The sequence below is a fragment of the Macaca thibetana genome, chromosome 15 (assembly GCF_024542745.1).
Source record: "Macaca thibetana thibetana isolate TM-01 chromosome 15, ASM2454274v1, whole genome shotgun sequence".
In the NCBI taxonomy this organism is placed as follows: domain Eukaryota; kingdom Metazoa; phylum Chordata; class Mammalia; order Primates; family Cercopithecidae; genus Macaca; species Macaca thibetana.
The window spans coordinates 90,616,551-90,688,336 of record NC_065592.1 but is presented as its reverse complement, the minus strand read 5'-3'; the positions used below and the strand labels follow the sequence as shown (position 1 = coordinate 90,688,336).

At 44.5% G+C, this 71,786-nt stretch overlaps 1 protein-coding gene and 1 long non-coding RNA gene across 4 annotated transcripts; both read right to left on the bottom strand.

Annotated features, from left to right (window-relative positions):
- Positions 1 to 5,955: 5,955 nt before the first annotated feature.
- Positions 5,956 to 9,421, bottom strand: LOC126937582 (uncharacterized). The gene is made up of 3 exons (XR_007719782.1): positions 9,383 to 9,421; positions 6,785 to 6,890; positions 5,956 to 6,178 (listed from the first exon to the last, which is right to left on the bottom strand). It is a non-coding gene; the product is annotated as an uncharacterized LOC126937582 (long non-coding RNA).
- A 22,482-nt stretch (positions 9,422 to 31,903) lies between these two features.
- Positions 31,904 to 64,117, bottom strand: PSAT1 (phosphoserine aminotransferase 1). 3 transcript variants are annotated; one of them, XM_050761124.1, is made up of 9 exons: positions 63,922 to 64,117; positions 60,524 to 60,584; positions 59,173 to 59,242; positions 56,256 to 56,461; positions 54,723 to 54,895; positions 52,647 to 52,816; positions 44,331 to 44,459; positions 33,802 to 33,939; positions 31,904 to 33,019 (listed from the first exon to the last, which is right to left on the bottom strand). In XM_050761124.1, the coding sequence occupies exons 1-9, from the start codon at positions 63,979 to 63,981 to the stop codon at positions 32,914 to 32,916; spliced, it is 1,113 nt and encodes a 370-aa protein (XP_050617081.1). In that variant the 5' UTR covers positions 63,982 to 64,117; the 3' UTR covers positions 31,904 to 32,913. The 3 variants fall into 3 exon arrangements, with proteins under 3 accessions (XP_050617081.1, XP_050617080.1, XP_050617082.1); XM_050761123.1 differs by lacking the exon at positions 63,922 to 64,117 and adding an exon at positions 62,783 to 62,887; XM_050761125.1 differs by lacking the exon at positions 63,922 to 64,117 and adding an exon at positions 62,567 to 62,718.
- Positions 64,118 to 71,786: the final 7,669 nt, after the last annotated feature.

Sequence of the window (71,786 nt, the reverse complement as noted above, 5' to 3'; positions counted from 1 at the left end):
TTAGAGGTTACATGATAAGGACACAGTATAAACATAAGAATAGACACATACACTATTTTAAGGGACTAGGATGAGCCTTCAAGTGGAAAATGGTGGGGATTACAGAGAGCTTTGAACTACGTTCTTTACACAATGAACCGCCCAGGGCCCCTCAAGCTCTTCTTGCATCCCAGGATTTAGTAGCTCTGACCATCTTTTGGGGTACCTATTATTGCATGTGTGTTTTTGTTTGTTTGTTTGTTTGTTTTGAGACGGAGTCTCACTCTGTCGCCCAGGCTGGAGTGCAGTGGTGCGATCTCGGCTCACTGCAACCTCTGCCTCCCAGGTTCACGCCATTCTCCTGCCTCAGCCTCCTGAGTAGCTGGGACTACAGGTGCTCACCACCACACCCAGCTAACTTTTTGCATTTTTTATTAGAGACGGGGTTTCACCGCGTTAGCCAGGATGGTCTTGATCTCCTGACTTCGTGATCTGCCCGCCTTGGCCTCCCAAAGTGCTGGGTTTACAAGTGTGAGCCACCACGCCCGGCTGCTTTTTTTTTTTAACTCCCTTATGAAGATGGCTGATGTTCAGTTGAGTCCAGAGAAGCATTTGATTTGCCTCTTGCTGTCTGGGAATGCCCCTACTGAATGCATGAGAAGTCATTCAACATCACAGATCATTCAGCCATAGATGTGAGAGCCACTGTCACCTTACATAATTAAAATAGCCAGTGTCCCCTTAAAATTTTCCCCAGAGCAAAACACAGAGATGGGGAAGGCTGGAGGAATGAAGGAACATGGGCTTAATATGGAGGAATTTCTTTTTTTTTTTTTTTTTTTTTTTTTTTTTTTTTTGAGACGGAGTCTCACGCTGTTGCCCAGGCTGGAGTGCAGTGGCGCGATCTCGGCTCACTGCAAGCTCCGCCTCCCGGGTTCCCGCCATTCTCAGCCTCCTGAGTAGCTGGGACTACAGGCGCCCGCCACCGCGCCCGGCTAATTTTTTGTATTTTTAGTAGAGACGGGGTTTCACTGTGGTCTCGATCTCCTGACCTTGTGATCCGCCCGTCTCGGCCTCCCAAAGTGCTGGGATTACAGGCTTGAGCCACCGCGCCTGGCCAATATGGAGGAATTTCTATTGGCACCGGCTCCCAAGCAGCCTTTTAACAGAGATGTTTAATTGATCTTTATTGAGCAGAACCTTCCCTTCTGCTTATAAAAGAAATGATCACTCTTCCCCCCCGTTTTTTCTGAAAAAGTTAGTAACCTCAGTTTTCTCTTACAGCAGAGATTTTTAATGACCGGGAGGCTATCACAAATAGAGTTTATTGTCCAAAATACAAGCCACATCCTAATCGGCCCTCACGGTAGAGACTGGCTTGCTTGCATCTGTTAATTTTCGGAGGGGCTTTTCCCAGCTGACAAGTGCATTGTTCCTGCCACTCAGGGTCTGCTGTGCAATTAACAAATGCCTTCAGCAAAGGAATCTATAGGCTTTTGCCAAAGACCCTTGAGGATGCTGTAATGTGTATCGATTTGAGCCTGTCATGCAGTGGCTCCCAGACGAGGCCTGAGCGCTGGACCCTAATCATTTGCACACATTGCACAAGAATATTTCGCAGGTATAAAGAGGATGATTTTATACTTCCAGGATTCAGGGACACTCCTGGATTCAGTGTAAACAGAGCTGCTGCTTGGTAGCTATGAAGAGTGGTTGAGAGCAAAAGTAATACTTTCCAAGTTACTCTCGTTCATTGTTAAAGGGCTTTATTGATATTAGCATTAGTTCTTGAAATAACCTTCAAAGAAAACAAACAGGTATTAAAATGTCCATTTTACAGCTGGAAAATTGTGAATTCAGTGTTCCTTCTAGTAGACTCTTTGAGGAACAGAGTTATCGGTAAACTAGAGACTAGTGCTTGCTGCTACAGTAAACTATCATTATCCCAGGACTTGTTCTAGAGTTACAGATTTTCTCTGCTCCTTCTCTGGCTGCTGGCTTTGCCTCCTGTCACCTGCCACTCCCTCCCCACCCCTCCCAGTTGCATCTTAAGTGCAGTAGGTACTGTGGCCATAATTTCTAAACCAAATTTGGGAGCCTGTTGTATGAAAATGACATGTTCTTAGGTGGACCACCAGACAAAAATGTTTAAAATCATGATTGTCCACAAAAATCTAAGATATGTGGTCACTGTCAGAGTGTGGCGCTAACCTTTCCCTAAATAGCTAGAAAAGGAAAGTGAAGGAAGGGAAACACCTACTGTTTACTGACATGGGAACATCATTAAGGTAGATGCAAAACTGGGCCTGAGCTCTTACCTTGAATCTGATGGGGAGGGAGAAGGGAAGCAGCTTTATGCCTGACATTGTGGTTCTCATTTCACCTGGTATCACAGTTAAACACAGTCTATGTTAGGTTTTTTTTTTTTTTTTTTTTTTGAGACAGTCTCACTCTGCCATCCAGGCTAGAATGAAATGGCGCAAACTTGGCTCACTGCAACCTCTGCCTCTTGGGTTCAAGCTATTCTCCTGCCTCAGCCTCCCAAGTAGCTGGAATTATAGGCACACACCACCACGCCTGGCTAATTTTTATATTTTTTTCTAGAGAGGGATTTTTGCCATGTTGACCAGGCTGGTCTCGAACTCCCAACCTCAGGTGACCCACCTGCCTCAGCCTCCCGAAGTGCTGGGATTACAGGCGTGAGCCACCACGCCCAGCCTATGTTAGGTTCTTTCCCAGTGTTATGAATTGAATTGTGTCCCCCTAAAAAAATTCATCTGTTGGCCGGGCGCGGTGGCTCAAGCCTGTAATCCCAGCACTTTGGGAGGCCGAGACGGGCAGATCACGAGATCAGGAGATCGAGACCATCCTGGCTAACACGGTGAAACCCCGTCTCTACTAAAAAATACAAAAAACTAGCTGGGCGAAGTGGCGGGCGCCTGTAGTCCCAGCTACTAGGGAGGCTAAGGCAGGAGAATGAGGTAAACCCGGGAGGCGGAGCTTGCAGTGAGCTGAGATCCGGCCACTGCACTCCAGCCTGGGCGACAGAGCGAGATTCTGTCTCAAAAAAAAAAAAAAAAAAAAAAAAAAAATTCATCTGTTGAAGCCCTAACTCCCAGCATCTCAGAGTGTGACTGTATTGGTGATAGGACCCCTTTAAAGAGGTCATTAGGAGAAAATAAGGCCAAAAATGTGGGTCTTAAACCAATCCGACCAGTGTCCTTATAAAGAAGAAGAGGAGACACCAGGGATGTGTGAGCACAGAGAAAAAGCCACGTGGGGACACAGTAAGAAGGTGGTATCTGCAAGCCAAGGAGAGGCCCCAGAAGAAACCAAACTTGCCAAAACTTTGATCTTGGACTTCCAGCCTCTGGAACTTCTAATTGTAATTAGATCTTGAACTTCCAGCCTCTGGAATTTCTTGGACTTTGATCTTGGACTTCCAGCCTCTGGAATTTCTCATTGTAATTAATTTTTCTATTCCCATATAGACATCATTTTCTTTTAGACAGGCTCTCCCTGTTATTTAGGTTGGTATCAGGAACAGAGCAGGGATTGGAACTCAGGTCTCTCTGGCTTGAGATAGGAATCTACAATTGTCTAACTCTTGAGCCCACATACCCATCTGTTACCCGCCAGACACCGCATCCAACCCATTCTCATCTCCAGCAATCATTCTTAAACTCCATCAAGTATCAGAACAGCCTACACTGCTTCTTAAAACACGACTGCAGGCCGGCCACGGTGGCTCACACTTGTAATCCCAGCACTTAGGGAGGCCGAGGCGGGCAGATCACAAGGTCAAGAGATCGAGACGATCCTGGCTAACACAGTGAAACCCCGTCTCTATTAAAAGTATAAAAAAAAAAAATTAGCCGGGTGTGGTGGTGGGCACCTGTAGTCCCAGCTACTTGGGAGGCTGAGGCAGGAGAATGGTGTGAATCTGGGAGGCGAAGCTGGCAGTGAGCCGAGATCGTGCCACTGCACTCCAGCCTGGGTGACAGAGCAAGACTCCGTCTCAGGAAGAAAAAAAAAAAAAACGCAATTGCAGACCCTTCCCCAGCCTCAGACTTTTAGATTCAATGGATCAGGGATGTGGCCTGAGAATGTGCATGTCTAATAAGACTGTAGGTAAGTCTCCTGCTGCTGCTCCATGCTGGACCACACTTTGAGAAGCACAAACATCAGGCACTGCCTTACTCATAGAAGTACAAAGATAGAATTATATATTTGTCTCTTGCCCTCCCCTGACTCTAAGCTTTTGCAGATCAGGCTTGTATTGTTTAACATTTTCCTGCTGTATGGTCCAGGGACTAGAGTGGGTTTCTCCAACCAGCGGCCCATGGACCACATGTGGCCCAAGATGGCTTTGAATGTAGCCCAACACAAATTTGTCAACTTTCTCTTTTTTTTGAGACAGAGTTTTCTCTTGTTGTACAGGCTGGAGTATAATGGCATGATCTCAGCTCACTGCAACCTCTGCCTCCTGGGTTCAAGTGATGCTCCTGCTTCAGCCTCCCAAGTAGCTGGGACTACAGGCATGCGCCACCACGCCTGGCTATTTTTGTATTTTTAGTAGAGACGGGGTTTCACCATGTTGGCCAGGCTGGTCTCAAACTCCTGACCTCAGGTGATCTGCCCACCTCGGTCTCCGAAAGTGCTAGGATTACAGGTGTGAGCCACCGCGCCCAGCCAACTTTCTTAAAACATTATGAGATTTGTTAGCGATTTTTTTTAGCACATCAGTTATTGTTAGTGTTAGTGTATTTTATGTGTGGCTCAAGACAATTCTTCTTCCAATGTGACCCAAGGAAGAAAAAGATTGGACACTCCTAGTGGTAGGTGCCTGTTATGGGCTCCACTGTAGCTCTGCCCCAACCCTGCCCATTGCCAAAATTCATCTGTTGAAGGCCTAACTCCCACTACCTTAGAAAGTGAGTGTGTTTAAAGAGGTGATTCAGTTAAAACAAGCACACTAGGGTGGGCCCTAATCCAATTTGACTGGTGTCCTTAAAAGAAGAGGAAATTTGGAAACATGAAGAGACACCAGACACAGACACACACAGAGGGACGACGATATCCACACAGTGAGAAGGTGGCATCTGCAAGCCAAGAAGGGGGGCCTCAGAAGAAAGCAAACCTGCTGGCACCTTGATCTTGGACTTCAGCCCCCGACCATGAGAAAATCAATTTCTGTTGTTTAAGCTCTCTGGTTGCTGGGCTCTGCCATATTTTGTTATGGCACTCACAGCTTACTAATAACATTGTTATGGGATCCTTGGGTGTGTCGCTTTGCCAGCTGGAAACCTCTGTGGCCAGTGGTGCCTTTGCCCAAGTTTTGCTCTGACCTGCTGAGCTTCTTCCACCCACTCAGCCTGGCAGGTTGCACACAGCTCACGTTACTGGCCTGGATCCCATGCCTGCCAAGGGTAAGCCAGACGCAAAGTGCCAAGGGGTGTGTGAGCATGCGTGGGGTCCAGGCAACTGTGCACAACCAGGCACACCGGCTGCAGCAGAGTGGGCAGCTCCAGGCATCGGCACACACGCCAGCTCCCTGTGAAGCTGCCACTGGACCAGGTGTACCACAAGCAGCTTCCACAGCTGACACCAGGAAATCCAGTGGCACCCAGAAGCTTGGAGATTCCAGGAACCGCAGAGCCTTAAAGAGGGTGTCACGGCCCTGGTTCAAGGAGCTCCTAGGTCTGCGCTCCTTGAAAAGTTGCAGCTCTTCTCTCCTTCTGTCTTCTCTCCTTGTCACCCTCAATGTGGTGAACAAGGGGTGTATTTCAGCCTTGTTTGTGTCACAGCTCTTTTATCCCTGCCATTCGGCGGGTCCCCAGTTCTTGTCCTGCGTCCAGGAAGAATGAGGTACACAGACAAGTAGGAGTGAGCAAGACGAAGAGGAGCTTTATTGAATGATAGAAAAGCTCAGAGGAGACCTGCAGTGGGTGGTTCCTCTCTGTAGCCAGGGTGTCCAGACAAGTATTCAGCTCTCAGCAGAGAGGGTAGCTCCTCACTGCAGGCAGGTCATCCCATCATCTCTTCAGCTCCCAACAGAGAGAAGACCCTGGTGTGGATAGTTCTCTCTGCAGCTGGCTGCCCCAGCGTCTCTTCCGGTCTGACTGAATCTGGGGCTTTTTATGGGCCTCAGAGGGGAGGAAGTGTGTGCTGATTGGTCCATGGGAGGCCATGGGCGTGCCTGGGAAAAGCACCACAAGTTCCCGCTCTTGTCTGAGGGACCAGCAACCAGGCTTCCAGGTTTCATGCACTCCCCAGCTTGAAGGTGGGACTTCCCTGGGACCCGCTCCCTTCCACCCAGGAGCCATCTGCCTCCTGCCACCGTTCATGGCGCCCAGGCTCTTCGTGCCAACGGGTGCCCGCAGGCCCACACCAAACTGCCCTCAGCCCTTGCTAGGCCTCCCTCCCATGCTAGTTGGTGCCCAAAGTCTGGAGGGGGCCAAGGTGGCAGGGGGCTGGAGTGTCAGCGCTGCCCCAATCCTTTGCACACCCGGCCAGGCTGCAACGTGCCCAGTCTTGGCCCCAGAGTTGCTCTGAGATTGGAGCAGGCACCAGGAGTGGGGAGGGGCCTGGCAGGGGAGCAGACAACTCCGAGCCTGTTGGGGGAAGCGGGGGCCGTTTCCAGACCCTTGAGAGTGCAGAGATGCCTGGGTCCACAGCCGCGACTTGGGTAGCTGCAGCTGCACCTGGGAGGGTGGGACTCCTGCCTGCTCCTGGCTCCTACCGACTGGGTGGAGTGCGGGACTGCCCCGGGCCCACCTCCACCTCGGGGCCCCTCTCTGCCCACCTCTCCATGCTTGATCACGCTGCTTCCACAGCCACTCCTGCCGTCACTGCCCGTGCCTCCTGCTGCAGTCAGCGTGATGGTAGTGGCCGCTCTGGATGGCTTGCCACTGCCATCAACAGTACCCAAAATATGAATGTAAAAGGAGGCCGAAATTAGCTAACACCTATGTAGTGTTCACTACATGCCAAAAGCTGCTCTAGATACATCACATGTATTAACTCAATCCCCACCAAAACCCAACGACATGGGCACTATTGTTATCAACCCCATTTTACAGATGAGAAAACTGAGGCACAGAGAGGTTCAGTGAACAGACCGTGCATCTGGCAAGTGGAAAAGCTGGGATTGAAACCCAGTCACCAGCCAGAGAATTCTCTGTTCTGTCTCAAAATTACTGCCCCTATCCCCCAGTTGATCATCCGCAAAACCTTCCAAAATGGTGCTTGGGGGCAGCGTGGAAAGCAAATCTGAGAATACTCTGTCCCGCTCTTCAGAGTCAAGGAATCACAAGTTGGGAAGCTTTGGAGATAGGAGGAAAGCTGGTTCATCTCAGAGGCCACAGGATGAAAAGAAGAGACACCTGAGCCTGATGAACTGCGGTCCCCAGGCCAGGAAGGCTTTTCTCAGGATGGCTGCCACCCTGATCCTCCGCTCTGCCAGGGACATGGGCCTGCCGTCAGGTGGCCTTATGTTCCTCTGGGTGTGTTGGCCCCTGCAGGCACTTAGGGTGCGCCATGGGCTGCTAGGGCATAATGTCAGAAATGGTTCACATCCTCTCCAGCAGTCATTTATCCAGAACGAGCAGAGAAGAGATGTCAGACTGAGACACAGAGAACCTTGCCTTTATCCTCTGGACCAGAGCTTCTCCACCTCAGCACTAGTGTCATTGTGAGCTGGGTAATTCTTTGTCGTGGGAGGTTGCCGTGCACACTGTAGGATGTTTCGTAGCATCCCCAGCCTCTACCAACTAGATGCAAGAAGCACATTGCCTACTTGTGACACCAAAAATGTCTCTAGACATGGCCAAATATCCCCTGAGGAAAAAATAACTTCTGTTGAGAAACACTCTTCTACATTATAAGAGAAACAGAAGAAAAATACTACTTTAAGATATTTATTTCCATCTGTCAGAAAGTTATAAGATTTGTAAACATTGCTTGTTGTTTTTTTGAGACAGGGTCTTGTTCTGTCACCCAGGCTGGAGTGCAGTGGCACGATCTCCACTCATTGCAACCTCTGCATCCCAGGTTCAAGCAATCCTCCCACCTCAGCCTCTAGAGTAGCTGGGACCACAGGCACACACCACCATGCCTGTCCAATTTTTGTATTTTTTGTAGAGACAGGGTTTCTTCATGTTGCCCAGGCTGGTCTCAAACTCCTGAGCTCAAGCAATTCACCTGCCTTGGCCTCCCAAAGTGCTGGGATTATAGGCACGAACCACCACTCCTGGCAAGCTGTGTAAACATTCTACATCTATAGTATAAACTGGGCTGTCTTAGAGGCACCCCTCGCCCCCCAGCCCTTGCACAGTGCACAACCTGCCCAATTGTACGTGGCAGTCCTCCTCCCCTTCTCTCTCTCCTCAAGCCTGAAGGAGAATGAGGCTAATCTGCCCTGCCTTTGATCATTTCTTTCTACTTCACAAATTTCTAAGATGCTAAAGGAAACCGAAGAGCTGACAATACCATCAAAATTCAAGCCTCCATGGGGTTTGGTTTGGGATTGACCTTTCTGCACCCTGGGGTGAAGATTCAGAAAATAAATCCCATACTGATCCTTCTGATTTTCTAGTCCAGCCACAAATGTGTGACAGGCATGAGATGCTAATAACATTTTTTTCTGCCTCATTGCTGAAGCAATAGATAAAATAATTTTATAGCTATGTTCTGCTATCCCTAAAGCAGGCAGTATTAATTAGGAAATAAAGCAGTGACAGGGTGTGTGTTAATGGGCTATTAATGCCTGCCATGGGTGCCCCACACGGCCTGAAGCCAAAGGCCGAGCAATTTCCACCACCCAGTAAGTACTCTAATAGCCAATTAAAGCCTATCCTGAATTGGCTCCTTTCTCTTGGTCAGGAATTTTTTCAATTTAAAAAGTCATGAAGTTTCCAAGTAAGCATAGATTTAGTTTTAATGCAAGTTCCTTCTCTCTTCCTGCAATAAAAGGGAAATCCACCCTCAGAGGATAAGGGAGAGAAATCAAAGGGTAGGCCTGGGGTGACAGGGACTGACATACCTGCCCTTGTAGCTATTCTTTGCTGGAGGCAAGAGGTCCCCAGTGTGGGGTTATTTACTCCAGCCATTCCCTTCCTGTTTGTGCAAGCTTCCGGAAGAAAGGAGACTGACATTTTTGTAGGAGCCTGTGTTTTAGAGTGTATTTAGTCCTGTTTACACTGTATCTTCTAACAATACCTGTCTCCTAATAAAAATAAGAGCTGAGATAACATACACTGGATGCTTACTTTGTTCTAGTGCTGCTATGGGCATGCATCTATTATCTCACTTAATTCCAACAACCCAGCCTCCTATGGGAAGGTCTATTATTATGCCCATGCTGCTGATGGAGAGAAAGGCACAGAGAGGTTAAATAACTTACCCAAGATCACACAGCTAGCAATTGGGAGAATCCCAACCCAGATCATCTACCTCTAATTCTGGCAGCCTGGAGCTGGAGTCAAGGCCTACAGGGCTCTTCTGCTCACTTTGACTTTGTGGTACAGGCCAACACTCATGAAGCAAGTGGATTATAGTAGTCACATTGCAGACATTTTCTACTCCTGGGGTCAGAATGCAAAATCAACACATAAAAATCAGTTGCATTTCTACACACTAACAATGAACAATCTGAAACAGGAAATTTAGAAAATAAAGCCATCTATAATTACATCCAAAGGAACAAAATACCTAGGATTAACCAAGGAGACAAAACACTTGTATTCTAAAAACTACAAAACAAAGCTGAAAGAAATTAAAGAAGACACAAATAAGTGGAAAGACATCCCATGCTCATGGATTGAAAGACTTAATATTGTTAAAATATCCATATTACCCAAAGCAATCTATAGATCTAACACAACTCCTATGAAAACCTCAATGGCATTTTTTTTTGGCAGAAATGGGGATATTTTAAAAATTCGTATGGAATCCCAAAGAACCCTGAATTACCAAAACAATCTTGAGAAAGAAAAACAACCTAGAGGCCAGACATTTCATGATTTCAAAACGTATTACAAATCTACAGTAATCAAAACAATATTGTACTGGAATAAGGACAAACACATAGACCAATGGAACAGAATAAAGAATCCAAAAATAAGCCCTCACATATATGGTGAAATGATCTTCCACAATGGTGCCAAATTACATAATGCAGAAAGGATAGTCTCTTTAACAAATGGTGTTGTAAAAATGGAATATTCCCATGCAAAAGAATGAAAGTGGACCCTTATCTTATACCATATGCAAAAATTAACTCAAAATTAAAGTCCTGACCGGGCACGGTGGCTCACGCCTGTAATCCTAGCACTTTGGTATGTCGAAGCGGGCAGATCACAAGGTCAGGAGTTCGAGACCAGCCTGGCCAATATGGTGAAACCCTGTCTCTACTAAAAATATAAAAATTAGCCAGGCACGGTGGCGAGTACCTGTAATCCCAGCTACTCAGGAGGATGAGGCAGGAGAATCGCTTGAACGTGGGAGGCAGAAGTTGCAGTGAGCTGAGATCATGCCACTGCACTCCAGCCTAGGTGACAGAATAAGACTCCATCTCAAAAAAAAAAAAAAAAATTAAAGTCCTAAGTATAAGATGTGAGACTATAAAGCTTCTAGAAGAAAACAGGGGAAAGGATTCATGACATTGGATTTGGTTTGGCATAATTTTTTGTATATAGCACCAAAAGCACAGGCAACAAAAGCAAAATAGATAAATGTGATTACATAAGCTTTAAACCTTCTGCTCATCAAAATAAACAGTCAGCAAAAAGGCAGTACAGAATGGTAAGAAATATTTGCAAATGATATAATATGGTAAATAACTGGATTAATAACCAGATTATTTAAACTATAACTGAGCAACAACAACAAAAATAACCTGGCCGGGTGTGGTGGCTCACGCCTGTAATCCCAACACTTTGGGAGGCCAAGGCGGGCAGCTCACCTGAGGTCAGGAGTTCGAGACCAGCCTGGCCAACACGGTGAAACCCCATGTCTACTAAAAACACAAAACTTAGCCGGGCATGGTGGCACATGCCTCTAATCCCAGCTACTCGGGAGGCTGAGGCAGGAGAATTGCTTGAACCTGGGAGGCGGCTGTTGCAGTGAGCTGAGATCATGCCACCGCACTCCAGCCTGGGTGACAAGAATGAAACTCTGTCTCAAAAATAAAAATAAAAATAAACCAATTTAACAACGAACAAACAACTTACATAGATACTTTTCCAAATAAGATATACGAATGAACAGCAAGCATATGAAAAAATGCTAAATATCCCTAACCATCCAGGAAATGCAAATCTAAACCACAATGAGATATAACTTCACACCAATTAGGAAAACCACTACAAGAAAAAACAAAAAAAAAAACAAAAAACAGAAAATAACAAGTGTTGGAGAGGATGTACAAAAACTGGAACCCTTGTGAACCATTAGTGGGAATGTAAAATGGTGCAGCTGATAAAGAAAACAGGATGAACGTTCCTTCAAAAAATTAAAAATAGAATTACTATATGATCCAACAATCCCACTTCTGGAATATATCCAAAAGAGTTAAAAACAGGGTTTCGAAGAGACATTGTACACCCATGTTCACAGCAGCATTATTCATAATAGCCAAGAGGTGGAAGCACCCCAAATGTTATTGATGGATGAATGGATAAACAAAATGGGGTCTATACATACAATGGAATATTATTTTGCCTTTAAAAGGAAGAAAATTCTATCACATGCAACAACATGGATGAACCTTGAGGACATTTTGCTAAGTGAAATACGCAGATCATAAAAAAACAAATACCGCATATCAAGTATCTAACACAGTCAAACTCTTAGAAACAGGAAGTAAGGTGGTGGTTGCCAGGGATTGGGAGGGAAGGGAAGGAGGATGGTGGTTGTTCAATGGGCATAGAGTTTCAGTTTAGCAAGATGAAAAAGTTCTAGAGATCTGTAGTACAGCACTGTGTGTATGGTTAACCTACTATTCTAGACACTTAAAAATAGTTAAGATGGTAAATTTTGTTATGTGTTTTTTAAGACAATACAAAACACTGACATTGAAAAAGAGCACAAGGCAAAGGTGAGAATCAAATTCATACTGTGGAGTCTCTGAATTTGGAGACTTAAAGAAAAAGGAATCTGTTTTTCTCGGTTGCTTAACACAGTACCACCAGGTGTAGTAGGGAGTGAACAGAGGGCATCTCAAGGTCCCTTCTGGACTTAGGATTTAATGCCCATTTATTGAGAACCTCTTGGTGCATTTGCTCAGTATTACATCAAGATGGAGTTGTTCTATGTGCCCTAAAAGCTTATGATCTAAAAAGGCCAGAGAAACAGGGGAGACATAAAAAAAAATGCCAGAACAATGCAACAACCTTAATCAGACTGTCTTTGCTTTACTTTGCTTCTAAGTCCCTGGCTTTAAATTTAATATTGTGTCATGTCTTTATTTTTCTTGAGTTTTCCTAAAAGATCATGTGAAGATTTTCTTCCATGCTAAGGCTTTTATATTGTATTTTTCTTAAAATGGAGTATGGTACATTTACCCTTCATCCAAGGATTGCTTATAAGTCACCTTGCTTTATTAAGAATGCTGCTAGAGGCTTCTATGCCCCTAGTAATAAAAATGTATTTTCAGGCCCATTCAAACCAATGAAATTCTGAGTTTTCAGAGCACAAGATAATGAAAATTCTCTAGATCGGTGTCTTTTAGTACTTTTAATCTGTTAACAGACCCTGAGTGTCTCAGATGAAAGGGACTCTAGCATGAACTGCTATCATTAATAGCATTCCATCCAGGTAACTCTTGATTATTCCAATTTCTCACAAATTTGGACACTTTTACTGCCTCTATAACATCTCTAGGGGGTAAGAAAGAAAGGCAACCTGTGCAATTTATTTCCCAAAATGTACACAGAAATATAATTGCACATACATACAGGAAAGCATTATAAATAATGGATGAGTAGCAAGGGAATGCCAATAATACAACTACTCATGTAACAAGACAACACTCATCACTAAATGTCCCCTCACCAAAATGGATTGAGAATTCTTAGGGACCACCAAGCCAGAGATGAAGATTTATAGAAATCTGGGATGTTTGAAAAGTGAGAGGTTGTGTGACCTCCTTGAATAAGATAGCAGTTATCTTCCAAAATTGCAAAAATGGTTACAACTAGTCTCCTCTTTATATCCTCCCCTTTAGCAATGTGACTTCACAGCTTCTCCCATCAAGAGATGGAGTCTGTTTCCCCATCCTGTGAATCTGGGTTGACTCTGACTTGCTTTGGCCAATATAATGCAGCAGAAATGGCTAGGCACAATGGCTTACACCTGTAGTCCCAGCATTTTGGGAGGCTGAGGCGGGCAGCTGGCTTGAGCTCGAGAGTCCAAGACCAGCCTGGGCAACATGACAAAACCCCATATCTAGAAAAAATACAAAAAATAAATAAATAAATAACAGGGCATGGTGGCACACACCTGTAGTCCCAGCTACTTGGGATGCTGAGGTGGAAGGATCACTTGAGCCAGGGAGGTTGAGGCTGCAGTGAGCTGAGATCACACCAGTTCACTCTAGCCTGGGTGATAGTGAGATCCTGTCTCAAAAAAAAAAAAAAAAAAAAAAGAATGTAGCAGAAATGATGGTGGGCCACTTGGGAGCCCAGGCCTCTGAAAGACTTGCATCTTCTACTCTCCCCCCTGGAGCCCTGCTGCAGCCACAAGCACCAGCGCCTGCGACCTGCTGGATGATGAGAGACATGTGGCTCATCAGCCCTAAGAGCTGCGCTGACAGCCAACCCCTAACTGACCCCACAGGTGCAGAAGCAATTCCAGCTACGTTTTGGGAAAGAATTAAGAATTCACTCTTGTATGTGAATATGCTGTATGAGCTCCTCTGCAAACATATTATTTTTCAAAAGCATTTTTGTTATTATGAATCCCTGTGTGAACATATCGAAATAGCACTTCAATGATTATTAGAGAGTAAATGATATAAATCGAATTTGAGGGTAAAATATAATCATCTACCCAAACTCACAAAATGTTTATATATATATATATATATATATGTTTTTATATAAATATATATAAATTTTCTTCAGGCAATCATCTGAAGAAAAACAGACTTGGATGAAAAAACAGTCCAAAGAATAAGAGCAGGGAAGAAAAAGTGAATTTAACACCAACTGGTGCCTCTAGGGTATAATGGGAAGTATATGTTTGGTTCTTCGTATAATTTTGATTACAAATGCATTGTATGAGTTGTACGTATAGGGAAGAAAACAAAGCATTAAGATAATCAATAAAGAAGGATGCCAGAAAGGTAGCCTAGGGCAGGAAGTCACTCCCCATGTTAAAATGATTGACAAGGCAACCCAAGGAGGTGGATATGAAGCTGAATTAGGACTTGGCAGTAGGAAGAATCAGGGGACTATCCGGGGCTGGTACTCACCTTCCGAAGAAACGAAAAGGACAGAAACCTGACTGGAGTCAAAACAGAGAACTGCAAAGGGCAAGGCTAGGTGTGTAACATGTGGATCCCAGCAGGTGTGTCTCTACACTTCTGAGGCTCTGTGTGGCTGCTATTTCCTCCATCCTCCGTGATGCCCATCACTATAAATAACTCAGGGTTGGCTCACTCGGGTGGCCTCATCACTTCCACCTATCCATGGAGTTGATAGCCACTTGCTCAAAGTAAGTCCATCTCCCTGGGCTTACAGCCACCAGTGAGGGATGAGACCACCACAAGTCGGTGAGAAACACAGGTTGTCACCAACAACCAGATGAGAAGGAGGAAGACATGTTCAGTGGAGCAGCTGGGTGGACTGATGACATGGGGTTGAGTTCTGAAGGCCCAAAGGAGGCGGATGTAGGAAAAGAACAAGGGAAAGGCGATCATGAGGATACAGCCAAGCCCCATAATACTGTTATTTAATTTATGTATCTTATATAAACTCAATTAAATTTGTTCTGAATTAAAAAGAGAAAAAATGATCATTGAAACCATGCCCGTGATTTCACTCACCCATCCGCTCAATGAGCTCAGAGCCTAGAGTCAGAGGGAAATGGGAAGTGTCAATCTGCTGTTCACTCAAGAAGTCCCAATCCTCAGAAGCCTCTCATTCCAGAAGCATCTTGCTTTTTGCATTTTTCAAGTGAAAGTTGACAGCATATGCATCCCAAAATATGCCACTTTGGTATAAGAATTATTTTGAGCAAAGGGCACTTTAAAAATAGCAGATGCAAGACGAACATCCTAATCTTCCCGTTTCTTCCTAAAAGCAGAAGATAAAAACTCCCACATGAAAGATTCGCCAGGGGAAAAGAAACATTCTTCGATGGGGAGCCATGGCCAGGAGATTTCTGTACACACAGACCTTGTTCAAATAATTCTTATCTTCTTTAGGCCTCCCCATATAATTTAGTTACTTTTCCACAACTGCCTCCCTTTGTTCAACATAATATAAAAGCATGTGGGTTTTGCCACTTCTTTGGGGCCTCATTTCTTTGTAAGGGCTCCCATGTCACAAAAAAACTGAAATGCTTTTCTCCTGTTCATCTATCTTACGTCAATTTAGTTCTCAAGCCCAGCCATGACCCTAAGAGGGTACAGGTAGAGTTTTGCCTGCTCTACACAAACAAAATTATTCCTAAGGGCAAGCAACCCCTTCGTCTAGTTCTCAAAGAAACAGCAATCTCTCCTAATGCTAGGGAAAAAATGGACTTCTTCGGCTCTTTGAGAAACAATCATGTATATCTCCCAAATGGTATAGGCCTAGGGAATTTTTCAAAAATAATTAACCATCATCAATGGAATTTTTTTTGGTCTGATGTACTGATTCAAGAGCCTAACCTTCCCATAGTGGGAAGGGAAGGATAGGGAGAGATTTGTTAAAGGCTACAAAATTACAGCTAGATGGGAAACATAAGTCCTAATGTTCAATACTACTGTAGGATGACTATAGTTAACGATGATATATAGTTTCAAATAGCCAGAAGAATATTGAACGGTCCCAATACAAAGAAATGATAAATGTTTGAGATGATGGATATGCTAATTACCCTGATCTGATCACTGTACATTATATGTACCAAAATATCACCATGTACCCCATGAATATGTACAATTATTATTTGTCTATTAAAAAACTAAAATGCATCACTGGGCACTGTGGCACGTGCCTATAGTCCCATCCCAGCTACTCTGGAAGCCAAAGCAAGAGGGTCTCTTGAGCTCACAAGTTCAAGACCAGCTTGGACAATATAGCAAGACCCTGTTTCTGAAAAAATATAATACTACTAATCAATTTTTTGCAAAAGAATCTAACCTTCCCATAGCATATGACTTAGATGTACTGAAAGAGAAGAGAAAGAAAGGCAAATGAATCAAGGACTGCCAACCCAAGGAGTCAAGGAGCACCCTCCAGAGAGTCTGTGGAAAGCTTCAGAAAGGGACCATCTAGTTAGTGACATCCTAGAGAAGACATGAGCCCAGTGTCCTGTGGACTCAGCAGGCCATCTTCTCTTCCTACATCCTACAATTTCCTTGTCTGCCGACTCCTTCCCGCCCATGTTGAAATAGCCACAGGCTCTCTCCAGAGGAAAACGCCCTCCCTCTCCTCTGTCTTTGGCGTCCCTCTGTCCAGTCCTCTAGTATTTCCCTCCACCACTGGGTTTCTCCACCTGCCTCCTGTTGCTCCTCTCCCCTCCTCTTCAGTCCACTGCAGTCTGGTTTCTGCTCCAGTATTCTACAGGAACTGCTCTCCTTGAAGCCCATGATGATTTGTTTGTTGACATATCCAAAGCACCATGTCTCAATCCTTATCTTTTGTGACCTCCAAGCAGAGCTGAACCTCTTAAATGATGTCTCTAGCTTGAAAACAGCTCTTTCCTGGGTTTCTGTGCTGCCACCCTCCTGATGGTTTTCTCCCTCACACCATGATGCCCTCTCAGTCTTCTTCTGAGCTTCTCTTTCCTGTTGGTGTTTCTCAGGTTCTGTGTCAGGTCCTCTGACTGCTCTCTTCCTCAGCTGTCTCCCTAGAGGATCTCCTCCACTCCCCTGGCTGAAATCTGTCTCGCTCCAAGAATACTCTCCACAGCTTTAGACCTCTATATATGACATCCTGTGAAATATCTCCCTTTAGATGTCTCATATGGACACTTGAAACTCAACTCACCCATATTAGTCGATGTTTGGTCAGAAAAACAGCCCATGAAAGGTCATTCAACGAAGCATATTTCATCTGATGATGGAAAACTCAAAAGGCCAAATGGGAGGTTAAGACAGCCCAAAGAGTCACAACAGCTGGAAGCCACAGCCATCCCATGGCTCGCTGGGAATGAAGGAGATGGTGTGGCCACAGCCCTAGCACAGAGCTGCCCGGTGAGGGTGGGGACTCCGGAGACAGAGCAGCCAGTAGCCCTGCCACAGCTGCAGCTGCTGGAACAGCCTGAGTAGACAGAGAGGAAGTAACACGCTGGCTTCTCTCTTGCTCCCGTGCTCCAGCCTCCTGCCAATGCTTTCCATTGGCGGAACCTACCTGGAAGAGTTAACAAAGAGCTCTGGGAGGTGGCATTTTCAGGGTCAGCTCCCTGTGACACTGAGCAGAGCAGTGGAAAGCCAGGGAGCGCATCTGAATCAAACAGGTGAATGATGTACAATACCCACTTCTTCCTTTGTCCCCTATCCCCGTGAATGGACCATCTTACAGTTGCATGGTGTTATCTCATTTTGTGAATGTACCATAGCTTGTTGAACCCATTTCCTCTGTTCGAGCGTTTTGGGTAGTTTCTAATGTGTGGCAACTATAAATAATGCTGCAATCAAATAACTTTTTGTGCATATGTATTTTCATATTGTTAGAATTATGTCTTCAGGATAAATTCGTAGACATGGGGTTGCCAGGTCAATTGTTAAATACACATATATTTGTTAATATATGGCCAAATTGCCTTTCATCAGTTATACCTTTTTGTATTCCCATCAACAATATATGAGGGTGCTTGTTCCTGTGGCCACTTGTAAGAATGGCAGCCTCTGGAGGGTACCATATCGCTTGTATATTTTGAGTATCACATATGAACTCTCTTAAGAGAAAGTCAAATGAAAAATGTCCCTTCAAAGATGCCCAAATTGCTCGTCTCTCGGTAATCATTTTTCAAAAAAATTAACTCCGGCTCTACCGTTCAGATCTTAGCTCAAATGTTACCTCCCACCTCCCAGTTTGGATGGTGCCCCGCTGACATATAGTCTCACAGCTCTGTGTTATCTACTTCATATTTTACATCCAATTGTTTACTTGTTAATGTCTGGCTCCCCAACTAGGCTGTAAGCTCCAAGAGGGTAAAATGAAGCAGAGTTTACTTGGCAAACTACCCAGGCTTCCACATGGCTTAGGTGTACTTGACTCCACACCCAGCTCCAAGGTGGGCCCTGATTTTTATTCCTGCCAATTAGCATAGCCCTTCCTCATTGGTTTAGGAATGAGAACTTGACCTAAGCTGGTCCAGTTGGAACGAGCCTCAACACCATCATTGGGGAGGCTGAGATACCCGTTTTTATCACCTGGGCAACCTCATATGAAGAGGCAATGTCAGGAATGTCTGTGCCCTGTGGTTAGAACAAAACAAGACATTAAGAAGGGAAAAGTCAGTGAGCCCTAAAAAGGCGGGCCCTTTGGAGCAAAGCAGACCTGGAGCTGGCCCTGAGTTCTGATTTAGATATGGTGTGTCTTTGCAAAATTCTTGTTGAAATTTAATTGCCAGTGTAAATGTGTTGAGAGGTGGTGGGATGTTTTTGGTTTGGTTGTTTGTTTGTTTAGATCCAGGGACAAACTGGAAAAGAGGTGTTTGAGTGTTGAAGGATCCACCGTCATGAGGGATTAATTCAGTCTCTCCAGAGAGAGTGCGTTCTTGCTCTTGTGGGACTGGATCATTGACTGCAAGAGCAGATTATGTCAATCAACAATTTTTCTTCTTCTTTTTTTGGCTTTAGGTAGTTTGGATCAAGTTTTCTATTTATTGTGAACATCAAATCCTAATTGTTACAAAACCTTCATTGTTTTGCTTGTTCCTGTATCCACAAGAACCCTGCTCATGGAAGATGCTGAGTAACTACCATATCTGTTGTATAATGTGCAGCCGGGAGAATTTGGGGTGGCTTAATAGAGGAGGTGACAGCTGAAGCCTTAATTTGAACCTATTTCCTTATAAAATGTGTAACATTGCCCTAGATTTAAATGCATCTGAAATCTAAAGTGTTTCCCTGTGTACTTTATAGCAGAATGTTTGCTACCTGAGATTATTAACCTGCTCACCTGTCATTTCCCAGTAACTCCTGAATATTTCTGCTTCAACCCTGGACTTTCAATCTCAAAAAAACAGGGTTTTAAACTGGGAGAAGGGAGCAGAAAGGAATGATTCAGTTCTAGCTGCCATTCACTCTGCTGGATAAGGTAATCTTTTTTTTTTCTCCCCCCAAATGACCTGTAATTTCTTAGATTTCAACTTCAAGTCTCATTTCTCAGGCATTTAAGATGCCTTAGGCTTTTTACCGAGCTAGATGGAAGCCAAGATTTTATTATTCTCTTGGGGACTATTCTGCTAAGCTAGAGCCATCAGAGGCAACTTTAACTTTAGGTTGTTATATGATATCTTTCAAAGTATAATCAGGTTGTGTGGTTCATGATCTGGCTATTCGATTAAAGGAATGTGTTGCCAAAGGGCTGCACTTCTGAAAATACTGAGAGATAAACAAACTTGACCAGACAGGGAATGAAAATTCTACAAGTTGAGTACCTATATTTTGATCAGGAAATTCTTTTCCTCCTTTCCTGGTTCACCAAAAAGCACACTTTCCCAGACTACTTACATTCTCAAAATGTATTTGTTACTCTCAGAGTAACTGAGAATATATATATTCTGGAATATATATCCTACAACTACTGATTTTTGACTTCCCAATGTATTTTTTGCACACTTTTGCTTATATTTTAGGGTGGTTTTTCTTGGAGGGGGAGAAGGAAGAATAGGTTGCAAAAAATACTGGTAGAAAAGCAGTAATAAATCACTTCACCTTTCCCGTCAAATAATTCCTCTTGTATTATCCTTTTTAGGGAACATTTATACAATTTCTTTGGTGAATATCAGAATATTTAGAGTCTTAAAACATCTCCTTATAGTCACTTATTAATTACAAAGAGACAAGTAATAGCTTGACAGTGGAGAAACCTCATGGACACCACATGATCGAAGACACCAGCAATTATATCACCAATAAGATGAACCAACATCAGGTGCCCCCTGCCAGGATGCACTGAGGAGGACACAGTATCGATTCCGTGGTAACCTTGCCAAAAATGCTTACCCTGAAACAGTCATGAAGAACTAAATTTGAACAAAACTAAACTGAGAGATGCCAAAACTTGCCTATACTTCCTTTCCTTTCCTCTCCTGTCCTCTCTTCTCCTCTCCTCTCCTCTCCTCTCTTTTCTTTTCTTTCTTTCTTTCTTTCTCCTTTCTCTCTCCTCTTTCTTTCTTTCCTTTCCTTTTCTTTCTTTCTTTCTTTCTTTCTTTTTTTTTTCTTTTACAGAGTCCTACTCTGTCACCCAGGCTGGAGTGCAGCAGACCAATATGCAGCTCCAACCTCCTGGGTTCAAGTGATCCTCCAACCTCAGCTTCCAAAGTAGCTGGGACTATGGGCACACGGCACCCCTAAGCCCAGTTAATTTTTTTTTTTTTTTTTTTGGAGAGATGGGATCTCATTATGTTGCCCAAGCCAGTCTCAAACTCCTGGGCTCAAGGAATCCTCCCACCTTGGCCTCCCAAAGTGCTGGGATTACAGGCATGAGTCACTGTGCCCAGCCTGGCCTATACTTTTCAAAAATCATCAATTAAATGAAGAGTGAAGAAGCTGATGAACTAATTCATATTTAGACTAAGAGACATGAGAGGTAAGTGCAATGCATGACTGTGAACTGCATACTGAGCTGAAAAAAATAGGTACAAAAGATGTTACTGGGATAATTGGCAAATTTTGAATATGGACTATAGATTAGTTAAATGTATCATTGTTAAATTTCTGATTTAGATAATTGTGCTGTAATTACGTAGGAGAATGTCCTTGTTCTTAGGAAATAAACATGATTTACAGACAAAAGGGCACAATGTCTTCAATTTATCCTTAAACAGTTCAGGAAAATAATATGTATATACGAAAAGGGTAAATGCCAAATGCAATGAAGCTAAATGTTAATAATTGGTGAATATGGGTGAAGTAAAGAATAAGAGGTATGTATACTAACCTTGCAAATTTTCTCTAAGTTTGAAACGATATCTATATAATATAGAGATATAGATAGATAGCTGCAAATATATAATATATACACCATTCAAAATAAGTTGATAATCCAGTGCATCAACCTAAAATCCAAACTATTCCTCAGGTTCAGGTATTCTTTTTTTTTTAATTTTTTTTTTAAATTATTATACTTTAAGTTCTAGGGTACATGTGCACAACGTGCAGGTTTGATACATAGGTACACATGTGCCATGTTGGTTTGCTGCACCCATCAACTCATCATTGCCATTAGGTATTTCTCCTAATGCTATCCCTCCCCCAGCCCCCCACTCCACCACAGGCCCTGGTGTGTGATGTTCCCCACCCTGTGTCCAAGTGATCTCATTGTTCAATTCCCACCTATGAGTGAGAACATGTGGTGTTTGGTTTTCTGTCCTTGTGATAGTTTGCTGAGAATGATGGTTTCCAGCTTCATCCACGTCCCTGCAAAGGACATGAACTCATCCTTTTTTATGGCTGCATAGTATTCCATGGTGTATAAGTGTCACATTTTCTTTATCCAGTCTACCATTGATGGACATTTGGGTTGGTTCCAAGTCTTTGCTATTGTGAATAGTGCTGCAATAAAGATACATGTGCATGTGTCTTTATAGTAGCATGATTTATAATCCTTTGGGTATATACCCAATAATGGGATGGCTGGGTCAAATGGTAATTCTAGTTCTAGATCCCTGAGGAATTGCCACACTGTCTTCCACAATGGTTGAACTAATTTACACGCCCACCAATAGTGTAAAAGCGTTCTTATTTCTCCATCCTCTCCAACATCTGTTGTTTCCTGACTTTTTAATGATTGCCATTCTAACTGTTGTGAGATGGTATCTCATTGTGGTTTTAATTTGCATTTCTCTGATGACCAGTGATGACGAGCATTTTTTCATGAGTCTGTTGGCTGCATAGATGTCTTCTTTTGAAAACTGTCTGTTCATATCCTTTGCCTATTTTGGATGGGGTTGTTTCACTTTTTTCTTGTAAATTTGTCTGGGTTCTTTGTAGATTCTGGATATTAGCCTTTTGTCAGATGGGTATATTGCAAAAATTTTCTCCCATTCTGTAGGTTGCCTGTTCACTGTGATGGTAGTTTCTTTTGCTGTGCAGAAGCTCTTTAGTTTAATTAGATCCCATTTGTCTATTTTGGTTTTTGTTACCATTGCTTTTGGTGTTTTAGTCATGAAGTCCTTGCCCAAGCCTATGTCCTGAATGGTATTTCCTAGGTTTTCTTTTAGGGTTTTTATGGTTTTAGATCTAACATTTAAGTCTTTAATCCATCTTGAATTAATTTTTGTATAAGGTGTAAGGAAGGGATCCAGTTTCAGCTTTCTATATATGGCTAGCCAGTTTTCCCAGCACCATTTATTAAATAGGGAATCCTTTCCCCATTTCTTGTTTTTGTCAGGTTTGTCAAAGATCAGATGATTGTAGATGTGTGGCATTATTTCTGAGACCTCTGTTCTGTTCCATCGGTCTATATATCTGTTTTGGTACCAGTACCATACTGTTTTGGTTACTGTAGCCTTGTAGTATAGTTTGAAGTCAGGTGGTGTGATGCCTCCAGCTTTGTTCTTTTTGCTTAGGATTGTCTTGGCAATGCGAGCTCTTTTTGCATTCCATATGAACTTTAAAGTAGTTTTTTCCAATTCTGTGAAGAAAGTCATTGGCAGCTTGATGGTGATGGCATTGAATCTATAAATTACTTTGGGCGGTATGGCCATTTTCACGATACTGATTCTTCCTATCCATGAGCATGGAATATTCTTCCATATGTTTGTCTCCTCTTTTATTTCATTGAGCAGTGGTTTGTAGTTCTCCTTGAAGAGGTCCTTCACATCCTTTGTAAGTTAGATTCCTAGGTATTTTATTCTCTTTGTAGTAATTGTGAATGGGAGTTCACTCACGATTTGGCTCTCTGTCTGTTACTGGTGTATAGGTGCTTGTGATTTTTGCACATTGATTTTATATCCTGAGACTGCTGAAGTTGCTTATCAGCTTAAGGAGATTTTGGGCTGAGATGATGAGGTTTTCTAAATATACAATCATGTCATCTGCAAACAGGGACAATTTGACTTCTTCATTTCCTAATTGAATATCCTTTATTTCTTTCTCTTGCCTGATTGCCCTGGCCAGAACTTCCAACACTATATTGAATAAGAGTGGTGAGAGAGGGCATACTTGTCTTGTGCCAGTTTTCAAAGGGAATGCTTCCAGTTTTTGCCCATTCAGTATGGTATTGGCTGTGGGCTTGTCATAAACAGCTCTTATTATTTTGAGATACGTTCCATCAATACCTAGTTTATTGAGAGTTTTTAGCATGAAAGGCTGTTGAATTTTGGCAAAGGCCTTTTTCGACTCTAGTGAGATAATCATGTGGTTTTTGTCATTGGTTCTGTTTATGTGATTGATTACATTTATTGATTTGCGTATGTTGAACCAGCCTTGCATCCCAGGGATGAAGCTGACTTGATCGTGGTGGATAAGCTTTTTGATGTGCTGCTGGAAGCAGTTTACCAGTATTTTATTGAGGATTTTTGCATCGATGTTCATCAGGGATATTGGTCTAAAATTCTCTCTCTCTCTCTCTCTCTTTTTTTTTTTTTTTTTTTTTTTTTGGTTATGTCTCTAGGTAGGCTTTGGTATCAGGATGATGTTGGCCTCATAAAATTAGTTAGGGAGGATTCCCTCTTTTACTATTGATTGGAATAGTTTCAGAAGGAATGGTTCCAGCTCCTCCTTGTACCTCTGGTAGAATTCGGTTGCAAATCCATCTGGTCTTGGACTTGTTTTGGTTGGTAGGCTATTAATTATTGCCTCCATTTCAGAGCCTGTTATTGATCTATTCAGAGATCAACTTCTTCCTGGTTTAGTCTTGGGAGAGTATATGTGTCCAGGAATTTATCCATTTCTTCTAGATTTTCTAGTTTATTTGCATAGAGATGTTTATAGTATTCTCTGATGGTGGTTTGTATTTCTGTGGAGTCGGTGGTGATATCCCCTTTATCATTTTTTTATTGCATCCATTTGATTCTTCTTTCTTTTCTTCTTTATTAATCTTGCTAGTTGTCTATCAATTTTGTTGATCTTTTCAAAAAACCAGCTCCTGGATTCACCGATTTTTTGAAGGGTTTTTTGTGTCTCTATCTCCTTCAGTTCTGCTCTGATCTTAGTTATTTCTTGCCTTCTGCTGGCTTTTGAATGTGTTTGCTCTTGCTTCTCTAGTTCTTTTAATTGTGATGTTAGGGTGTTGATTTTAGATCTTTCCTGCTTTCTCTTGTGGGCATTTAGTGCTATAAATTTCCCTCTACACACTGCTTTAAATGTGTCCCAGAGATTCTGGTACATTGTGTCTTGATTCTCACTGGTTTCAAAGAACATCTTTATTTCTGCCTTCATTTCATTATGTACTCAGTAGTCATTCAGGAGCAAGTTGTTCAGTTTCCATGTAGTTGTGTGGTTTTGAGTGAGTTTCTTAATCCTGAGTTCTAATTTGATTGCACTGTGGTCTGAGAGACAGATTGTTGTAATTTCTGTTCTTTTACATTTGTTGATGAGTGCTTTACTTACAATTATGGGGTCAATTTTAGAATAAGTGCAATGTGGTGCTGAGAAGAATGTATATTCTATTGATTTGGAGTGGAGAGCTCTGTAGATGTCTATCAGGTCTCCTTGTTGCAGAGCTGAGTTCAGGTCCTGAATATCTTTGTTAACCTTCTGTCTCATTGATTTGTCTAATATTGACAGTGGGGTGTTAAAGTCTCCCATTATCATTGTGTGGGAGTCTAAGTCTTTGTATAGTTCTCTAAGGACTTGCTTTGTGAATCTGGGTGCTCCTGTATTGGGTGCATATATATTTAGGATAGTTAGCTCTTCTTGTTGAATTGATCCCTTTACCATTATGTAATGGCCTTCTTTGCCTCGTTTGATCTTTGTTGGTTTAAAGTCTGTTTTATCAGAGACTAGCATTACAACTCCTGCTTCTTTTTGCTTTCCATTTGCTTGGTACATCTTCCTCTATCCCTTTATTTTGAGCCTATGTGCATCTTTGCACATGAGATGGGTCTCCTGAATACAGCACACTGATGGGTCTTGACTCTATCCAATTTGCCAGTCTGTGTCTTTTAACTGGGACATTTAGCCCATTTACATTTAAAGTTAATATTTTTATTTGTGAATTTGATCCTGTCATTATGATGTTCGCTGGTTATTTTGCCCATTAATTGATGAGGTTTCTTCCTAGCATTGATGGTCTTTACAATTTGGCATGGTTTTGCAGTGGCTGGTACCGGTTGTTTCTTTCCATGTTTAGTGCTTCCTCCAGGAGCTCTTGTAAGGCAAGCCTAGTGGTGACAGAATCTCTCAACATTTGCTTGTCTATAAAGGGTTTTATTTCTCCAGCTTAGTTTGGCTGGATATGAAATTCTGGGTTGAAAATTATTTTCTTTAAGAATGTTGAGCTGGGCACGGTGGCTCACGCCTGTAATCCCAGCACTTTGGGAGGCCGAGGCGGGCAGATCACAAGGTCAGGAGATCGAAACCATCCTGGGAAACACAGTGAAACCCCGTCTCTACTGAAAAATACAAAAAAAAAAAAAAAAATTAGCTGGGCATGGTAGCAGGTGCCTGTAGTCCCAGCTACTTGGGAGGCTGAGGCAGGAGAATGGTGTGAACCCAGGAGGCAGAGCTTGCAGCGAGCAGAGATCATGCCACCACACTCCAGCCTGGGCAACAGAGCGAGACTCTGTCTCAAAAAAAAAAATGTTGAGTATTGGTACCCACTCTCTTCTGGCTGGTAGGGTTTCTCCTGAGAGATCTGCTGTTAGTCTGATGGGCTTCCCTTTGTGGGTAACTCAACTCGACCTTTCTCTCTGGCTGCCCTTGACACTTTTTCCTTCATTTCAACCTTGGTGAATCTGACAATTATGTGTCTTGGGGTTGCTCTTCTTGAGGAGTATCTTTGTGGTGATCTCTGTATTTCCTGAATTTCAATGCTGGCCTGCCTTGCTAGGTTGGGGAAGTTCTCCTGGATAATATCCTGAGGAGTGTTTTCCAACTTGGTTCCATTCTCCCCATCAATTTCAGGTACACCAATCAAACATAGATTTGGTCTTTTCACATAGTCCCATATTTCTTGGAGGCTTTGTTCATTTCTTTTTACTCTTTTTTCTCTAACCTTGTCTTCTTGCTTTATTTCATTAATTTGATCTTCAATCACTGATATCCTTTCTTCCACCTGATCCAATCAGCTATTGTGCTTGTGTCACAAAGTTCTCGTGCCATGGTTTTCAGCTCCATCAGATCATTTAAGGTCTTCTCTACACTGTTTATTCTAGTTAGACATTCATCTAATCTTTCTTCAAGGTCTTTAGCTTCCTTGCGATGGGTTCAAACATCCTCCCTTAGCTCAGAGAAGTTTGTAATTACCGACCTTCTGAAGCCTACTTCTGTCAACTTGTCAAAGTCATTCTCCATCCAGCTTCGTTCCGTTGCTGGCAAGGAGCTGTAATCCTTTGGAGGAGAAGAGGCACTCTGATTTTTAGAATTTTCAGCTTTTCTGCTCTATTTCTCCCCATCTTTGTGATTTTATCTACCTTTGGTCTTTGATGTTGATAACCTACAGATGGGTTTTTGGTGTAGATGACCTTTTTGTTGATGTTGATGCTGTTCCTTTCTGTTTGTTAGTTTTCCTTCTAACAGTCAGGTCCCTCAGCTGCAGGTCTGTTGGAGTTTGCTCGAGTCCACTCCAGACCCTGTTTGCCTGGACCAGCAGAGGCTGCAGAACAGCAAATATTGCAGAACAGCAAATATTGCTGCCTGATCCTTCCTCTGGAAGCTTCGTCCCAGAGGGGCAGCCGCCTATGTGAGGTATCTGTCAGCCCTTACTGGGAAGTGTCTCCCAGTTAGGCTACACAGGGGTCAGGGACCCACTTGAGGCAGTCCGTCCATTCCCAGAGCTCAAACGCCATGCTGGGAGAACCACTGCTCTCTTCAGAGCTGTCAGACAGGGATGTTTAAGTCTGCAGAAGTTGTCTGCTGCCTTTTGTTCAGCTATACTTTGACCACAGAGGTGGAGTCTAGAGGCAGTAGGCCTTGTTGAGCTGTGGTGGGCTCTGACCAGTTCGAGGTTCCTGGCCACTTTGTTTACCTACTCAAGCCTCAGCAATGGCAGACGCCCCTCCCCTAACCAGGCTGCTGCCTCGCAGATTGATCTCAGACTGCTGTGCTAGTGGTGAGCAAGGCTCTGTGGGCGTGGGACCCACCGAGCCAGGCATGGGAGAGAATTGCCTTGTCTGCTGGTTGCTAAGACCTTGGGAAAAGTGCAGTATTTGGGTGCAGAGTGTCTCGTTTTCCCAGGTAGTCTGTCACGGCTTCCCTTGGCTAAGGAAATGGAAATCCCCCAACCTCTTGCACTTCCCCAGTGAGGCGATGCCCCACCCTGCTTCAGCTTGCCCTCCATGGGCTGCACCCACTGTCCAACCAGTCCCAATGAGATGAACCAGGTACCTCAGTTGGAAATGCAGAAATCACCTGTCTTCTGCATCAATAACGTGGGAGCTGCAGACCAGAGCTGTTCCTATTAGTCCATCTTGAAACACCCCCCAGGTTCAGGTATTCTTAGGCAATAGAAACAAAGGCAGGCTATCCACAGAGACAGGGTCAGTGGATACATTAATCAGGGCCCTGTCTATATTCCTATTAATTTATTGTTTCACTAGACTAAAACATTTTACACCTCCTTAAACCTAATGCAGATTTCTTATATGTTTAAACACTCAAAGTACAAATTCCATACTTGTCCCCAAGTGAGGTCTAAGTTTGTTAATATTCTTGTGTGTGCTAACAAATAAGCAGAGCTTTCTGCATAACCTAACTTTTACAAACATAAACTTCTTCTAATATGCCCTATTTCCTATTTTCTTAGAAAATCCAATCAACATCTCTAGGATTTCAGATACTACAAGCTCTTATTTCTGTCACATCAAATGAACAATTTTATTCTTTAGCTGCTTAAAATAAATTCAATAAGCCTTTGCTCATTGCTAGCTTTTCTCTCTCTCTTCCAATCTCTTTGATCAGGATCAAGATCAAGATTCTGTCCACTCCGGAATAATAATCCAGGGGTAATTAGAACTTCTTACCTTCTTTAGTCCAAAAGAAACCAATTTATCACAAACTGTCAGGGATTCCATCTTTAAATTACCAAGAGTCCAATTACTGACAGAAACCAGGAATCTTCCTTCCAATTAAAATGATTGATTTCTTTGCAGACTCGGTAGCATTTCACTTTTTAATTATATTCATTCCCCTCAAATGTGAAAAAATTCTTCCTCATTTTATTTTCCTTCCAAAGAACGTGATACAACAAACATTAATCATGGAAGGCAAGGCCAGACCTGGTAATGCCTTTGGCAGTATTGGACAACATCTAATGTTTTATGTGTCTTCAGCTTGTAGAGCCCCTTCAGCTCTAAAAGGAGGGAGGAGGGACTACTTCTTTGTTACCTCACCTAATTCACTTAAGTGCATGCCAAACCTGCCAGCTTCAGGTAAGTTATGATGAGACAGCATTAGGCATTTCAATCAACAGGCTCTAGCAGGGGATTCAGACCGTAGGGACAGAACACGATTTTGTTTCTGGTGCAAAGAACAGAACTGCAGTATTGGAGACAAAGCAGTGCATAGAGGTAAACACAAGGAACACAAGAAAAAAAATTGTTTTTTCTTGGTTGTATGGCATTAGAATGATTACAAGTTGCAAATCATTTTATTTTATTTATTTATTTATTTATTTTTTGAGACAGAGTTTCACTCTTGTTGCCCAGGCTAGAGTGCAATGGCACAATCTTGGCTCACTGCAACCACTGCCTCCCAAGTTCAAGCGATTCTCCTGTCTCAGCCTCCTGACTAGCTGGGATTATAGGCATGTGCCACCACGCCCAGCTAATTTTGTATTTTTAGTAGAGATGGGGTTTCACATGTTGGTGAGGCTGGTCTCGAACTCCCGACCTCAGGTGATCCACCCACCTCAGCCTCCCAAAGTGCTGGGATTACAGACGTGGGCCACTGCACCCAGTCTTAACTAATTTTAAAAGAAAAAAAAAGTTCCAAGTTCCATTTGGGGAAGAAGTATACTCTAGAGGCTCCAAAGGAACACAAGGCAGCCCCTCTCCCAGCCTCTGCAAGGCTGCAAAGACACCTGTCAATCTACCTTGCTTTCCGTTTTAATCTTCAAGGAAAGACCAACCAGTTCTGGCTCCTGCAGCTTGCTGACCCAGAGGCCTTTATCTTTATCTCCCCTTTTCATCCCTCTCTGCGTGGTCAGCAGGTTGGCATCAGTTCATTCCCTCGAGACATACAAAGGTCAAGTTTTTTGCTCTGATGAATATTTTCCAGCAATATCTATTCCAGAACCTCCCTGTTTGGCCAGACACCAGAGATTACCCCTTGTCCGTATGTGGTAGTTAACCATTTTCCAAAAGCTTTCAGATTTATAAAGATGGTTCTGGGGGAACTCACAAGATACTAAATTTCCTCATTCAACCACAGAATCATATTTGACCGCTTTAGTAGAAAATGAAATTGGATACTAAGCTCTTGAAAATATATATATATTAAAAGTCCATGTATGTGGTGATGGCTCATGCCTGTAATCACAGCACTTTGTGAGGACAAGGCAGGTGGATCACTTGAGGTCAGGAGTTTGAGACCAACCTGGCCAACATGGTAAAACCCTGTCTCTACTAGAAATATAAAAGTTAGCCAGACGTGGTGGCAAGTGCCTGTACTCCTAGCTACTCTGGAGGCTGAGGCAGGAGAATCACTTGAGCCCAGGAAGCAGAGGTTGCAGTGAGCCAAGATCACACCACTATACTCTAGCCTGGGCAACAGAGCCAGACTCCATCTTTAAAAAAAAAAAAAATGTCTGTGTTATGTGAAAGATCATACCTCTCTGCCTTTACTCCAAGTTCAGTTTACAGTACTTAGGAAGACCAACGTGACCTACATTAAGATTTTTCATTCAGCCAGACGCAGTGGCTCTTGCCTGTAATCCCAGCACTTTGGGAGGCCAAGACTAAAGGATCACTTGCAGCCAGGAATTCAAGACCAGTCTGGGCAACATAGTGAGACCCTGTCCTACAAAAAATTTAAAAAGTTAGCCGGGCATAGTGACATAAACCTGTAGTCCTAGCTACTGGGGAGGCTGAGGCAGGAGGATCACTTGAGCCTAGGAGGTCGAAGCTGCAGTGAGCTAGTATCATGCCACTGCACTCCAGCCTAGGTGACAAAGCAAGACCCTGTCTCTAAAAAAAAAAAAAAAAAAAAAAAAAAAGACTTCACTGGGTAAGTAAGCTTTACTGAGCACCTTGAAGGGCAAGGCAGGACACTAGGTGCCGGAGGTAGAGAACCATGGTTCTTTCCATGCTGCTGTATGGGGGAAGGCACATATGCAGCCACCTCGGCACAGTAAAGAACAAAACAAAATGGTATGATGAGAGAAAAGGATCCCCCTGGTGAGAACAAAGGAAAAGGACATAGTCCCAATGGAAAGGACACAAATGAGTTTAGGAAGAGGTTGGCGGTTGTCATCTGGTCTTCCCGAGTGGGCACAGAAACTCCAGGCTTATGTCATAGTGTGGGCAAATGCATGCCACTTTCCAACAATCACAAACACAGGAGAGGTGCAAGAGGCCAGGTCCCATGCTACAAAGTCTTGACTGACTGCCAGGCTAGGTGAACTGGACTTTGTATGCATCAACAAGGAGCACAAGGGGAAGTCATAGTCCACCTGGCTTTGGTGGGACGGGAATATGGGGGCGGAGAAGAGGCTGCTGAATGATCCACTGAGGGCTGACACAGCAGAGCTGACGTGGCAATGGAAGGAAAATAAGCAGATATTTGAGAAGCACAGGTCTGGTACAGATGACAGGGATGTGCAACCACATATGAAAGGGTGAGGAAGGAGGGGAGGCTGACTCTGAGCGTGAATTTTATGTGTGAACACTTAGTTGCAATCCATGGACTGCCTGGTTTTTGCTACTTAAGACTTCATTGTGGTTATTATTCACATCTTGCATCGAGCCCTTGTTTTAAACTTTTAAACATCCTTAAGGTAAGTGGGGGAGTTATTTCAACCCTCCTTTTACAGATAACAGAACCAAGCCTTGGAGGCTGTGACCTGAACAGGGGAGCCAACAGAGATGGGACAGGACCCTGGCGGAGTCCTCACTATACAATCAAATGAAACAGGAAGATAGCTCAAAACAGTCCTAGTGGCATGTTTCTGGGGCAAATGGGACAGAGCTCATAGAACTCTACACCTTCAGCTGCAATGGAAGGTGGTTTGCTGATAACGCCCATTCCAAAAGCAAATGGAAAGCTCCCACACTGTGTTGAATTTTTTTAAATGGATGCGCAAGAGTTAAATCTTAGATCTTTGGTTGAACTAAATTACCCTTAGCAGGTGCTATTTTCAGACCTCAAGCTTTCCCATCATAAAGTTTAAAAAAGAACGATTTGTCTAAAAAGCAGGTAGAGATATTCATTGACAAGGGCTTAGATGTTTTAGGATTTTAATGTTCTTTACATATTCAACATAAAATACTGACAATAGATAAACAATAGGGGAAAGACTTTTCAGCAAAGTATCACTCTTGTCATCAAACATTACAAAGAAAACAGTCAAGAGAACAAAGGATAGGGTAATTTAACAGAAATGTTTAGTTTAATAGCATAATTGAAAAACAACCAACCAATCAACTTTCTCTTTTACCTCTGGAAAGAACAGTAAAAATGAATCAAGAACTTCTAGATCTTTTTCATAAAACAGCTTAAAAAGAGGAAGGGGAGGGCTGAGGAGGGGGTGCAACTGTTGCTAATGGAATAATGCACAAGGTCAAGGATTTAATAAATTCTAAAAGTGTCTACATGTATCAGTGATAACCGTATTATTAGAAATATAAATGTATAGAGATATAAAGTATATGGTATTAGAAACAGACCTTGCTAATAGAAACATATATAAAGTATGTCACTTCTCTTGTGATAACAGTATAAAGATCGATCTACGGTTTGCCCTTTGCCTGGTACTCTTAAACCGCTCCTTCAGTGGTCAATGTTGACCTTGAATCAACAGCCGCTGAACCCAGGAGACCCCACAGATGTCTAGATTCAGCACCTAGAAGGCCCCACCTACCCTCTATGCTGTGTGTTCCCATGACTCCAGAAATAATTAATTGCAACTTGCATTATTAAGTCCACAGGCAAGTTTGAAAGCTAACTAGAAAAAGTAGCAGCAAAGGCAAAATAAGCAGGAATTTGTTAGAAAAGCAACAAGAAGGTTTCTTAAAATGTTTCCAGTTCAAGTCAGAATTAAGGTGAACATTAGGTCCCACCAGCTTTACAGAGCCGTAGATGTTTTGCTGTTCTTTCAAAAAAGAAGAATCTACAATAAACATGTTCATTTAAGAAAAATACTGTGTTTGTTAACTCTTTGTAGCCATCCGCAAGTTACTTTAAACTTTGTATGTTGTTCAGGAGCAGAGTATATCCTGGTTAGGATGTGTTCATAGCTGATGCATCTCCAAAAAATTTTTCATGAAGGCGGCCAGCTTCTGAACATCTTCAATCGTGACAGCATTATACAGAGAGGCCCGGATGCCTCCCACGGACCTAGAATGACCAAAGATCCAGGCATTGAGAACAAAAACGTCTAATTTAGCACCAAAACGACTTTTTCTAGCCACTGTCTCCTGAGAGTTGCAGCACCTGAGACCATCGTTTCCAGTCTCCGACCTAAAAACTCCCGACACCTGGCACAGAGCTTCACGCGTCTCAGTCATCAGAAAATTCTCCCTTAAGCTGTGAAGGTTCACCATGCTCACATTTAACTGAGAGTCATTCGAACTATTCACTCTTAGCAAAGAAAGAAAACAAGATGGGAGGAAGAGAAGATAAGCTGGAAGAAGATAGCAATTCTGTTCACCATTCATGAGCCTGCCGTGACAGTGCCAGCAAGATGGGGGCCAGGCATCTCCCTGCTGCTCTTCTCATGTGAGGACATTTATTTCTCATAGAGCATGCAAGACTAGCTACTAATTTGATGTTCAGTTGGAATAATAATGATGCTCTACCTTCGGAACACAGTGGTGCTGGCCTCATCAGAGATGGAATGGCAACCTCTGTGCTATACGAGCAGTGTAAGAGATTTTTCAAAGGTAATTTTGCCAAAACCCCCATGGAAGATGGAGCACCATTATACTCTCAGCTGGGGAATTACACAAAGGGTTCCATAAACAATAGGAAGAAGGCACATCCTTATAACAGCTGGGTTGGCCCAACAAAGTACATAACTGCTACTCCAAGCTAAGCAGGCTCCTAGAGATTTGTTTTATTCTGCATTTGAAAAACTAAGCTAATTCTTTGCCAAGCTTGTGGATTGCAGATGTACTCACCTATGCCCTTTCAAGGACAACATATTGAGTTCAAGAGCTTTATCAAGAAATCTTTTTTCTAAAGCATCATCTCCTTTGGCATTGCCAATGCGGAATGGAATATTCATCTTGCTTCTATTTTGGGGCTCCACTGGACATCTGAAAAACATGTTCTTTATTCCAGCTACTTTTCTGAAATGTATGGGTTGTCATAAACAAATCAACAGATTTTTAAAAACACTTCCTAGATGCAAGCAGAAGATTTTTTTAAAAACAAAAAACAAAAAATCTGCCCCAGCACATTTATTGTTTACTTAAGGAAACCAAACTCTTGCATATGGAACAGTGGGTTATCATCCCCTTGTATGACTTATACTTAATTTCCATCAGCCTCAGTTTCCTCACCTGAAACCTGGGAATAATAATATCTCCATTTCAGACTAGTTGTGACAGTTTAGTGGCACTACATATATGAAGCTTCCAACACATGGCAGCCACATGGCAAATGTGACTGACCTCTTTCTCTGCAAGGCTGCAGAGAAATGATAAGTTGGTCCTATAGTGGCTGTAAGGCAAAAATAATGAGCAGCAACTTTAAAGGACTTACCATGGTATTGCCCCAAGCTGTGTGACCTTGAGCACGTTACTTAACCTCTCTGCTATGCCTCACTTTCCTCATCTGAACAGTCGTAATAATAGAGGAACCTATCTCAACCACCTCAAGTTGTCATAAGCATTAAATAAGTCAGTATTTATAGAGAATTTTTGTGGCCCATTTAAAAATAAGAAGAGGTGGAATCTAATTTTCCATCTTTTGAATCTGAGCTGGCCTTTTGACTGGCTTTGGCCAAGAGATTACAACAGACTCTTTGCAACTTCCAAGCTTAGGCCTCAAGAGACCTTACAGCCTCTCTTCCTACTCTCTTAAAATATCACTGTCATGGTGGCTCACACCTGTAATCCCAGCACTTTGGGAGGCCGAGGCGGGTGGATCATGAGGTCAGGAGTCTGAGACCAGCCTGACCAACATGGTGAAACCCCTGTCTCTACTAAAAAAATAAAAAAATAAAAAAAATTAGCTGGGCATGGTGGCGCATGCCTGTAATCCCAGCTACTCAGGAGGCTAAGGCAGGAGAATTGCTTGAACTCGGGAGGCAGAGATTGCTGTGAGCCAAGATTGCGCCAGAGTACTCCAGCCTGGGTGACAGAGCAAGACTCTGTCTCAAAAAAAAAAAAATATATATATATATATGTATTGCTGTATTGCTGTCACTTAAGCATGTCTGAGCTAGCGTGCTGGAAATAAGTGTCCCAGCCAACAGCCAGCACCAACTGCCAGATTATGTGAAACCACTGTAGACCATCTGGCTCAAACCAATAACTAGATGATGACTTCAGTAGAATGAGACATCCCAAGACCAGCAGAAGAACCCCCTAGCTGAGCTCAGCACAACCTGCTGACCCAAAAAACTACAAGCAAGAGAATGGTGGTTGTTTTCAGTCACTTAAGTTTTTAAGGTGTTCTATGATGCAGAAATAAATAACTGACACAATTTAAAACTGTGTCTGCAACACACTAAATGCTATATAAGTACCTGTTAATACATTTATCTTTTAAAAATTTTTTATTTTTAATTTTTCTGGGTACATAGTAGGTGTATGTCTTTATGGGAATAAATTCATCTTTTTATTCCCAGCACCTTGCATAAGGTACATATCGACTCTCAAAAATGATTATGAGTGAATTTTTGTCTAGGAAAGGTTCGTGTTTGACTTCAGTTTCTGCTTTGGAAAATAAGCAGCCAAAATTATTTTTCACTGGCAACCAAAGGAGACAAATGGAAGAGTAGCTGACATTACTCTGCAATTAAAAAAAAAAAAGGCACAATGTGTAATAATCCTCTCTTTCTCTCTTTCCCTTTGCTCAAGTATATCCTATTTTATTCTTACACTTCTACGGGTAGAATTCATTAAAATTACAGCAAATAAAGGCAGTGTGAGAGGCCCCCTAAGGGCACATCCGTAATTCTTATTAAAGTTAATGAGAGTCTAGAACATACCTTTGAGCAAAAGAGAGGCCAAAGGGGAAACCAAATATGTGGAAAAGATTTTGAGCCTGAATTCCAGGCCCCACTATTCGAAGTGGTAGGTTTCATGGCTGATGTTGAAATTAAACATTCAGCGGCTACCCTCTTTTGATATTCCACTGCCTCAGGCTCCCAATGTGAGGCTCCAATCAGAGAGGTGGAGCAACAAAAAGCACATTTAACTTAAGAGAAAAAAAAATTGAAAGCAGGAAGAATTAAGCATCTGTATTTACAGTTCCTCTCCCTCCAACTTACCCATCCTATCATGAAAGTAGAAGATATCACAAAGCAATAATGTCATAAAAGCGAGAAATTAAAGACTAAATTGTCATGCAACAAATATTTATGCACTACCCATGGGAGAATGTCTCTAGTATGGGGCTGGGGGTAGAAAAAAAGATGAAAGGAAATGAACTGCTCCCAATCTACAGACAGATAGCTCCGGAGGGAATCACAATTATATGTAAGAAGTGCTGTAACAGCCAAGGGCTGCAAAGGCAGAGATGCCAGATAAGGAATTATGCAGAGGCAAGGTTGACAGCTTTCAGGGGAGGGGACACAGCGTGGTTACAACAGATGAGAAGGAAGGGCATCTGGCAGACAACTGCATCTGCAAAGGCACAAAGGCTTCCAGCAAGTCCGCTGACTTAACTGAAGCACTGGCTTCCTGGCTGGGGTGGCTGGGAAGACCCACAGGGCCAGGGCTGTGGAGTGCCCTGCTGGGAACTGGACTGGATCCTTCAGCAATGAGGAGTAATCCAGTTTGTATAACAAAATGTGGTCTGTGTTTTAGAAAAACAATTATAGCACACAGAGGAGAGACTGGGGGGTGAAGAAACTGGGAACCCACAGAGCTGCTGGAAAGCTTTTATGAAGAACTTTCTAGGGTTCCAATATCTAATATGGCCACAGTAGTCTAAAATGACCAAAGTCATTTTTTTCCACCTTTAGGAAGCTACATGGGAACAACCAGATCACACAGCCCTGATGCTACTGTGCATGTGAATGAACCTGTTTTCTGCTTCATTCCTGAAGGCTGCACGTCTATTTTGGATTGTATATTGTGTTTGTGTATTTACGCTTTGATTCATAGTAATGTCTCATGTTATGGGTTTGCACTGAACGCAAACTGCAAACTAAAAAAAGGAAATGGCTGGAAAAAAAAAAAAAAAAAAAAAAAAAAACTTTCTAGGTCAAAAGAGCTAGGGCCTGTACCAAGGTGCCAGCACTGAGGAGCTTCAAGCATGGGCGGCAAACTCAAAGCCAGCAGGTCCCCACACTACCCACATGAATGAGTAGGACGGGCCGGTGTGGAAGGTGCAAACGAGCTCGCACATTTTAAACGTGGAGGACTAGTCTGAAAAAGAGGCTCTCCCTTTTTTTTTCCTGAAACATATGGCTGTCTCTGTCAAAGTTTCTTTTTCCCCATTTCAGAGGCACATGGATTACGGAATAAGAAACCAGATCTCTAAGTATCTTCCAAGAGCCCAATCTTGGCTCCAATTGTGTTTTTAAACACGGGTGACCCCTGTCAAGCACCACTGTGGGCTGGATCTAGCTCCTGCTCCCCAGTGAGCAGTCCCGGGAGTTTACACCAAATTTCAGAGGTGACCAAGTCTGTTGTTTGAATGGGTTGAGGGGTGAGGTAGGAGAAGGGGCCAAGGTAGACTGAGAGGCTATGTGGGCTATGGATGGGCATGGAACCAGCTGGTAATCCCAGGGCTGTAAAGATTTAAGGAGAAAGTCCAAGTGGGAGCCAAGGAAAGAGCCACGCTTCCCAACGTCTAGGTGGAGCACAGAGAAGATGTCAACAGGCGTTCTGGGAAAGCGGTTTCATGGCCAGAGAAACTTAGGAAAGCTGCATTCACAGAGCTAGGCAGACCTCCTCATTCCTGACTTCCTGAAGCCTCTCAAGGACTCAGCGACCACATAAATGAGGAACCTCCAGGAGGTCAGACAGGAATGCAGTGATCCCCCATGACTGAAAAACGCTTCCTATTGCGGGGATGAGAGTTCCAGACAGTCCCCAAGGAGACATGCTGCTCAGAGACACACCGAGACTTCCCAAGGTACTGGAGGAGGGGAGCATGGCGGAGGTACACCATGGCGGAGGTACACAAAGGTGGCAAAGCTCAGAAGGGAACGCAAGAAAGTCACAGGAGATGAGAAGGCGATGAAGAAACATCACTCCACCGTCAGGCCCCTCTGAAAGGATGTGTCAGATACACAGGCAATGCGAAAGAAGAGTACGTGAAGAGAAGCCCACCAAATGTAACCCTATGTAGGCCTCTCCTTACTGCCTGGTTTTGTCAACAAAAAATTAATTTTAAATTTGTACACGATTATGAAAATTTAGAATAAAAATATGAAGATCTGCCACCCTTCTTCCCACAGAGGTGGCTACCCTAACGGTCTGCTGTGCATTCCTCAGGATCGTTTTAGATACACACATGTACATCTGTGTGTATATGCGAGTATACATCTATGTGTGTCTATGTGTATATACGTATTGATATATAACTGTTGTAGATTTTTTGTTTTTGTTTTTGTTTGAGACAGGGTCTCACTCTGTCACCCAGGTTGGAGTGTGGTGGTCCAATCTCAGCCTCCTGCAGCCTCGACCTCCTGGGATCAAGCGATCCTCCCGCCTCAGCTTCCCAAGTAGCTGGGACTATAGGCACGCACCACCACACCCGGCTGATTTATTATTATTATTATTATTTGTAGAGACGAGATCTCACTATGTTGCCCAGGCTGGTCTCGAACTCCTTGGAGGTCAAACAATTTTCCCACCTTGGACTCCCAAAGTGCTAGGATTACAAGCATCAGCCACTGTACCTGGCCTTGTAGTTTTTAAAGACTCATAGATTTGTCTTTTTCTATATTTGCTCTTGCTCCTTTTGGTCTGATGACATAACACAGTCATCTTCCCATGTCTGTTAAGAGACTCGCTTCATCCTTCTCAATGCAGTTATTCCATATTACCCACAGATCCTAATTTATTTCATCAGACCCCTACTGATGGGCATGTCTCCATATTTTCACCATTACATCCTACATTGGACTTGCTGGTTCCTAATTTTGTGCACACCACTGTACCCAGGCAGAGTGCCTGGGAAAATAATTAAGGGCATCAGGAACAAAATAAGAAAGCATAGAAGGAATTCTGCCAGAAGGGTAAATGTGTAGACATAAAAATCCTTAGTCAAAGCGCATGTAAGTTTTGAATTATAATGAGTGCTGCAATCTCATTATAATTCAAATTTGTCCAGATTTATACTCCAAATTTGTCCAGATTTATACTCTCAGCAAAAGTGCATCCCCTCACTGGCACCAGATGTTATCAATCCTTTTAATGTCTGCAGATCAAAGGCAAAACATATCTCACGGTTTTAATCTGCATGTCCTAAGGAACTAATGAAGGTGGCATCTTTCCATTTGTCTATGAGGCAGCTTGCATTTCTTCTGAGTTGTTTCCTCATACTGTTAGCAACCACCACACCCCCACTTTTATTTCCTTATCCTTTTTCATTCATCTGTGGGTTCTTGCCTATATTAAGGATAGTAACCTTTATGTGTTATATACTGCAAAATCTTTCTCATTCTGTCATTTTTAAGTCTGTTTATGATGTCTTAAGCCATATAAAATTTTAAAATGTTCATGTCATTAAATATGTCATTCTTTTACTTTATGGCTTAAGTTGTATGGCCTCTTTAAGGCCTTCTGCACTCCTGGACTTAGACAGCAGCAGAGGTTCTGGAACGAGCCTTCCAACCCCATGTTCATAGCCTGGCTGCTCCCACTTCCCAGCTGCATCCTTGTCCTATCTGTGCTTCTGCTGCATAGGCTCAGTGTCTACTTCACAGGGTTGTGATGACAACAAAAGGCATTCACAAGTGTAAGGTGCCTAGGACTCTGCCTGCTTCATTTTATTTTAGGGTCTTCACTAGACCCATCACGTGCCTCCTTCTCTTTCCTAAGGCCTGGTAGCCACATAAGGTGATAAAGGTGACCTCAGATCCAGACATGGAATCTGTCACTTGCACATCCTTACATAATAAAATAAATATCTATTATATACTTATATAATTAATTATATTACAAAAGCTTGTACTATATAAGCACTGTGTGTCAGGAATATCATAATTGCTTTACATAACAATAACCACAAATAATGCTATTAAGAGCTAACATGCAAGGAATGCTTCCTATGTGCCAAGCACTGTTTCTAGCACTTTATACAAATTAACCAGCACAAGAGTCCTCAATCCTTAATGTAAAAACGCTCTCAATCCTTATATTATGTACTCTTGATTCAGAAGCATTTCCTTTTAATTCTCTTGACAATTTTAAGAAGTACGTATCATTACCTCCATGGTACAGATGAGAAAACTGTGGCTTAGAGCAGTTAGGTCACTTGCGCGAGGTCACATGCACTGCAGTGGCAAAGTGAGGCTTCTAAGCCCAAGATGCTAAACAGCCCATGTGGGCTCAATATGGAGTCAGTCAGCACAGTGTGGGTGACTGGGCTATGGAATCAACTCGGAGGCTTTGAAGGTTGTCTTATCTAGTCCCAGAATTCCCTGCCAAGGTCACCAGCAGGGCCGGTGAAACACCCAGCAAACAACCTGGAACCATGTTAAGTAAAGGAGCTGGCTTACGAGTCAGGGGGCATGGAAGTGGGGAGGGATGCATCTTCTCAGAGACAAAAATGAGGAGCAAAGGTGGTGGTAAATTGCAAATTCTAATTCTAGGTATTCCTCTTTAAAATGCACGCCTCCCATGGGGCCATGTTGCTCCACTATTTCCATAGTTCCAAAGAAAAGAAGACTTTCCTGAAAACCTAAGTGAGTTCAGGCACAGCCTGGGAGTCTCCAGCTGTAAACAGAGGAGAGACAGAGTAGAGCCTCCTTTCTACTCCAGTAACAAGGTTCCACAGGACACCAAGCGCCTGGGATGACGCTTTCCAGGCAGGCAGCTGAGGGGGTGCTGGGAGTTCCCAGAAAGAGGTTTATTCTGAAAAAGGACCGGAAGTCCTGGGTCAAGGCAGTTCATAAATGAGTGAAGAGCTCTGGGTGTGAAGGGTGACCAGATTCCCCAGGAGATGACCCGCCTGCAACATTAGTTTGGCAGCCTGCCTGCTGGGAGAGGCCCAGGTTGAGTGCTTGGAGTTAAAGGACCTAGGGGCGGCGGGGGGGATTCAGGAGCTTCCCAGAATTCCTTCTATGCTTTCTTATTTTGTTCCTGATGCCCTTAATTTTTTTTCCCAGTGGTATCACCGTTCTTTCTGTCCTCTAATATCATGTCTACACATCTCCTGAGAAATATGTAGAGCTAAAAGCTAATAGAAAAACTGGTCTCCCATCCACTATAACCACCAAGTGCTTTTACTCACATTCAGGGATTTTTTTTTTTTAGGGAGCCAGGGAAGATGATTTATTCTTCTCGGTCTTCCAGGAGCCTAGAACAAGACTAGTCTACAGAGTGGGTGCTCAGGAGTCATTTTTGGATGGATGGATGGATGGATGGATGGATGGATGGATGGATGGACGGATGGATGGGTGGGTAGGTGGGAGAATGGATGAGTGGATGGATGGATGGATGGATGGATGGATGGATGGATGGATGGATGGACAAGTGGGTAGATGGATGGATAGGTAAAAGGGTGAATGGACAGATGAGTGGGTGGGTAGATGGGTGGATGAATGAGTAGATGGATGGATGGATGGATGGATGGATAGATAGATAGACGGGTAGATAAGTGGAAGGGTGGATGGACAGATGGAAGGGTGGATGGGTAGGTAGATGGATGGATAGGTGGGTGGGTGAATGGGTAGGTGAATGGATGGATGGGTGGGCAGATGGAGGGATGGAGGGATGGATGGATGGATGGATGGATGGATGGATGGATGATTGATGGATGAGTGAATGGGTAGATGAGTGGATGGATGAATGAATGGATAGATGAATGGGTGGACAGATGGATGTATGGATGAGTGGATGGGTGAATGAATGGGCAGGTGGATAGATGGGTGGATGGGTGAATGGGGAGATGGGTGAATAGGTAGGTGGAAGGATGGATGGGTAATGGATGGTAGATGGATGAGTGAGTGGGTGAATGGATGGATAGGTAGGTGGGTGGTGGATGAATAGATAGATAGGTGGGTCAGTGGTGGAAGGATGAGTGGATGACAAGATGAATGTATAGGTGAATGAGTGGACAGATGGATGAATGAATGAATGAATGAATGAGTGAATGAGTGGATGGATAGATGGGTAGGTAGGTGGATGGGTGGGTGAGTAGATGAATGAATGAATAAATAGGTGGACTAAACACATCCTCACACACTTCCACAGACCTTCCTTCCAATCCCAGCATAAGCCATCCCCTTCAAGCAGCCCATGCTCTGCTCCCCAAACACATTGTACACTCTTCCCTCAGTGCCTTTGCAGGGATGATTCTAACCTCTCTAAAGGTTAGAACTCTAAACCTTTCTGCCCTCTTCTCTGCCTAATTCTACTCATGACCAGGGCTCATAATAAGCTGATGCAAAAGCCCTCTCTTCACCTCCAACCAAACAGTATCCCCTTTTCCAGGCTCACGCCACATTCTTTAGCCCTTGGCTATGAAATCCTTGGATACCTACTGCTAATTGTGCACGTTAAATGGCTTCAGTGAGCACAGGCAGGGTACCCTGGCCTCCCGACTCACACATCAAGGTACAGGGTGGAAGTTTCCCCAGCACCGAGCCCCCAGCCTGCACTTGCTTCTCAGTTGCACAGAACCAGAGAACAGGCAGTAATGCAGAGTGTGTATCCCTTCCCCAAGATGGTACCTGGGAGAGGAGCCCAAAGGCCAAGGCATCCTGCCAAGCCTATCTCCCCCTGGGCTTGCAGCTGGAGGAGGACCACTGCATGCCAAGAGCTCACAAAAGCAGGCAACAAGCATTGCAAGAACAAAGGTGGCAGCAGCATGCCATCCAAAAAGTACACCAGCACTGCCCACCCATGGGTGGTTATGGAGATGTGTTAGTTAAATCTTGGCTAAAAAGTACAATTCTAAGTTAGGATTGAGGCATCATTTTGTCTGTCCCATGTGGCCACTGAATTATCTGAGAGAGGACAAATTTCCAACTTACCATCAAGCAGATATTTTTGTTACAATAGACTGAACCCAAAGAGCAATGACCACTAAGAAGGGGGTTCTCAGTTTGGTGGGTTTAAGCATTTATGTATATGTGCAGGTGCACATACATGCACACAGCGGAAAGTCTGGTCTTTGTATACCTGTACCCACCTTAAGGGAAAGGGAAAAGCAAATGAAGATACCACCTGTTACACTTCTCTGCATCCAAGGCACTGCACCAGGTGCTTCCCATCTGGCATTTTGGTGAAGGGCCTAATGCTGTGGATTGAATGGTGACCCTGAAAAGGTATGCCCATGTCCGAACCCCCAGAATCTATCTGTGAATATGACCTATTTGGAAAAAATGGCCTTTGCAGATGTCATTACGTGAAGGATCTCGACGTGAGATGATCCTGGATTATCTGGATAGGCCCTAAATCCAAAGACCTCTCTTTTTAAGAGACAGAAGGGAAGACACGGCAGAAAGGAGAAGGCCACGTGAAGACAGATGTGGAGGCTGGAGTGATGCAGCCACAAATCAAGGACCACCTGGAGCCACTAGATGCTGAAGGAGGCGAGGCATGGCTCTCTGGAGGGAACAAAACTCTGCTGACACTTTGATTTTGAACTTCTGGCCCCTGAAGAGTGAGAATAAGTCTTCTGATGTTTTGAGCCACTAAGTCTGTAGCACTTTATTACGCCAGCCCCAGGACACTAATACAAGACCCACACATTTTCTGCGGAATTCCCAGGTGCAGGGCTAGTGGGTAAGACATACTCATTAATCATTTGGTCATGGAAATATTTAAACCGGAGTCAACCCCATGCCAAAGCCAATTCCATTCACAGACTCTGGGATAACAGCATCTGTCTTATAATAAGCAAAGGAGTGAACTTTCTTAAAAAGGGAAATAACGCAGAAGAGGAGGCCAGGAGTGAGTATTTATCCCAAAGATCTCTAACGGGAATCCTTCAATTGACACATTCCAGAAAGTACACGTGTTTTTTCCCGGAAAATGTACGAAGCAAGCAGGGAGTAGACAGGACCTACCCCAGGGGGTGAACTGAGATTCTTCCCCAGGGTGATGTCTTTGGTGTGAGAAACATCACTACCCACTGGAACACAGGTCCCAAAGCCTGAGAGCCCCGGGATGGGGCACAGGAGGGAAGAACTCACCACCCATTCCCTTGTTCATGGAGCCCAGGACCACCCACACTCACCAGCATTTTAATGTCTCAGAGAAAGGTGAATATGTCCACTTTTCAAAGGCACACAGTATATATATGGTTTTAAATTCACAAGAGGTAAAATAGCAGATAAAATCCATTGACTTACACGTAGAATCCTTGAGAATTATCAATAATCTCATAAATCATTTGAGATTTGATGGAGCTAAGCTTCTCCATGGCCGCCGCACCTCCATTGTTTTTAATCCACTCCAGGACCAAGCCCATGACGTAGATGCTAAAATGAAGATTTTTAAAAAATCCGTTTAGCTCATCTTTGCAAAAGTAGAAGTATACTCAAGCAAACTGCTGTTTAAGTTCCATTAAAACAGACTTAAAGGCATTATTTGAAACAGACAACACAGTCAGGTGCAGTGGCTCACGCCCATAATCCCAGCACTTTGGAAGACTGAGGCGGAGGGATCGCTTGAAGCCAGGAGTTGGAAACCGGCCTAGGCAACATAGCAAGACCCATCTCCGTAAAAAATGAAAAATTATTTGGGCGTGATAGCATGTGCCTATAGTCCCAGCTACTTGGGAGGCAGAGCAGGGAGGATTGCTTGAGCCCAGGGGTTCGAGGTTGCAGTGAGCTATGATCACACCAATGCACTCTAGCCTGGGTGACAGAGTGAGACCCTGTCTCCAAAAAAAAAAAATAAAGAAAATACACAAGACAAAAGCAGGGCTTGTGTGAACAAGAGCATGTCATCAAGCAAGGACTAGAGTCAATCCAATTCTAGACCCCTGAGGGCCATTCAGAAAAAGGTTTAATGAGATTTTTCACTAAACGTCGTATCAATCCCTCCTTGTCCAGCTCAAGCCCTAATGTAAACTCTTCTTGACACCAGAACGCACTTCCTTATCTCCACCAGAAGGCATCAGCAGACCCCAATCCTGCCCCGACCCAGAGCAAGCTCTTCACTTCCTGAACTCCCAGAGCACCTTGCCCATATTTCCTGCATCGTGTTTTCCCACTTGCTCCTTTATTTTAAGTTTCTGTGTGCCTGTGGTTTGGCCTCTGTGGTCTTGGAAGGCTAGAAGCCCACACTGTTCATCTTTTCTACCCACAGCCTTAGCACAGTGCCTTCCAGCCAGCAGAGACCACTGTGGCAGAGTGGTTAAAAGGATGGGTTCCCCGTCCCAGTCCTGACTCCCGTCGCAGGGCAGCCATTCACTAACAGACTACCCAGGATTAGTCACCTCAGCTTTCCCATCTGGAACCAGGAGATTCACCTACCTGTGATGGACACGTGGCATTTTATCCACCCTGCTCTTCCCAACTCCACCCTCCAGCCAGTATGCAGGTCCAGCAAGGCCCCTGACTCCCTGGTCTCAGAGTTGGGCATGGGACCTAACTGGGCCAATCAGGGCCTTCCCTGAGATTTTCTCAATTGGGAGTGGGGAGAAAGAGTGGGGAGAGCAGAGAAAGAGGCAGAATATTAGTGCAACTGCGAGACAGGATATGAGAGCCCTAGGGAATCATGTTTCTAGGAAACATCTGAAGAAGACCCATCTGAAAATGAAACCAACATTCCCGCTGAGAGAAACCAGGATCAGAAGTGGAGAGCAGATGGAGGAGGATTCGTGTCCCTGGTTCCAGGAAGTCCAGCTGCACCTCAGCCCTTCCAGTAAAAGCCGAGGGCACAGGAGCAGAGGCTGCCCAGGAAGACACCATCCTCCCTTGCAGAGAGTCCGAGTCAAATGCTCACCTATGGGGAATACCCAGCTCCAGTAGGGGAGGATGATGGGGGTCTGGAGCTCTCTAAACACCAGCTCAGGACCGTCCCTTTCTGAACCAAGTGTTTCAAATTTTTCCTGCCAGACCAGTGCTTAGCACAGGGCCTGGCACGTGGCAGGTGGGCCACACAAATGGTAGTCAGTAGTCCCTTCAAACTTAAGCTGAAAATATGAAACACTGAGGAGCGGTGCAAGCTCTTTCCACAAGTATCCAGGCCCTCTGCTTTGCCAGGGGCTGCAGGGCCCCAGCCGCTAGCTCCCCTGCAAGTGGGACTGCAGGGCTATCACCACGCACCAGTCACAGTGGCCAAGTCCAGCACACAGCACACATGCATGTGGGTGTGCATTCCCGACACGAGGCCGCCCAGCCCTCTCTGCTCGGCAGATGCTCTACAATTCCCACTTCACTTCCAACTGCTCCTCTCCCACACCTGCAGCCTGCTCACCCCCTGCCTCCACACAGAAGCACAGAAACACACCCTGCCATGTGATTGAATCCAAGCAGCGTCACCCTGTGCCACGTCACCAACAATACTTTCAGGTGACCAAGCTTCGCTTTTGCCTGCAGCTCTGTGTTATCCCAGGGTTTCAGAGCTGACATGCTGCACTGTGGATTTGGTTTCTCTAATCCAAAGTGCAGCAAGGGCCCACGTCAGGTTCACTGTCCTAGCCAGACCTCAGTACTGACGCCTGAACCCCTAGCTGGCTGCTGCGCTCACACTCGCCGCCCATGCTCTCTGGCTTTCTTAATGAATCTGAGCAGGCAAGTCTAGCAGAAAGCTCACCCACTTTTAGGGGCTGCCTGGAGCCAGTACCCGTAACCTGGCTCTATGAAGCCTCAACAAGAGGCAGACAATTCAGAAGCAAGCAGGCTGCCCTGAAGACTGAAGACATCCCTGGGGTAGGAGGTCCTGCCCTCTTCTCCCACCCAGTCCTCTGCACAGCACTGATGTCTAGCCCCTGTGACTCTACTTAACACAAGACCCTTGTGGCTTCCAGTTCTTTATTAACCCATGTTCAACTCCCATACAATCTAAAATCTTGAAAATACAAGGGCTCTAAAATGCTTATACAGGCCAGGCACGGTGGCTCAAGCCTGTAATCCCAGCACTTTGGGAGGCTGAGACGGGCGGATCACGAGGTCAGGAGATCGAGACCATCCTGGCTAACATGGTGAAACCCCGTCTCTACTAAAAAAAAAATACAAAAAACTAGCCAGGCAAGGTGGTGGGCGCCTGTAGTCCCAGCTACTTGGGAGGCTGAGGCAGGAGAATGGCGTAAACCCGGGAGGCAGAGCTTGCAGTGAGCTCAGATCTGGCCACTGCACTCCAGCCTGGGCGACAGAGCAAGACTCCGTCTCAAAAAATAAATAAATAAAATAAAATAAAATAAAATAAAATAAAATGCTTATGCAGCTTACAGCATGGTCTCAATTCTTCTCACTACCAGTGTGACATATTTAACAGACTTATGCCTTCATTTCTAAAATGCCACCTGTAAACACACAGGATAGGGTTCCTAACTCTGCCTATTAAATGATTAAATAAATCGAGGTATGTCCATTCTACAGGACACCATATATATTTTAAAACAAAAAAAGGGCCAGGTGTGGTGGCTCATGCCTGTAATCCCAACACTTTGGGAGGTCAGTGTGGGAAAACAGCTTGAGGCCAGGAGTTTGAGACCAGCCTGGACAACATATTGAGACCCCGTCACCATAAGTTTTTTTTTTAATGTAGCCAGGCATGGTGGCACTTGCCTGTAGTCCTAGCTACTCAGGAGGCTGAGGTGGGAGGATCACTTGAGCCCAGGAGTTTGCGGTTATGAGAGCTATGATCACACTGCTGCACTCCAGCCTGGGCACCAGAGCAAGGCCCTGTCTCTAACAAAAATAAAATTTTAAAGTAAAAAATAAAAATAGGCATTTCAGCTGACATAGCAGAATGCCAATGTCTATTGTGGAGTGGAAAAATAGAATTCACAGAACAATTTGTATGGTAAAGTTCAAGTTCCATTTGCATGATTAAATATATGACTGCATATTTGCATATGCCCAGTTAAGGGTCTGTTAGGATGCAAAGCAAGCAGTGAATAGTGGCTACCCTGATGACTCTGCCCACTTGCAATTCTTTGCTGAGAGTATGTTACTGTTTGTTTGTTTGTTTGTTTTTTGAGGCGGAGTTTTGTTGTCACCCGGGCCGGAGTGCAGTGACACGATCTCGGCTCACACAACCTCCGCCTACCAGGTTCAAGCGATTCTCCTGCCTCAGCCTCCAGAATAGCTAGGACTACAGATGCACACCACCACCCCTGGCTAATTTTTGTATTTTTAGTAGAGACAGGGTTTCACCATGTTGGCCAGGCTGGTCTCAAACTCCTGACCTCAGGTAATCTGCCCACCTCAGCCTCCTAAAGTGCTGGGATTACAGGCATGAGCCACTGCACCCAGCCTAAGAGTATGTTACTGTTATAAATTTTTTTAAGCAATACGAAATAGTCCCTGTGCACCAGGGCTTAGAAAAGGACACCAGAAAGTCCCCCGGAAAACTCTCCCTGGCTGTTCTAAGACTCCAGCTCTGCAGATGAGCTTCTGAAGTTGATGTTATGGCACAGTTTTCTCAGGATTCGGTGAATGTAACCACTGAGTTGAGCACTTTTCCCAGAGGAAAGCTCCCAAAGCTGTCTCCACTACACACCCCACTGTGGATTCCAGGATTCCAGGCGTCTCCATCCCACTGGGAGAAGGTAGTCTGGGACCAGTGAAGTCCTCCAAACAGGCTCACAGACTTAATTTGCATGCTCCCATTCTTTTATTTATTTATTATTATTATTTTTGAGATGGAGTTTTGCTCTTGTTGCCCAGGCTGGAGTGCGATGGCACAATCTCAGCTCACCGTGACTTCTGCCTCCTGGATTCAAGCTATTCTCCTGCCTCAGCGTCCTGAGTAGCTTGGATTACAGGCATGTGCCACCACGCCTGGCTAATTTTTGTATTTTTAGTAGAGACGGGGTTTGTCCATGTTGGTCAGGGTGATCTTGAACTCCCGATCTCAGGTGATCCACCTGCCTCGGCTTCCCAAAGTGCTGGGATTACAGAGGTGAGCCACTGCGCCTGGCTTGTTCCCATTCTTTTAAGAGGTGGCCTAAAATTAATGGTCTATTTGTTTTGTATTTTTATTAGTTACTTCACCTCATATTGCAGCTAAAACAAATGTACGCTTGTGTATTCAATTAGTCATGGTAAGTAAAAAGTATTTTGTGTGGTCAGCAGGGAAGTTTAGGGATCTTTTCTTCTATCCACTAATTGGGGTTAGTGTGTTCTACTGAAGGGTTAAAGAGAACACCAGCGTGTTCTTTATTCCACTCCAGTTCATCGCTCAGGGCTACAGAGCAACGATTTGAAGGCAGTTTTATCCAGCACAATTAAATCAAAGTTCCCAGGGCCTATGGTCATTAGACTCAAGGGGTGGGGGGGAAACATGGCTTCTTTTCAAAAGTAAGGCTGTTTCAAGAACTCTACTATGTGATACAAAGTTCTGAAGGGTTCCAGGTACCCCATCAGCCTCACATCACGGACTGAGGAGGGCATTTTGCACACATCTTGATGTCTCCATTTGTAGCTTGTTCTCATTGGGTGAGCTAGGATTTTCTAACTTGCATGTTTTTTTGTTTGTTTGTTTTGTTGTTGTTGTTTTGAGATGGAGTCTCGCTCTGTCACCCAGGCTGGAGGGCAGTGGCATGATCTCGGTTCACTGCAACCTCTGCCTCCCGGGTTCAAGGGATTCTCCTGCCTTAGCCTCCCGAGTAGCTGGGACTACAGGTGCCTGTCACCATGCCCAGCTAATTTTTGTATTTTTGGTAGAGACGGGGTTTCACCATGTTGTTCCAGCTGGTCTCGAACTCCTGACCTCATGATCCACCCACCTCGGCCTCCCAAAGTGCTGGGATTACAGGCATGAGCCACCATGCCCGGCCTAACCTTGCATTTTTAAGTACTGCAAATGAACTCCATTTAAAGTCATGGATTTACGGTTAATCTTCAAACATACAGAATTAGACAGAATATTTTTTTTTTTCTTATGGGGTAAAAAGAAGGAAAGCAACTTCCAGGGAGTATCTTGGAGTCAGAATCCATTACTTAAGTATCTTTTATCTTCTCTATTTACAAATTCTCATCATATTATTAACAATCCTGACTGGCCCTGAGATGGTCTCAATGATCACTGTTCTGATCTGTCTAGGGGAGAAACTCGGCCCCTTTTCTGCCCTGGTTTCTGCCTCCGTCCTTCCTCCGGCAGGAAAGCTCTGGAAAGGGAGTTCCTCCCCTCCCCCTACCCCGCATCCCCACCCACAGTGGGCCAGAGGAGCCCAACCACTGGTCAAGCACAGGGGGCGGTAGGGGAGTCACCATATGAGAAACTCTCTTCCAGGACAACTTTCTGTGTCTCCAGGTCTGACTCCAGCCATCTTCAACTCCCATTAGAAAGACTGGCCTGCTTTCCCACTGTTCCCACTAATGGTTTCTCCCCCTAATATTAACAAACAGCATGTGCTAATGTGCTCATTCCTTTCTTTTTTTTTTTTTTTGAGACGGAGTCTCACTCTGTTGCCCAGGCTGGAGTGCAGTGGCGCGATCTCGGCTCACTGCAAGCTCCGCCTCCCGGGTTCACGCCATTCTCCTGCCTCAGCCTCCCGAGTAGCTGGGACTACAGGCGCCCACCACCACAGCTGGCTAACTTTTTGTATCTTTTAGTAGAGATGGGGTTTTACCGTGTTAGCCAGAATGGTCTGGATCTCCTGACCTCATGATCCACCTGCCTTGGTTTCCCAAAGTGCTGGGATTACAGGCGTGAGCCACCGCGCCCAGCCATGTTCATTCCTTTTTTAAAAAATGCTCTTCAAGGTAACCCTTGGAGAAGGTACCACGGGGTGACTGTCTGCCCTGCCCCAAGCTGTACCCTGATCACAACTTGCTGGCCTACAGGCTGTGGGACAGTTCAGGGACAGCACTCTTTCCCTGCCCCCTCCCACCTTCTCACTTCTGAAATGGGTGATGGTTTGGGCTCCTCTGAAAGCCTCCTCTAGCTGCAAGGCAGGCCCTGGCCCCATCTCTAAACAAGTAAGGACGGCCTCCTCTCCCTCCACCTGCCATGTGCAGCCTGGCACCTCGGCCCCTTCTCCAGGAGGCCAGCACTTGAGGTTCCCAACTGCACCTCAAGTGCCCGCCCAGTTCTTGTGTCCCAGTTGGCCATATATATATATGTATATATATACACACACACGCATATAAATAAATGTGTGTATATATATAAATAAAATATATGTATATCCCAACTCATTTAATCTTCACAGCAACCCAATGAAAGGGGTACTATTATTACTTCTGGAACCTACTACACAGACATGTTAAGTGACTTGCCTAAGGTCACACAGCTAGTAAATACTAGACTCTCTTAGGCAATTGTAAATCTTAAGAGTCATGAAGATTGTCTCAAAATACCCAAGTTTGGGAGTTACAGGATCCTGAGGCAGGGCAACCTTGCTCTCCCTGAAGTGCCGCAACGCAGCCCCCACTCAGCGAATGAGAGCCAGGCTAAGAGGATCCCTCCAGATTAGGCTGAAAAATAGAAAGATGTTGGCCGGGCACGGTGGTGCACGCCTGTAATCCCAATGGTTTAGGAGGTCAAAGCCAGCGGATCACCTGAGGTCAGGAGTTCAAGAGCAGCCTGGCCAACATGGTGAAACCCCGTCTCTACTAAAAGTACAAAAATTAGCTTGGCGTGGTGGCATGCACCTGTAATCCCAGCTACTCGGGAGGCTGAGGCAGGAGAATCGCTTGAACCTGGGAGGCAGAGGTTGCAGTGAGCCGAGATCACGCCACTGCACTCCAGCCTGGCAACAGAGCGAGACTCCATCTCAAAAAAAAACAAAAACAAAAATCCCTGAAAGGTATTTAAGCCAGTATGTTCTCTGTCAGGCAGCCAGCTTCCCGCAGGCCCAGCAGAGAAAGAAATGAAAGCAGGGGAGGCACAGCCTTTGAAAATTCTTCTCCAAAGCTGCACTGGCTGTTTGAGATGCAGGCCACAGCACCTCATGTATAGAGAGCTTTTGGGTTAACGGTGAACCACCAGGTCCTGGATTACCAAGACCAAACAAAAACCAACATCCCCAAAAAAGAGCAAGAGGAAAAGCTGATCAAATAGTAAAGAGGGGGTACAGAGGGAGAGGTGAGCTGGGCAGAGAATCTGATAAGATATCTGGGGCATTTGGTCACCGGCTCCTGGAAACATGCTTTACTTTATTTTACTTATTTATTTAGAGATGGAGTCTCCCTCTGTCACCCAGGCTGGAGTGCAATGGTGCCATGTCGGCTCACCGCAACCTGTGCCTCCCCAGCTCAAGCGATTCTCCTGCCTCAGCCTCCTGAGTAGCTGGGATTATAGGTGTGTGCTACCACGCCTGGATAATTTTGTATTTTTGGTAGAAACAGGGTTTCACCATGTTGGTCAGGCTGGTCTCTAGCTCCTGACCTCAAGTGGTCCACCTGTCTCGGCCTCCCAAATTGCTAGGATTACAGGCGTGAGCCACCCCGCCCAGCCTTACATGCTTTACTTTAAAATACAACCTCTGCTTTGATGAAAAATAGTGAGACCCTCCCCGGGTCCACAAGACTGACTCCCAGAGTTACCTGAAACATGGAGGCGTGTTGTACAAGGAGCTGTTTCCAGCCTGCACCTTGTATTCCAGGACCGAAGGGCACTCTCGGAGGGCAAACCCCAGCAGGTCATCACGGACAATCACCACGGTGACCCCAGCAGAGCCAACATTCTTCTGGGCACCAGCAAAAATCACACCAAACTTAAAAAGAGAAAGACATGCTGTTTAAGAAGGATTTGGCCATTTTTCATACATGTATGCAAACCTCCCAACTCTTCCCAAAGCACAATTTCTTTAAGGAAATGACTGTATGCTGTGTAGGGAGGAGTTGATGCTCTAAAGCAATCTCCATCTGGGTGGCAAACCCATACTCAGGGTTCCAAAGCCTGAGGATGATCTGTCGGTCTGGTCCTCCCCTGGATGGGGCTAACCCAAGCCCACCACTGCAAGGTCCTGGCACATACTCACATTTGCTCTGCATACCTCCTTTCTACCCCCAAATCAGTCTTTAAAGTGGGGCCTCTAACCCTCCCTAGTAACCAAGAGAAGAAACAGATTTTTTTTTTTTTTTGAGACAGCGTCTTGCTCTGGCACCCAGGCTGGAGTGCAGTGGCACGATCTCAGCTCACTGCAACCTCCACCTCCCGGGTTCAAGCGATTCTCCTGCCTCAGCCTGCCAAGTAGCTGGGATTACAGCATGTGCCACCATGCCCAGCGAATTTTTGTATTTTTAGTAGAGACGAGGTTTTACCACGTTGGTCAGGGTGGTCTTGAACTCCTGATCTCGTGATCCACCCTCCTCTGTCTCTCAAATTGTTGGGATTACAGGCGTGAGCCACCGCGCCTGGCTGAAACAGATTTTTTAATCTATTTACATCTGTATAAAAGGACAGTCAGAAGGTGCTGAGAAAGGGACAAGGGACTGCTATGACAAAGAGAAGGGATGGGACAAGCTGCCTGAGGGAGAAGAAATTATAGAAAACAGATGTTTAAAGGTACTTTAGGTAATTCTGTTGTGCAAGATACAAAACCCACTCCCATGACTCTCTCCATGAAACCTTTAGGAAAAATGAGCGTCGGCAGGAAGTTGGGGGTGGGGGAAAGTAATTTATAGTTATTTAAAATTGCCAGTGCCTGGCGATAATGAAAAGCAGACCATAAACCAAATATAGTATATCTAAACAATTATTATTCAGCCTTAAAAAAGAAAGGAAGTTCTGACACACACTACAACATGGATGAACCTTGAAGACATTCTGCTAAGTGCAATAAGCCAGACACAAAAGGACAAATAGTACATGATTCACTTCTAGGAGGTACCTAGAGTAGTCAAATTCACAGAGACAGAAACTAGAATGGAGGCTGCCAGGGGCTGGAGGGCAGGGAGAGAGGGGGTTAGTGTTTAACGTACAGACTTTCATTTGGTAAGATATGAAAGTTCTGGAGACGGATGGTGGTGATGTCTGCACAACAATGTGAATGCTCTTACTGCCACTGAACCGTACACTTAAAAATGGTTAAGATGGTACATTTTATATTAAATGGTAAAATTTATTATAAGTATATATTTTCCCAAGTAAAAAGGCAGAATACCACTCAGTCAGTTCAACGGTTGTTCTTAGATTCTTTACCCGCATCGCCCCCTGGGGCATGTACCTAGAGCACGGGTCCCACTGCCCTGCCTTGGTGAGCCACTCAGAAAACGGTATCCTGTTGACACTTCTGGAGGTGGGTACCGGGCAAGGGGAGGCTCTCTCACACAGGTCCCCTGGGCTCGGGATAATCTGCATCTGCTCTTGAAGACAAGTCACTCCCCGTCTGTTGACCAAACAAGTTTCTAAGAACCACTCTCAAAAGCAGGTAGTTCCCCAAGGACTCAAGTGGGATCCTGTGAGGCAATCATCATCATGAGGCTGAGAACAGCAGGCCTCAGGCACTGCAACAGCTGGGGATTCACACCTGGCAGCCTGCTCACTGGCAGCTGCCCCTAGCTCAGGGGTTCTGCAGGCCCCAAACACCCATGGTTCTTCCCGCTGTTGTGTATATTAAAATGTCCCTGCAGAAACCGAGTCAGTGCGTTCCCCCGACCCTGCCTTTTATACTCTACCTTGGAAACATCCACTGGCTTGGACAGGAAGTTTGAGGACATGTCACAAACCAGTACTGCTCCCTTGACATCGGGTATAAAGTCAAACTCCACACCATGCACTGTCTCATTTGCGCAATAATACACATAGGAGGCATCCGGGTTGAGGTTCCAGGTGCTTGGATCTGGAATTTCTATCATAGAAGACAAGTTTGAGACTTTGCACTTTTCACTCTCCTCTTTTCTTACACAGATGGGAGTCAACCGGGAGACTGACAGGCCTCCCCTAGCAGGGAAAGATCAACTGACTTCAAAGCACTGCACAAGTGAAAGCACCCTCCCAGCCTCATCTTTTGTTACCATCGTCACCAACATCCTGACAGGACGAGCGATCCAACCTTTTGACTTTTACTGGGAACAAATCATCTTCAAAAATGGCATGGAAGGGTGGGCATGGTAGTATGTGCCTATAGTCCCGGCTACTTAGGAGGCTAAGGCAGGAGGATCACTTGAGCCCAGGAGCTGCAGGCTACAGTGTGCTATGACCATGCCTGTGAAGAGCCACTATACTCCAACCTGGGCAACATACAAAGACTGTGTCTCAGCAAAATAAAGTAAATTTTTTCAAAAGGCCTGGGAGATATCTGAGTTTTTACTTGTCACCCAGTATCCATCTACCCTACATCCATTGATGGACTAGTAGCTTCTTATTGGGACCCCAGCCCTCACCCGCTCTCAGCCCGTGTAGTTCCAGGGGAGCCAGTGAAACCCACAGCCCAGAGGTAGAATACAACTCAGGCACGGCCACAGGGACTGATTCAGAATGGGGCACAGGAGACATGAGACTGTTACTGGCAATGCTCTGCAAAGGCATTGAAACTTGGGAGAATATAAGGTCAGGAGCAGCTGCAGCCACCTTTCAAGAAAGTGACAGCTTTTTCTGCCTGTGGAGCCACCAGGTCCTGGAGACATTGTTGGGGCCCCTGATCAGGCCACATCTAAAGCCAAACCAGCCCCTGGACTTTTTCAGCTAATTAGCTGAAAAGCTACTACTAACTACTCACTGGCTTCTGCAATAAGAGTATGCATAGGCCAGGCGCAGTGGCTCACGCCTGTAATCCCAGCACTTTGGGAGGCTGAGGCAGGCGGATCACCTGAGGTCAGGAGTTCAAGACCAGCCTGGCCAACATGGTTAAACTCCGTCTATACTAAAAATACAAAAATTAGCCAGGCATGGTGGCGGGCACCTGTAATTCCAGGTACTCGGGAGGCTGAGGCAGGAGAATTGCCTGAACCTGGGAGGCAGAGGTTGCAGTGAGCTGAGATTATGCCACTGCACTCTAGCCTGGGTGACAGAGCAAAACTCTGTCTAGAAAAAAAAATAAAATAAGAGTATGCATAGGCTCTAGTTTTAGCTAGTACAGCCACCCAATCTAAATGGGAATGAACTAACAACTGACAAGGGCAGAAAAGAACTGAAAACTACAGATTGCCCTGGGTTGGGGTAACCCACCAGTCAGCATTTCACCACCCAGCTCCGCTCCCAGAACTTACTTGTATAACTCCCAAGTTTAGGGTGAACGATATTTATAGTCCCAAACTTCTTGGCTTCTTCTGCGGCCTTAGCTGACCAAGCTCCTGTCACCACATAGTCCGCACATCTTCCTGCTTTCAAGCCAATCAGATTTAAGGGGACAGCACCAAACTGGCCAGACCCACCTCCTTGCAAAAAAATCACCTTATAGTTGTCTGGAACGGCTCTGGGCAGAAGCACAGGTAACAGTAAATACATAAACTCATGTGGTCAAAGATTAAGAACAAGTGATGCTCTACCAAGTGCTTTACCTTGGGTGGATTTACTACAAGAAATATGGTAATGTTCCAATACTACTGTGTCTTCCCTAATTCACTCATTTATTTATGCAATCCTTGAACAACTATTTACTGGAGACTGTGTTGAAAGCCGAGGGTGACTGTTGGACCTGCAGGTCTTCCTCCTCTTCCTAGTGACAACAGCCTGATGTTCCTTTAGGAAATTACCCCTCTGCCACTCTCAGTCCACATGGTTCAACTGTGGTCAACCCTGGCTCAAGGGGATAAGCACCTGCCCCAGGCTGGCCAATGGAATTTGGTACTGAGACCTTTACTCAAACTTCTTGGTAAGGAAAGCTGTTTCTACTGAGGGAAAGAAGAAACTTGTAGGAGCTGATCCTGCAACCAGTGGTGGCCACGAAGTGAAGAGAACACATAAGAAAGCAGAGCCAGAAGATGTGGGAAAATCAGCTTCCTGCAATCATTTAGAAGCACCTAAATCCTCCTGCATTTATCTGTTAGGTGAGATAATACATTGCTTTTTTACTTAAGCCAGTGAGTTGGGGGTCCTATAACTTACAACCAATAATCCTGTGCCATGCACCATGCTATGAACTAGGTAGATGTTGGGCAGGAGGTTTTGATAATGTTTTAGGCCTGGCCATGAAATCATGTATCTATTACACATCAAAATAAAAAGCAAAATTCTTTGACTCCAGGATGAAAAATTAAGATAACGATGAGAATGGCTACAGGCAGTAGAAACAAGCCCAGCTCCAAAAGGACAAGGCCATGGAAACTGGACCCAAGCCTTTGAGTAAGGTCAGAGCCTGGGAATAGGTGTACAGAAGCCAGATGGCCAGGGAACAGAGCTCCAGCAAAGATATAGAGGTAAATTAATAAAGGGCAAGGCAACGTGGTAGGGTCTTGGGGAATGGGGTGGTAGGTGCGTAAATATCTTGTCCTGAAAGATGCATGACCTACATTCAGGGCTTAGTAGGATAGCAAGCAACCAGCAGGTCTTAGGAGAGTCTAGCCACGAGGTTCTCAGCAGCTGGGAAGACTGATAACCCAAGACAGAGATCCAGGTTCACATTATTCAGATGCAGGGCGGTTAACAAGGCCAAGAATTAGATGGAAGGAAACCAGGCCGAGGTCTAGGTACAGGTGTACAAGGTAGGAACCAGGTTAGGAGAAGAAAAGATAGGCCCTTAAATTGAACTGGGACCCCAGTCAGAGGAAGTTCGTAGCCATGTGGTCAAATGCCATCTCTCTTCAGGCTAATGTTCCAAATACCCACTCCATGAAGGACAGGATTGTCCTATGAATGTGACATGATACTCAGCAGGCCAACGGATGGGAGAGGCCAAGCAGATGGCTACCAGCTCTGAACATTCACACTGCAATCAGCGTCTGCTCCTCCTCACAGAAATCCCACCCAGCCTGCCCTATCTGAATCACTTTATCAAGCAATTTGAAAACTTGAAATAATCAGCATAATTCAAATTTTGTTAATGTAATAATGCAAGAATGGGTCCTAACATATTAGTGATTATCCCTGATTAGTTGGGGTTAAAGTTATTCCAGTTGAGTTGTGAGCTACAATGTTTTTCCTAAACTTTCATTATTTTTGTGAACAGGAAAAAAAAATGGTATGCTTTCAAACTTGCTATATTTGTGGGTTTATGTGAACATGTTTATATAATATATAAAAATCTCTCCTTTAAATAGCAATCTATTTAAGAATAAGGTGTCCTCTGGATAGGAAAGGCAGTGCAGCTAACCCAGGGAGATTTCGTCTAAGCAGCAGTTCCTAGAGTTCAGAACTCTTACAATTAAAATTAAAGTTAAAAATAAAAGTTAAAAAGAAAGTCTCTCCGGAGATTCTGATTCGGCAGGACTAAGTGGTGCCCATCACTTGATTTATTTATTTATTTATTTATTTTTTTTTTTGAGATGGAGTCTCGTTTTGTCACCCAAGCTGGAGGGCAGTGACGCGGTCTCAGCTCACTGCAACCTCCGCCTCCCTGGTTCAAGCAATTCTCCTGCCTCAGCCTCCTGAATAGCTGGGATTACACGTGTGTGCCACCATGCCCAGCTAATTTTTTTTTTTTTTTGTAGTAGATGGGGTTTCACCGTGGTAGCCAGGATGGTCTTGGTCTCCTGACCTCGTGATCCACCCGCCTCAGCTTCCCAAAGTGCTGGGATTACAGGCGTGAGCCACTGTGCCTGGCCCCACTTGAATTTTTTAATACTCCACCCTAACCAGGTGACTCTGACAGATGGTATGAAACTCAAACTTTGAGAACAACTGAACTAGTTTATAGTCAATTATGCTGACAAAGATGACCATTTCTTCGTCATTTTTATCTCTTTCATGCCAGTTTAACTGCCACAGTGCTGAAAAATCTTTCCTAGATACAGTGACTTCAAATCTTTGGAAATATCACATAAAATAAAAACAAAAACATACAAACACAGGATGGGGAACAAGTAAAAAGCATTATGTACTAATAGTGAGTTGGAGAGAATCTTAAAAGGATTATTTTAAATTGTGAAATATTCTGAACAAACAATAGAGTGTAGAAGATAATGGAAGACATCCGGGTTTAGGAAGTATCTAACAAAAGTAACAGAATTTGGTCTTTTTTAAACTTACAGCAATTCCCGCACAAGAGTCTCTGTATTGTTAATAATCTTGGCAAAATCTGATGACCTGTGACTCATTTCTGTGAAAGGAAAGATAAACAACAACAAAAATGCCAGTTTAAAACCAAGTGAACAGAAATACCTATGATATTTGCAAGTAAACAACAATACCGGGAAATTTCAGTTATTCTGCATTCAAATTGTGGGCCAAGGCTCACTTAGTTTAGGGGACCATCCACACTGATTTTCAAATTGCAAACATTTAGCTTCATCGTCATGGCAGAAGGATTTTTCAAGTGGTGCATTCATTGAGCAAGCTATTTGTTAATTCATCACTCCATGATGCTGTCTGTGATTCTTCTTACAATCTCTTTCTCACAAACAGGAATCCATGTCCAACAGTTGCCCTTTAGGTCTAGAGCACAAAACTCCACGCTGTGATCTCACTTCACAGAAATCTAAGTATATGTCCCAAACCAACAGGAACAAAATTTAACAGAAATAAGCAATACAGTTAACCCTATGGTCTCTTAATACCATGCAGTCTTCAGAACTACCAAAAATAAAAGAAAATAAGTTTTGGAATGCGGAAGTCCTCTTCCCCAAAAATATAGGGGAAACTTAATAAGATTATCAATGTGCGAGGTCCTCATAAAAGGCTTGTGTACTTTTAAACTTTAATGAGGTTGTATTTAAGTACAATAAAAACTGTAAATTGAATGTAAAGCAATATTATAAATGTTTGGAGGCAATATTATGCAAATATACAGTATCTGCTGATCCTAGATCCTATGATTTAGCAAAAACCAATTATGACAGGGTAAACTGAGATGTCAGAGCCTCTCACCAGCATTTATGCTATTTTCAAAATGGTTTCTATCAAACATGCAACCCAAGCTATTAAAGTTTAAAAATGTATCTATAAAGGCCTATAGGAAGACTCTATAGGCCCTGTAATTCTATATTTGATGCATTTAAATTAGTTCTCTTTGGGCCAGGGCTCAGTGGCTCAAGCCTGTAATTTCAAAACTTTGGGAGGCCAATGTGGGAGAATTGCTTGAGGCCATGAGTTTGAGATCAGCCTGGGCCACAAAGTGAGATCCCATCTCATGGGATCTTTAAAAAATATCTTAAACATTTTTAAAAAATTAGCCCGGTATGGTGACATGTACCTATAGTCCTAGCTACTCAGGAAGCTGAGGCAGGAGGGTCACTTGAGCCCAGGAGTTGAAGGCTGCAGTGAACTATGATCACGCCATTGTACTCCAGCCTGGGTGACAGAGGAGGACTATGCCTCTTAAAAAAAAAAAAAAGTTTCCTTTGAAACCTGGACATTCACATAATTCAAAAGTAAATCTTACCAAGAACACTAATGCCAATTCCTTTGTAGTCTAATAACTCCTTTTGCATCTCTAACAACACCTAGAAAAAAAAAAGGAAAATAAGGTTATTTCAATATGCTCTACACGGCTTTCCCTCCACACATACAAACCTGAGAAGGGGACGAGGAAGGGTCTACAGGGAGGTCCCCAGGCATCCATCCCCACCCACAGCCAGTCCCCTTCCTCCCCATGTCCACAAAGCCAGCGATGATGCAACTTACACACAAGGTAAGCATGAAATTAGGCAATGTGACTGATGTTGATACACTTTTTCCAAAGTCCTGAATTTACCAATCCCCTAGAAAATGTCCCCTTCGCAAATCTCATTCACCACTCTCCTAAAGCTAAAGTACAGAATGCATAAAGTTCTGGGTTAAAGGGACAACAATAAAAACAATTATGTCCAGATTATACAGGTAACTCAATTTTCCGATGTCTTTTGGTCTAAGGTGCTAGACTGGGAAGCGTGGGGTGGGCAGGAAGAAGGAAGAGCCTGCTGTGAATAAGATTTGTCCCAGGGTGCTGCAACAAGACTGGCACAATGTTGATAGTCATTGAGTCTCAGAGATGAGTCCTTGGAGGTTCATTACACTACTTTTATCTTTGTGTATGTGAGGAATCCCATAATAAAAAATAAAGAGAAAAAGAAAAGCTTTAAAAATGAACATAAAATAAGTGCAAAAGCAACCAGACAGAGAAGGTCTACAAATAGGAGGCACTTTTTTTTTAAGATGCTTGCTAAAGAGGGCATCATTAAAACACAGCTATAACTTAAACTGGATTGCAACTTGACTCAAAAAACAGTATTTTAACAATAAAGAATTAGACAAGGCCAGGCGTGGTGGCTCACACCTGTAATCCTAGCCCTTTGGGAGGCCAAGGCGGGCAGATCACGAGGTCAAGAGATTGAGACCATCCTGGCCAACATGGTGAAACCCCGTCTCTACTAAAAATACAAAAATTAGCTGGGCATGGTGGTGGGCGCATGTAATCCCAGCTACTACTGAGGCAGAAGAATCGCTGGAACCTGGGAGGTGGAGGTTTCAGTGAGCTGAGATCACGCCACTGCACTCCAGCCTCATGACACAGCGAGACTCTGTCTCCAAAAAAAAAAAAAAAAAGAGTTAGATTTAAAAAAAGACTGCCTTGATGACTGGGTCTAAGAATGTGTTATTGTTTTCTGAAATGCTGGATGCTTGTTAACACTAGCTGATCAAATAAATCAGAGTGAATCTTTTCTCTTAGTAAAGAGAAACATTCATCTGTGAATAATCTCTGAACTTGCTCTGAGGCTGTATCTTTCTTATAGACAGCATTCGTTGACAATAGTTCTATAAAAGTTTATAACCAAAATAATTACAAAGAGTTTTAAAGACTCCTACTCAAAAATTACACCTTCCTAATCCAATCGTTGTTTTGTTTTTGTTTTTTTCCCAGTTGAAGAATGCATTGCTCTTGTGGATCACAACCAATTTTTATTTTGCTGTTGTTAAGAGACAGGGTTTTGCTCTGTCACCCAGCCTGGAATGCAGTGGGACAATCACAGTTCACTACAGCCTCAAACTCCTGGGCTCAAGAGATCCTCCCACCTTAGCCTCCTGAGTTGCTTGGATTACAGGCGTGTGCCACCACACTCAGCTCACGACTTTTTTAATGAAACAGAACAGACTAGAGCAGGATAGAATACAAAATAGTGTATGTCACAGGTAATTAGGCTACTCATCATCTCATAAGGCATTTATTTTTGTTACAATTCAATTTTGTGTATACTTTGTCATTTTGTAAGCACGTTTTTCACTGTAGTTTACAGTCAAAAAAGTTTGAAAGCTTCTCTAATCTTTGCAATTCAACTAAATCAAGGAAACACATAAAAAGCAACATCTGCCCGCCCTTGGCCCTCCTACCTCCCAGGTTACATGCAATCCAAGGACAAAAATCCTCCCAGAAAAATTAATAATAAATAATTGTATTACTGATGACAACTGCCATTACAATTATAGCAATAAATTAATAACGAATTACCTACGGAACAAATACTGGGAACACTCCAAAGCATGGGGGGGAGGGTTGAAGGAGGAGGCTACAGGAAACATTTCTACAGCTGGAGCAGGGAATCTAGCCTAAAATGAACTGTAATCACTGAGAAAAAATAAGCCCTGTCCTCTCAGCTACTGTGAGCGCTGCCCCTAGAAAAGCAAGACGTCCTTTCCCCTTTAAAATTGGATTCTCTGTTCTTACCACAACACAGAGGAGGCTCTGTCCCAGGGAGATTTCTACTCTGCTCAACAATTGATAATTGTAAAATACTTGGCTATGCCCCATGCTGCTCCAACATATTATCAGCTCTACCCTGGTTAGCAAAATAAAAATCTAACAGCAGCGGCAGCCGCCTGACAATGAGCTCAAGGCACATCAGAGACTTTGCCTTCTTCACTGCGGGTGGAGCTGGGGACGGTGGGTTTGGCGGGGGAGGGGAGGAGCCAGGCTGGGGCCTGGGAAGGCAGAGAGTGAGTTCCACTAGCAAGATCTGATTGTGGCCCGGGGGAGAATTCAATCATTCGGTTTACTCCAGAACCAAATGAACAGATAATTGGGTTAAGCAGCCCAAAGCCCACCAGAGTTCGAATACTCGAACGCCTTTAGGGGACAAGCATGTTAAAAAAAGGAGAGGGGTGGGGAGAAAGGCTTTAGGAAAGGGTAGGTTCTATGGGGGACAAGGAGGGGAAAGTTGGACTGAAGGTTTTCAAATTTACATTTCTGAAAAGCAGTGCTCCTAAGTGCTGGCTAAAGCAAACACTGGTGTAGGGGGTAGAGGGGCACCCACACGCGGACCTTTAAGTTTGCAATCCCTTTCAGCTAAGGTGATCCACTGCAATACGCAAAACCTGTCATCGGTTCATTCCCATTCATCACTCATTCACACTATGTCCATTCATGCATCCGCTCGGGCATCACACTGCCCGGGCTCGCCGCACAGCTGCGCGAGGCGAACGCAGAGATCAGAGCTTTTTCTCTTCCGCCCCGCCCCAGCCCCCGGCCCGGCCCTGCCCGGGAGATGGCACAGCCCGGGAGTCTGCAGGTGCGCGGCACCGGCGGGGCAGCAGGCCCCGGCCAGCTGAGTCGTGCACTGCCTCGCATCAGCAGTCACGGCCAGGGGCAGCTGCACCGGCACGCCTCGCCGAGCTTCCTCACCAACTGCATTCTTGCCGAAGCCCGCCTGCCAGAGCTGCTGATCCCGCCGTGCATGCTGATGCAAAGCGCCTAGGCGACTCAAGGCGGGGAGCGAGAATCCGAGTGCCACACGCAGGGATGCAAACCCACCCGCGCGCGTGCTCCCGCCTGAACCTCACTCACGGCGCCCGCTCGCGGGGACTTACTGAGTGCGGCAGCTTGGCAGGACCAGGCCCAAAGTTGACCACCTGCCTTGGGGCGTCCATGGTGCGCCGGCTAGGGCGGCGAGTCAACCAAGGAGGACCGAACGCGTGAACGGCTAGCTTTCACGACCGCCGCGGTGAGAGTCTGCAGCCGGCTCCGCACCCCTGCCCTGTTCCAGGGCCGAGTCGGCGCCCCATTGGCCCGCGCTGTCGCAGGCCCTGCGCTGATTGGTTCGCGCGAAGGAGCTCGCATCCCCATTGGTCGTGCTTCTGAACCGAGTCCGACAGTTGCTCCTCCTCGCGTTTACTGTTTCAACCCCCATTTTTGATCAATGCAAGGAGCGCGCGAGATTGCGCCAGCCAGCAGAGCCGGCTCGGCTGCGCGCCCGCCCGAGGATTGTGGGCGGCGGGAAGAGGCTGCCCCTGCCAACCTGCCTTCGCCCCTTGAGCCCTCAATCAGGCCTCAAGGGTTCAGTCCTCCAACCCCAAAGGACTCCAGCTCCTCTCTCTTGGCCGAGCAGATTTGTCGCCCCCATCCACCCACCTCTCCACCACCAGCCCCCAGTTTGGGCTGTGATGTATTTGTTCCAGAACCAGAAGTCACTAATCTACCGAACTTTTCTAAGCACCCCCACGGGCGTCAGATACCCTAGTGAAGAGAGAGGACCCCCCAAGGTTGGAAGCGCAGGATGAAGAAGGGCCGGGGGTGGGTGGATAAGGTTCTTTGTATTTGCACGTGGGTCCCGAGTTCCTGCAGGATTAAAGAACAGAGGTGGCCAAGGACGCAGGGAGGAGCGATAGCCTGGGAAGCGTGGATGTCCGCCAGGCAAGCCCTTTAAAGTCGCTGATTCTCCATTTCCTCCTTGGTGAAACGAGTGAGCTGGAACCCTGCGACAGCTCTCAGGTTGCGCCCGCGCTGACAAGCTGTGAGTTGAAAAACGTGAGGAGATAACAACAAGAACGCGATACCCCTAGGGCGCTGCAGCCCAAACCAGAGGAAGGTGGCCCCTAGCCAGGCCAGGCGCACGGCCAGAGCTGCTCAAACTTTTCCACAGAAGTGACCTTCTCAAAAGAACTCCAGTGGAGACCCCATGGGGTTCAGAAACACAAAACCCTCCCCCTACCCTGCAAGAGAGAAGTTCCTTTGAAGTCTGGAATTTCATCATTTTTAAACTATGAATTTTGCATTCTGTGCCATAATTTAACCTAGTTTCTTCTAATGTAAAAATATTTTCCCAGTCTGAGTAAAATTGATGCGCCAGGAATATACACAGTGCAACTGCCCCGTTTAGAGAAGCCTTGTAATTGGTCAGGGCTTTGGCTTTTGTTTGCTTTTCCTGATGAGAATGTGGGCAGTATGGGGCTGAGAGCAGAGGCACTGCTCTGGATATGGAATTGGAGCACAAAGTTTCCAGAAAAAGGCAAAATGAACAAGGCCCCTGCGTTTCTCAGCAACTTCATTAAGAAAACCGCAACAGTGAAGGGAGAATAAGTCTCGGCCCAGAAACTCAGGCATGCAAGAAGCGTCACATATCCATTCTTTTATGTAAATAACTCAGTTATTTTTACATTATATATTAGAAAATATTTTTACATTATATATTAGTAGCTGCCCCTAGCAGCTAATCTACTGGGGAGTAAGGGAGTCAGCCTTCATCCTTCCTGGAGTTAGTTCCTAACACCAGGGATTTACACAGTCCCATGTAGTGGGTTGGGAGAAGGGATGGCACATCCATTTGGTCCTCTGTTCCCAAAAAATATGGCTGAGTTGTTTCCACTGCCCAGGCTCATGTGGCTGCTTGGGCTGATGAGCTCCCTGCTACTTCTGTATCCCACTAGGGGCACAGGAATTTGGGGTGGGGTGGCGGTGGCTATTGCCTCATGTGCTAAGACAGTCCCTGCAGCTGTTCCTCCCAGGGGTCCTGCAGTTTCCAAGATGGTATTTCAGGGACACAAGTCACACATACCCTCAGCCTCAGGACCCACTGATCTCTGTTTGTCTTCCTCCTGCCCCCGGGGCAATCTCCTTTTCAGTCTAGGGAAAATCTGTCTTTTCCATGTTTTTTCCTCACACTGTGCCCCCAAACACAAATTAAACCAGAGCCACAAACTCAAATGCCTTCAGGGGCCACTCAGGGATGTGAAACAAGTAGTGGGAACTGTGGCAAATTGAGTTCATTTGTCCATTTGCAGCACAGGTGCACGCGGCCACTGCACATTTGTGATTCCCCCATCCGTGGGATAGGGTTGGTGGCAGGAAGTGGCTGCTCAGACCGGCTTCATGTTTCCCAGCTCCCCTTGCATCTAGGTGAGCCACATGACTGGGTCCCCCCAGTGGAATGTGGGCCAAGTGGATGTGTGTCACTTTCAGGCCAGTGCGGTTAAGAAATGGGTGTGCTTCTCCACTTCCTTTTTCCCATTCCACAGGCTGAAAACAAAAAACTCCCTGGCCCCTAAGGACAGTGGAGACACAGCAAAGAGGGAGCCCCAGGTCCCTGAATCATCTGCACCAGACTTGTCATATGTAAGTGAGAAATCGACTTCTTTTGTGCTATGTCACTGAAATATGAGAGGCGATTTGTTATGGCACTCATTTTATCCTAATTAATATGCCATCCTAAATGCAACAGCTGAAGTTCAGATCCAGCTGGTTGTTGCCAAGTAGGCAAATGAAGTTGCTTGAGCTATCTTCACATTTTGAAATAAAACCCAGGAACCCAGATTTTTATGTGACATCTCATTTTTAAACATCTACAAATGTAAATTTCAGCAAAACACTGTACAAATCAATATTTTCAGGGGCAAACTCCAGCTTATCTGAGGCCTTCTTTAGCTTACAGGTAACAAGTTCTCCAAAGGACTGTTTATAGTGTTCTGCCCCCAAATTTCCTCTGGTTCAACAAGGAACACTCTCAGCTAAGTGCTTGAATAAAGCAGCAGCAAAGGAGGAAACATAATTTAATCTCAAAATATTATTTTGTCCTTCTTGCCTATTTTGCACTGATCTGTAAAGACAGTCCAGAGGAACCCCTGCATTGCAGGAGGGATCCTCCCCTCTTAGAAGATTCTCATTTAGCAGGTACAAAGAAGCTTCTTTATGAAATACATATTTTGTAAAAAGGCAGAAATTCAATTTTCACAAGTATTATTCATTGAGTACTTCTATATGTGAAAGATGCTGGGCTCTGCTGCGACTCCCAGTCAGATCCAGCCATCCTGTTTAGAGGGGAGTGAGAAGAGAAGCAGGCAACATTGTTGTGCAGGGGAGAAAATCTATTTGGAATGAGACAAGATTATTCCTGCCGCCCTTTTTGTAGTTGGAGCTAAAGATCCTTTTCCCTTATCATTATTTCCAGAGAACATGAGGAAGGAAAGCTGGGCACGGTGGCTGACGCCTATAATCCCAGCACTTTGGGAAGCGGGTCACTTGAGGTCCGGAGTTTGAGACCAGCCTGGCCAACATGGTGAAACCACATGTCTATTAAAAAAAAAATTAAAAATTAGCCTTGCATGGTGTCTCGCACCCGTAGTACCAGCACTCAAGAGGCTAAGGGGGGAGAATCGCTGCCCCCAGTTCCAGCAACCACCATTCTACTTCCTGTCTCTATGAATCTGACCACTCTAAGTACCTCTTGTATGCGGAATCATACAGAATGATTGATCCTGGGAGGCGGAGGTTGCAATGAGCCAAGATTGCACCACTGCACTCCAGCCTGGGTGACAGAGTGAGACCCTGTCTCAAAAACAAACAACAATTTTAAAAAGTGGGAGAGAGGCAGTAATCATAGTTTATGTAGCAAAAAGAAACCAAAATCCAAAATCCTATTACTTTCTTTATTCTGACCCCAACAGATAGGAGAAGATATCCATCCTACTCTCTTTACCTCAATTTATTTCCTTACCTACTTTGCTTCATTTTTTTATTGTGATAAAACATGCATAACATAAAATTTACCATTTTCAAGTCTACAGTTAAGGGGCAGTAAGTACAGTTACATTTTTGTGCAATCGTCACCACCATCCACCACCAGAACCTTTTCATCCTCCCACACTGAAACTCTGTACACATTAAGCTATAACTCCCTCCACTCCCCAGCTCCAGCAACTACCCTTCTACTTCCTGTCTCTATGAAATTGACCACTCTAAGTACCGCCTGTAAGCGGAATCATAAATAATTTGCCCTTTTGTGTGACTGGTTTATTTCACTTAGCATAATGTCTTCAAGGTTTATCCATCGTGCTTCACATTTTTTTTGGTAGAGATAGGGGTCTCACTACGTTGCCCAGGATGGTCTCGAATTCCTGCCCTCAAGTGATCCTCCCATCTTGGTCCAACAAAGTCCTGGGATTACAGGCATGAGCCATTGCCTCTCGCCGCATTTTGCTTTATTTTTAAAGATTATTATAGATCTTTAAAAGATCTGCAAGCTTTGCACAAGTGAAATCCCTAAAGAGGTTACTTAAGAGGCATGCTGTCTGTGGACTAGTGGGCAGAATTATACGGGGGATGCACACTGCTTCTACTTCTTACATCCTAAAAAGATTCCAAAGTGGAAAAAGCATCAGAATTTATTTTACTTTTTTTTTTTTTTTTTTTTAAGAGAAAGGAGCACAACTCCTGGCACCATCCCTGTAATGTGTTTACACACTGGTATTCTCCACTCTTAGCCCCGCTGGCTCTGCTCGTACGCGAGTGCATTTTTGGGATCAGCACTCTTCATGAGGGCTGCCTCACAGAAGGGTTCCACGTGGAAGCCTGAAAACAAGCCACAGATCACTCGTTTCACCACCTGTGCAAAGTCAATACGTGCCTATTTCAGACAACCATCCAGTCTGTTTGAGAACGACTTTTGTAGAGTTGATAATCTGTGGGTTGTTTTGTTCTTTCCTTTTCTTTATGAGGACAGAGGAAATACTAAGGCAAAACAGAGAGAGAGAGAAAATCCAGGGATGACGGGAGCGGAAGCCAGTTCAGGATGTGAAAAGTCTTGCTTCTTCCTCTTGTTTTTCTCATGCTTCAAACTGAGTGCCAACTCCAAAGAACCACACACACACCCTCTGAGATAAGCAGGGACCTGTCACTTAATTGTATTGTTTGGCTTATGTTTTGTACAGAAAGGCAGCAAAGATTAATTAAAAATAACAAGAATTCAAAACTGCTAGGGGTGAAAGGCATCTCTGTAACCATCAAAACGAACTGGGCAGGGGCAAGGGGAGCAGCTGGCCAGAGGGGAGGGAGCTGGAGGGGAGGGAAGACTGGCTCAGCATGTTGTGGTGTGTGCATCTGAGGCACATCCAAGCAGGTGTGTGTGTGAAGACTTTTTAATGACGTAGGAATACACCTCGTATGAAATATCGAAATGAAAGAAAAAGCTGCTTCTCATCAGCACAACAATTAACTATCTCCAAAAACAATTTTTTTAAGCCCCCGTCCTTGGAGTCACAAATTCTACTCAAACTTAGACAATAAATTATGGTCCCAAGTGAGAACATCAACAAATGCATTCAGATTCATTCATTCAACAAATACTGTCATGCGTCGCTTAACAACAGGGATATGTTTTGAGAAATGCATCCTTGGGCGATTTCATCGTTGTGTGAACATCATAGAGTGCACTTACACAAACCTAGATGGCACAGCCTGCACACACCTAGGCTATATGATACAGCCTATTGCTCCTAGACTACAAGCCTATACAGCATGTTACTGTACTGAATACAGTGAAGATTTACTGAACGAAAGAATGAGGTTACATATACTATACCTGTTGTGATAATTCTGCTAAAACAAAGAGAGGTCTGTTCCAAAGTTGATGTCTTCACCCCAGAGACAGAAAACTGCTTACTGTTATGAATTATCATGCACCCCTTTCAGCAAGGTTTCAAAGGAGATTTCATCCTTCCTCATCCTCAAATTCAATCTGTTCTGCTTCCCCACTTTTCTCCGCTCCATCAACTTCTATCTCCATGCTGCCTGCCTCGTCCAAGCTCCCAGGATCTCTTCCAGACTCTTGGGCCTGGACTCCTTGCATTGACATCACCACCTTAGAATCCATTCTCCAAACTGCAACCACAGTCAACTTTTGAAAACATACATTAGGTAGATCATGTAGCTCCTCTGCTCAAAGCCCTCTAACAACTTCCCGTTACATTTAGAACAACCGTCAGACTCCTAATGGGCCCACAAGACCCTACTTAGCCTGGTTCTTGGTCTTCTCTTGGCTCAGCCCTTGCTTATTTCTCTGGAAACTCACCAGCCTCTGCAATAGTACTTGTTTGTTGTCCATTTCCACACTAGAATGTAACTTCCCAGAGAAGCTGAGACTGCACCTGCCCTTTTCACTGCTGTATCCCCAGCATCAAGCATATTAGGTGCTTGATAAATATTTCTCGAGTGAATGTACAGGGCAGGAAGAAGGAAATTAATGAAAATGATAACAGTCTGTTGCTGGGTTAATTCTAAAAGAGTGAGGTGAGGATAGGCATAAGACCACCAAAAACCCCTGAAGATCCTGGGATGCCACTCTGCACCCTTTGAGAGCCTATGGTTCCCCAGGCCCATCCTCCCACAAGTCAGTTCTGCTGAGGCTGAAGGCCTCATCGAGTCCTAACATGTCGCCGTGCAATTAGGATTCTAGGTCAGTGTCTTCAATGCTGAGTGAAGCTGCATGTGGGAGCTTTATGGTTTGGCTCTGTGTCCCCACTTAAATCTCATGCTGATTTGTAATTCCCAATATTGGGCGAGGGGCCTGGTGGGAGGTGATTGGATCATGGGGGCAGATTTCCCCCATGCTGTTCTCATGCTAGTGAGTAAGTTCTCATGAGATCGATGGTTTAAAAGTGTGTGGCACTTCCCCCCAACACCCACCACTTTGCCATATTAAGACATGCTTGTTTTCCCCTTGCCTTCTGCCATGATTATAAGTTTCCTGAGGCCTCCCAGCCGTGCTTCCTGTACAGCCGATGGAACTGTGCATCCACTAAAACTCTTTTCTTTATAAATTACCCAGTCTCAGGTAGTTCTCAGCAGTGCGAGAATGGATGAATACACCATATAATTCACCTCCATTCAGCTTGCACTGGATCCAGTCACACTTGCCTGAATTTGCACAGCAACTCAAAGTTCATGGCAAACCGTGGCAAGTTGCAGGTTGTTGAAGGGATGTATTTTGTGGAGGGAGAAGAGTTAATTAGAGAGCCAGGCCCACAGGGTAGCATATGTTTGTTTCTCAAACTCACAGAACTGGAAGGAATCTTGGAGTGTCATCTAGAATCATCTACCCATGCATTCTGAGAGCCAGCGTCTCCCAGCATTGTCCAGAGGCAGTGGGGAGGAAAAATTACATTGCCCTGTAAATCAGTACAAAGCCATTCCCAGACGACTGCCCAAGGATTTGGGTGGAGGCTTGCAGAACTGAGGAGTGAGATGAAAGAATTTTTAAAGTAATAACATTTATGTTGATTCTGTATATCCCAGCATACTTTAACTTTCATCACCAAAATGGAACTCTTAGGTAACATAGAATGACTTGGTGTCCCCAGGCTGGCTCCAATGTCTCCAGTCACTAAACATGCATAAACCTCCTTGGACAGCTGAAGATGATTAATGAATCCTAATCAGGTATACTGACCATGTAGAATTTAGGAACCAAAAGGAACTCTGCAAGCACTCTCAACTGTAAGGTTAGAGATGGAAGAAATTCACCAAGTGTGCTTACGACAAATAATGTCAAGAGCACCTACTCTCTTTCAGACAACACAGGGTCATTTTCATGTATCAAAATATAAAGTATTTCCAGTGTGTCTTACATATATTTTGGGGTGTTTGTTATTGAATTATCCAATTTGACTCACAAATCTCAGGAATT

What these genes read in the sequence shown, in the direction of transcription:
- PSAT1 (XM_050761123.1), bottom strand. Translation starts at nt 62,866, where the DNA reads ATGGGGCATAGCCAAGTATTTTACAATTATCAATTGTTGAGCAGAGTA. An exon ending in AATTGGCATTAGTGTTCTTG is followed by an intron (nt 59,243 to 60,523) that starts GTAAGATTTACT and finishes TTCCTTTCACAG; the next exon opens with AAATGAGTCACAGGTCATCA. An exon ending in ACTCTTGTGCGGGAATTGCT is followed by an intron (nt 56,462 to 59,172) that starts GTAAGTTTAAAA and finishes GCTTCTGCCCAG; the next exon opens with AGCCGTTCCAGACAACTATA.